Source organism: Sinohyriopsis cumingii, unplaced genomic scaffold, assembly GCF_028554795.1.
Source record: "Sinohyriopsis cumingii isolate HCF-2022 unplaced genomic scaffold, ASM2855479v2 utg001398l, whole genome shotgun sequence".
NCBI lineage: Eukaryota > Metazoa > Mollusca > Bivalvia > Unionida > Unionidae > Sinohyriopsis > Sinohyriopsis cumingii.
Genome location: NW_028315994.1, coordinates 176,207 through 248,295, shown reverse-complemented (window position 1 = coordinate 248,295; position 72,089 = coordinate 176,207). Strand labels below are relative to the sequence as shown.

Below are 72,089 nucleotides of genomic sequence, written 5' to 3'. Positions count from 1 at the left end.
ACCATCAGAGCTGCTGCTTGGTTATCTTAACAGGCTATATGGCAAATTTATCTACCACCACCAAAACGAATTGAATCCGCTCATTTTGACGTCAGCGTACCAAATGAGGTTCATCAGGCTGATATAATGTTTCTGCCACACGATACTGTTGATGGTAAAATCTATAAATATGTACTAACCGTAGTAGATATTGCTAGCAGATACAAAGAAGCTGAGCCATTAACTAAAAGAACAGCCACTGAGGTAGCTGATGCATTTGAAAACATATATCAACGAGAACCACTAACATATCCAATTTTACTTCAGGTTGATCCCGGACGAGAATTTCTTGGTGCGGTGACCTCATTAATGAAACAAAAAAATACAAAAATAAGACGCAGCAAGGTTAATATTCACAATGACCAGGCAATTGTTGAAAGATTCAACAAAACACTAGCTGAGCGACTTTTTGGTTATCAGTATGCGATGGAATTTATTCAGAATAACGATCTAATGATTGGGTTGTTAGGCTACTCGGTGTTATTTCTGCTATAAATAACGAGACAACAAGAGCTATATCGATGAAACCAGCAATTGCCATACAGAAAGATTTTATACCGATAAAAGGACGCGATTTTTCAGCTCGACATGTTCTTGGTAGTGTTATCGTTAGATATTTATATAAACCAGGTGAGGCTGAGGGTGGCAGAAAAAGAGCGACAGATCCAATCTGGAGCACGACGGCACATAAAATAACATCTGTGAGGAGATCATCAGGTAGACAAGCGATTTATATACTTGATTCGTTAGCTCCTCAGCGTGGATTTACTCGTGAACAATTACAGGTAATACCAGCTGATACTCAATTACCACCTCAGTCACTTAAATAATCAACTCCGCGTCGATTACACTCTAAACACGTCAGAGTAACATTATCGCGATTGTGACCTAAATCATTATTTATTCTGTCTAAGGTAAATTGTCTGGAATCATTTTTTTGATAATTCCATGTCATTATGCAATTACAACCTGCACAATGATTTTTTTGTTTCTCTTTCAGCGATAAAATAAATTCGACATCTAAATCAAATTCGTGATTATTTTTTTTATCGGTTTGTTTATAACTCAATAATTTTTTTTAAAATCAAATACTCGTCAATTTCATCGTTAATAATTATTCTATCTAAAACAATCCGTCCTAGTTGATTTATTTTTCTGACTCTAGAAACAAGTAAATACACCAGATTAAACTCGAGTATCGGTTATGGTTAATCCCTGCGAAGAATGAATTGTCATGGCATATCCTAGCGTCCACGGAGATTTTTCTGCATTCAGCATATCACTAACGAAATTGATATCGACGACGACTATATCATTCAACACAAGATTCTGCTTCCCTTGTCCTGGTACATCAACGTCAATATTCTGCAATCTGGTATCGGCTGGCCTGTAACATAACGGTACAGGTATATGAGGAAATTTTTCTTGATGTAACTTAAATAATCTCTGCTGAAGTACGTCACGTATTATTTTTCTGCTAGCTACAATTAAGTCACTTGGAGTCCACGTTGATAAGAAATCTTCCATGGATGTTTTTGGAATTATTTCTCGCATCACACTACACTGAGTTTTATTTGACTGTAATCAAATTAATCTTTTGAATTCGCTTAATCTGCCATCAAGAGATCTATAATCGGTGTTGACCTCCTCATAGTAGTCAACAAAATTCTTCAACCACTCATGAGGTGATTCTCCATCAATAGGATTAGGTTGACCGTGGTCTCCACACATAATTATAGCGGTATTTTTTGTTAGCAACCAATCCAAAAACATCTTTAACGTTTTAACGAATACAGTGCAGATCTCATCCCATATAATTTCTCTGTTCACGTATTTTTCTCCCATTCGTGAAGGATTCCACGTACCACCATTATACTTGAAAAAGCTGTGATACGTGCATGAGTTAACGCCACGTTGTCTCATTTCTCGTGCTAATCTATGTGTCGGTGTCAATACAATTACATCAGAATTCTTAAATAATTCTATAATTCTGGTCGTTTTACCCGATCCACCTGGTCCGTTCACGTAGACTGTTTTATATCTTGATGCGGGATCATACACAGATGGTGCTGTTGAAATTTCTGATACGCTATTAGAGTAATATTTATCCTCAGCAGGTACATCAGCATTTTCACAATACCATAAGATGTTTTCGTCTTTTACGCGCCACGTACCCCACGATCCATCACCTGTTAATTTTTCTAACTCTGGCAGGTGTTTTTCATCGATATAAAATGAGTCAGTAGTTACTCTGACAGCATCATTAGGGAATCTGTTTATCATCGACAGCAGATTTATACTCGCATACGCCAACATTGACGATCTTAAATGAGTATACTGCGGTGATTCTCCCTCAAGATAACTAACTACAGTACCTAATTTTTTTCCGTCTGATAAATAAACATTTTCTCGGTCACAGAATATACCTCTCTCAGCGGTATCAGCGATTATAAAATCTAATTCAGCTTCATACATGATTAATCTACAGTGATGTCGCTGATGATCACACGCACCACCCTGAGTAAACTTACCAATAATTTTTCTACCCAAATCTTTTGCATCATCATGTTCAGTTGGTAGCCAAACGTCATTTTGTTTTTTTATATGATATAATAACATCGCTGACCATCAACGACGTTAACATCGCAGAATCTAGCATATATCTCAATAAAAGTATTGGAACCCATTTTTGTTCTGAAAAGTGTTTACCAAAACAAACGTAGCATATCTTATGCGAACCATCATTAAATTTAAATGATACAACACGAGCAAATCCTGTCAAGGGAAAATCTGGCAGAGCATCATTAATAGATACTCTGGTCATCTCATCGCAGGGATGACCAAATTGAGTAAAATATTTACTACACTCGCCTAATCCGAGAAAACTACCAGGATAACATGCTATCATGTCAAATGAAATCATCTTGATAAAATTATATTCAGTATTCCACAATCCGCCGTGGCCGTACTCGATACAACTCTGTTGTATATCTTTAAGAAATTCACGTCGAGTTGGCTTCCACGAATTTTTCTCTCTTGCTGCGTGAGCAACAACAGATGGAATCGTAAAACTATTAACTAACGATTCTTTATTCGCAGAGTATTTTTCTGCTATTTTTATCATAGAATTATGTAAAATTTCACTTCGATATAATTCTCCATTAGGTCTCACGAACTGATCGTATTTCTGATCACTAAAAAATAACCATACGGATACCGGGTCAGACTTACTTATCTCATGAATAAAATCAAAAATATACCCACTGTAAAATTTAACAATACGCTCTCGGGGGAAAATGTTTACCGCGTTACTCCATGCATAGGAATTGTGATCAATTATTTCGATAGGAGATCCTCTGGATTTATATGCAGATGAGTATAAAATTTCACCTGATATAGTTTTTACTGTAATAGGAAAATTTAATTTTACTGATAATACAGCAACATCATCAATTGATGCACCATCAGCAACAGATTCTGACCAAGCATTAATTTTTTCTCGCCGTAGATCAGTCAACCCATTTCCGCGTTTTGCGTTTGTAAAATGCTCTATTATTCGCTCAGCCACACAATTTATCTTCGTGGGCATCTTCATCTTGGCAAGATTTTCAGCGGTGGGTTTATTTAATTTATATATGCCATAGACAACAGCTGTAACAGGATAAGCTCGCACGGAGTATGGTTTGTCTATTCCTGTCAATAATCCTGGTTTAGAGCTTTTACTTACTGTTGCAGTTTTTTTCCACTAATTACAGGGTCGCGTTTGTCTCGAGTGATCCACACGTCGTTTTCGTTATATCCAATAAATTTTATTCTGAGTATGTATTTATCATCGCCGAGTAAGTCAATTATCTTTTTAGCTCGTGTATCATTCATTGTGTTATCAATATCGTTTGTCCTCCACGTAGACCACACATGCGCTGCTCCGTCATCGTAGAACTCATTTTTAGCGAGATTCACCTCAGGAACATCATATTCAATATCATCGAGGTCGAATATCTTCATTATTATATTTTAGACAAATGTTTAATAAATAAAATGAATAACTGCAAATGGTTGATGATTGGCTCGTTAACTTGTTGCAACAGGTCATGTCGAAAAGAATACTGTGGAATGCATTTAGCTTATATAAAGCGAGGCGGAGTTGGTCCAACCAGATGTATCAGATGCAACGTTGGAATTCGAGGGAAAACACGTATTTGTTTAGACTGCGGCGAAAAAAAATACAGAGAGCTGAAACGATATTATAATACAAAATCACAAGATAGTGATATCGCTATCAGGCGTGAGGAAGATTATTTAGATTGGTTTTCAGACAAACTTCGATTTAAACAAATGGATATTGTATAATGAATCCTATATTCAGGAAGCATTTTATCTATGATAACTATGAGGCATCGTGTGATGGAACAGTTATAAATGTTAGAACAAAGAAATCTGTTGTTAACGTTGATAATTCTGGTTACCTAAAATTTAATATCAGAAACGAAAAATATTATTCCATTCACAGGTTTGTATTTGAGTGTTTCAACGGACCGGTTGGATACGGTCTTGTAGTTGACCATATTGATGGAGGTAAACTCAATAATTCTATAAATAATCTTCAGGCGATAACACCAAGTGAAAATAGTTTGAAAGGAAATACTGGTGGTGGACGCAGGGTCTCTAAGGCGGTTAAATCAGTTGATATGAAGACTGGTGAAGAGATATATTTTCAATCAATGTATTCAGCTGGTAAATATTTTGGTACTGGTCGAGCTTCAGTACACTAAGTTGCAGAGGGGATAATCAAATCGACTTTTTCATATAAATTTGGAATATGGGTCAAATTCAGTTATTATCCTCTCATATTAGATGAATAAAATTATTTAGAATTAAGCTAATATAAATAATGAACCAAGAGAATATTGACGAAATAATTAAATCTATTGAGGTGCTGAAGATTAAAAAGATACCGCTATCAGATGAACTAGATGCTGATAAAATCACCATGGATTTCGAGACGCTAATGCAGAACAAACAAGAAGGTAGATATACTTTATCGTCCGAGTACAGATTTATCAAAAAGATACAATCTGCAATGTATAAATCACTTATTAACATCAAAGATACACAGGTATCAGATTTTACTCCGTTAGCTCGTGCTGATGAAAAGATTCGATCAGCACTATCTGACGAGTATGAGTCTAAAAAAATGATTGATACTCGTGTGAGACAATTAAGAAAACTGATAGAATTCCAGTAAAAAAGATTAATTTTATTTTATTTTATATCTGTTTTTTTTCTGAAAGAATTTGAAAAAATCAGCTATTTTGATGAAAAATCGGCCATTTTGGTGATAAAATCGACCGTTTTGGTTGATTTTGTTAAAGAAAAAACATCAAATTACAGATTTTTGTTAGGTCAAATCCCAAGCGACTCTCTAATTGATTTATTGATAAAACACCAAAAAACATTAAAATCAGCTTAAAAATCAATAATCCCTGGTGGGGTTCTTGATAATTTTCTGAGAAAAAATGATGGTTTTTAATGGTTTTTAATGATTTATCGATAAATCAATTAGAAGACCGCTTGGGTTTTGACCCGATAAAAATCTGCAATTTGATGTTTTGTCCCTGACAAAATCAACCAAAACGACTGAATTTTTCACCAAAACGACTGAATTGAAAAAAAAACTATATACTTTTTATTTAGTTTTTGTTGCTATAATGACAAGATTAAGATTTTATCAGAAGGTTTATGCTTAGAGTTTCTCCGCGTATATCTAACAAATTCCCAGATTGGTCAGTTAGTGAGAAATTTACATATGATAATAAATTATTGTGACATCGAAGATAAATCGGATTAATTGGTTCTTGTGTAATTTAGTATCCTGGTGATTCTTTTGGTGAAAACGAATATAAAACAAAACCCTGCTTTGCCTGATCAGATACAGACGCATCTGCGCTGTAGCTGTTTTTGACGATATCACAATTGAGATTAACCGCGACATCGTTGGTTATATTTACTACACCGGGTGAAATATGCCGTCCGGTACCATCTGGTGCGTTGTCGCGCTTAAGGATAGATGGTGGTGGCAATCTTTTTCTCCATGCAGCGTGTAATTTAGGAAATATTTCATCAATGGTATCAGTGAGAGATTTTTTAACCAATCTGCGTCATAGCCGGGTATTTTATAATTTTTTAATGTTTCTTCAGTCAGCGAATACGCGGTTAAAAATTTTAGTTTATAATTTGTTTTATTATCAATTATTGACTGAATTAATAATCGGTGAAATTTTTCTGAGGTAGATATTAAATAATTCATTGTTTCAACGTTTTTAATAATTTCATTACATGAAATTGATACATCAGAAATACACTCATTAAAATGTCGTTTCAAATTATCTAATTCATTGTGATATTTTTGACTGTGTTCATTAAACATTCTAGTAATATCATCAATTGAAAAGAATCCAGAAGAATCATCTTCGATATCAGTTGATATATTAAATCCCCATGACTCTGTTCTTGTACCAGATTCACTAATACTTGTTTGGTGCGTAAATTTATAAGGATGTTTAGCTTTATCCATTATATCATCAAAAACAATTAATGTTGAAGCTCGTTTATCTGTGTTAAAATTCTCTCTCTTAGGTTCTGGTGGTATTGGTTGTTCTGGCGGCGCAACCTCAGGCCAACCTAGTATGGTTCTTATTGAACTCGCGTATATATCTACGCTGTAATTTGAACTCACTTCAATAATTGAGATTAGTGTTGGCTCGTGCGCGGATATTTATATTCCGGGATCCTCCCCGATTATATTTTTAATTCTCCATGTTAACTCGTCATTGATCTGATCGATTTCATAACTGCCTGTTGGTAATCCAACTACGTTCCAATCTGGTGTTCCATCGGGTTTATTTTTATAAGCAAAAACAAGAGAATTATTTGACTGTAGCTTTCCAAATGATTTAGATCTGATATTTGGCCAGCTGTAATAGACTCTTAACTGCGCCAGTGCTATTTCACTAATAGAAATAGGCGTTGGAAAAATAATGCTGAATTCAGGTTTAGTTGAGCTTGCCGAGATCATCGTTGTTTTTTGCGGGTTTGTGTTCGTCGCTATCTGCGTCAATAACTCTGTCATTATTTATACTGACGTCTTTAATCGTTTGATTATAAATCTTAGTCATCAGCGAGAATTCAGCGTCAGATACAATACCATGATTGAGACTCTATGATAACTTCGAGGATAATTTTGAATACGCCGCCGTCGCTATGTTTAATTTATCTTTGTATTCGGTTAATTTTGCGCTAGTACATGAAGATATTTTTTTTTGTTATTATACCGAACACACCAGACAGCGCGGTAGTCACAGAAACAACGAAAGTTATCGATGCCGGCGCTATCATGGTTAACGCAGACAGTATTATTCCGGTACCAACAACAACGGCCGATACAGAGTAAACGGTAACATCAATTACGACTAACCTGCGCTGGTATTTTATTATTTTTATCTGGTATATATCGACTATATTTTTCAGAGACTCCTGCCACGCACGAGCCTGATTGTATCTGTATTTTGACGCGCTCATTTTATATTAATTAGGATGTTTTAAATATAAACTTCAACACGTATGAGTAGGTTGCTGCAAATAAAACATGATCAATTGGCTGTAATTCAAATACTCTTCAGTATCCTTTTGTAATTCAACTGTTACCGGGGGAGGCGATTCAATTGATAGTCCAGCTATAATTACCTTAAATTTCATTGGACTAATTACTGATAATCTGTATATGCCGGTAACCGTTGGAGTATATTTTATTGTATTATCTGTTCTTGTCCACGTTACAGATGATGATACCACACGAACTACATCATCAAGCAATTTTTTAATTTCTGTGAGCTTTATACTAATTACAGGTGGTTTTCCAAAAAATTCATTAGCTGCTTTGTTTAGTTCTAAAGTATTTCTTCTAAAAGTTGTAAAAGTTGCGAATGCAGTTAGGGGTTGATCATATTCTTCACGTAAAACATTTAATTTTAAATTTACATCATCGACGTATTTTTTTGTTGTAGCATCCTCACCTGTTATTGGATCCCCTAGTGAGGATGTTCTATTTTTACCCATATTGAGTTCTCCTGACATTATATCGCCGGTGATTTTTACACGATTATTAATTTTTGCATTAATATCGCGAATTTCTCCATCATATACTGATATATTGATTTTTTGAGGCACTAAATTATTTATAATTCCAATATCTTCATTAGTCTTTTTGATAACATCATTAATTTTTTTAGTATCCTCTTTAATAGTATTAAAATCACCTACGTGATTATTATATTCATCTCGTTTGATTATATCACCTATTTTAACGTTGCTGGTCTTTAGTTTTCCGTGTTGATCCTGAAAAACAGCAACCTTATCAGGTCCTACTCCTGCTATCGATAAAAGATTATTTATATAATCTTTTGTTACGTATTTAGATAAATCAACATCAACAGATATTTTTTTTCATACGTGATATCAGAGATCTGCTATAAATATCAACCATTATTTATACTCTGATTGATCTAATTTACCTGACGTGTACTCGTGGATTGTTTTATGATACGGTTTGTTAGATTTGGATATCTCATCGAGTATATTATTTGCCTCATCGCCGCATATCGGAGGATCAGTTAGTGTTTATGTTGGTAACGTAGAATACCATGTTGGTATATTTAACTGAGATATATAATTAAGAAACTCACGAGGTGGAGCTAATCCTTATGAGTCAGCGTAGATAACCTCGTGTGGATTTATCGCGTAAGCATCCCAGTGAGTACCCGGTCCAGTGTTTTTATCGAGATTTATAATTCCTGTTTCATATTTATTTGGGCGAGCTGGTAACTGATCTCGCATAAATACACCTCTAAAGAATTTTATTATTTGTTTTTTAGCGGCGTTAATTAAATCTAAATTTGACATCGGTGTTACCGTGGAGGTCTTGCTAATCGGAGGCCTCCTCCGTATGGGTATCTTCTCAGATACACTCCTCGACCTTTTTTTGCCGTATCGTCCACCGACTACCTTATTTACGGCTAATCCTCCTAATGTTCCAGCAGCGCCTAACGCAGCGGCCTTTGCCAGAGCTGGTGCAGCCGCGGCGGCTAACGCGGGTAACTCAGCGTCCTTTGCTGCGAGTAGTGCTGGTATCGCAGCTAACAGTGGGAAAAATCCGCCTGTTTTAACCATATCTTTAATGGCACCAGCAGATAAATTAACCTGAATTCCTGTGCTACCTGACTTAGCTTTATTGAAGCGTGCGTGCTCCGTTTTAGTTAAAGATATTTTATTTGGTCCACCCTGAATCTGAATATTTTTCAGTGTTAATTTTATCCCGCAGGTTTTTGTTGTATTTGATTGTAATTTTTTTTTATCTGACCCGGAGTCAGAGTTACGCTAACGTGCTCGTACATCTTATAGATAAACCGGTTGACTTAAATTACATTTTCTCCACAGCAGCGTCAATGATCCTCATGCGACCACTAATACCCTCAAGAATCATGGTTCTGTTGCTGAGTATAACAGCGATTGCTCTAAATTGAGCGGCAGCTGCGTTGACTATTCTTGCTTTAAAATGTATATCGACGACCGATTGTTTTACCAAATCCATGTGCTCTAATGAAAAATAATATATGGGATAAAACGATTTAAAATCCAATTGAGATATCTGCAGGCCGGTATCTACATTTTGATCACGTCCCATGTAGCTCCATAATCGATGATAACCACGCGCCACGGAATTACCTGCGTAATCTAATGAAATTTCTTCGATTGGTTCTTAATGTCCGTTTATTCGCAGTGAGATCTCACTGGCATCAAAATGATCAAAAATCATGTGAGTTTGTTCTTGATTACCTAACCGATCAGCTCGCTGAAGAGCCACAAAGATATGTCTTGGTGCAGAAACACCTTGTTGTGATGCTATATGCCAGGTAAAATTACCGTTGATGTTACCTTGAATACTATCCGTGAATGTTGTCAGCCAAGACATCACTGATTTACCACCCTGATTCATAAATGATAATAATTTTCCTTCTTCGCTCGCTGATGGTGTCATCGATGGCATCCACAGGGTTAATTTGGTTAGTACAACCTTATCGTTGTCAACGCCAGCTCCCCTCCAGATAGCATCGTTGCTGTCACCTTTTCGGTAAAAGACAATCGTGTGTTTAGAGCCAAAAATAACCTTCCTAAACAATCTGCAAAAACCAAAAATGTGAGATAATGGAATCGCGCATGAAAATCTTCGAGATCACCAGATAGCATATTCTTACGCGCAGTATATCCAAGATTATAACCTTCGATGGTTTTTATCATCACGGATGCTGAATCGACATCATCAGCAGCTGCTGTATGTTTTTTGGGTCTTCTAATCTCAAATTGATCTGGATTAGCGATATTCGAATTATCCTTGGTAAACATCATGCTAGGTCCAGCTGATTAGTAAAATCATCTGAGTATCTTGCCAAGCCAATAACTGTTGTTGCCACATCAACGTTATCATTGATTGATTCGATTTCTCTTCCATCAACCATGTATGCGGCGCTCTTGAATAAAGCTATGATACCGTTGTTAACAAATCCAACATTGTTGCCTGCAGCATACGCGGAATTATCAAGTTTGATGATCTCACAGCAGCAGGGAAGTTGAACAGACCAGTGTGTCCAGCCGAAAAAAACCTTCCTACGCGAACTTTCTCCGTAGAAGCCTCAGAAATCATTTTTACAGCCTTCTACGGAAGCTAATTTTCGTGCATTTCAGACCGGATGCATCGGGTGGTCGCGCCGTGTGTGTTAGTAAATATAGCGTTCGAGGCAGGAAAAATAAAAGTCGGGGAATAATTTTTGTTTTTTGTTGCAACGTGGGCTGCTTTTTCATGAATAAATTTGATCAAGACCAATTCGATACCGACTTCGTGGATCATGAAGATTTATCGTGATGAAACCATGCGGCGTTGCCTGAGCGCGGCTGAACAAATTTTTAAATTTATTTATATCCATGTCGCCGTTGCACCAGGTCTGATGAATATTTCTCAGCGTGTGCGTGTCTACGCCATTGAACACCGATAAAATATTGCAATTATCTCTAATCACCTTGGGAATCTGCGTATATCTCTGTGTCACGTAAATAACATCGGTGTTTTTGTGTCTGCCACGCGAGAATATCCTAGCCGGGTTAGTTTGTTTATCTAGCATAACGTCATAGAAAACAACGAGATTATTAACATCGCCGTCCAAGTTTTCCACTGATGGAGCTTCATTGATGTCTGTGATGAATTCGATCGTGCCTTCGTCGGTATTGTCACTGAATTCTTTTAACACTTGGTAACATCGTTGGTCGTCAACGGATGGTGCAACCAAATACAATTTGTCCCATTTTAGCCATCGCATGATCAAATTCAATAACAATTGCGTCTTGCCAGATCCCGACGGGCCGATGATTATCATTCTAATCGAATTCGGTAATACCGCATGGTGTTTTATCTACTCGCGTCGTTTCGTGGCTGAAAAATCAATTACATTCATGTTACTAGAATACATGGATCTATATTGTGTTAAGTGTCGCACACACACAGCTACGATAAATCCAACCGAAATCGTTACACGCAATAACAGAAACGCAATTGCAGGAGAATGCGAAGTTTGTAAGACACGCAAGTTCAGATTTGTAAAAAAAAAATAGAAGAACCGGAGGAGATATCGCAGCCTCCTTGACAAATCTACCTGGGACCCCCTGGGCAAAATATCCCGGAGAAAAGCATCTGCCAGGGTATAATTATTGTGGACCCGGAACGAGGCTCGATATCAGACTCGACGATAATGACCAACCAAAGCAAGGTGAAGATCCGGTAAACGCAATCGATAAAGCTTGTTACTACCACGACCTCGCATATCGCAGCGGAGATTTACAACAAAGACATCTCGCTGATATCAAGCTAATTCACGCACTAGACGCGATTCCCGATAAAAGTTTCAAAGAGAAATTGGCATCCTGGTTGATAAAAGGCGCGATGAAAGGTAAATTAGTATTCGGTGCTGGTAAATAATATGGTACAAATATATTATTCTCCGCGAGGATTTTGGCGAGGAAAATCAGCGATTGCCAAACTCGCTAAAGCCGCTAAAGTAAAACAATCCGTCGCTGAATCGTGGTTATCAAAACAGGCAATTTATCAAATATATCTTCCTCCGCCTAAAAAAATACCGTACGCGAGTTTCACCGTCAGTGTCCCCAACGAGGTCCATCAAGCGGATCTTATGTTTCTTCCTCACGATACCGTCGACGGAGTCACATACAAATGCGTTTTGACCATCGTTGATATCGCTAGTAGGTATAAAGAAGCAGAGCCATTATCGAATAAAACAGCGACGGAAATTGCAAAGGCATTTAACGAAATTTATTCACGATCCCCGTTAACATGGCCGAATCTTCTCCAGGTTGATCCAGGTCGAGAATTTCTTGGCGCGGTTACTTCACTGATGAAAAAGAATAATGTTAAAATCCGTCGCGGTATTGTAGGTGTTCATCACAATCAAGCTATCGTCGAAAGATTCAACAAAACGCTCGCGGAACGATTATTCGGATATCAGTACGCGCGTGAATTTATTCAAGATAATCGATCTCACGATTGGGTATCAAGATTGCCTCATGTAATTAACGCGTTAAATAACGAGACGACTCGAACAATAGCAATGAAACCCGCAATTGCAATTACAAAATCGAATATACCCCTAAAACGAGATTTCACAATTCAGCCTGTACTAGGTAGCGTCACAGTCAGATATTTATATAAAGAAGGCGAGGCTGAAGGAGGCAGAAAAAGAGCAACCGACCCAACCTGGAGCGTTACAACTCACAAAATATCCGCCGTAACAAGATCATCAGGAAGACCAGCTATTTATATCCTAGATTCGTTAGCGCTTCAACGTGGATTTACCAAAGAAGAATTACAAATAGTACCAGAAGATACTCAACTACCGCCAGCGTCGTTAATGTAATTTACTCGAATTCGTCCTAGCTGAGATAATTTTCTTACTCTCGATACGGCCAAATATACCAAATTTGACCAAGAAATTCTATCATCGACGATCCAAACTTGGCCATCAACGGTCAATCCCTGTGACGAGTGTATCGTTGTTGCGTAGCCTAATTTCCACGGTGATTTTTCTGCATTTATCGCGTCATTGACAAGATTAATATCAACGAAGATAATATCGTTCAGAACCAAGTTTTTTTCCTTTCCGCATGGCAGAGTAACGTCGATATTTTGTCGCCTAGTATTAGCGGGCCTGTAGCATAACGGTACCTGCAGTGTTGGAAATTTCTCGCAATGCAGCTTGAATAACATTTCCTGAATAATATCACGAATAATTTTCCTACTAGCAACGATCAGATGATCGGGGCGCCACAAATTTAGAAAATCGCTCATCGGAGTCTCGTCGATTATTTTCCTCATAACATCACACTGAATCTTATTCGGTTGTAATAGAATTAATTTTTTAAACTCGGTCAACAAAATATCTGTAGATCTATAATCAGCGTCGATTTCCTCGTAATAATCAACGAAGTTTCTGAGCCATTCGTGAGGCGATTCGCCATCAATAGGATTAGGTTGGCCGTGATCTCCGCACATTATCACAGCGGTATTTTTCCCTTCCAACCAAGTCAAGATCGATTTTAGTATATCCAAATTCACTGTGCAAATCTCATCAAATATAATGATTTTGTTGACATATTTGTCTCCCATTCGCACCGAGTCCCATGATCCACCGCTATATTTGAAATAACTATGATACGTACACGAATTAACACCGCGATGCTTTATTTCTCGCGCTAATCTGTGAGTCGGAGTCAACACAATCATGTCAGAATTTGCAAATAAATTTATTACTGGCGTTGTTTTACCGCTACCACCGGGTCCATTTAGGTAAACGAATTTACTGCGTGAAATTGGGTCAAACGCAGATGCGGCTGCCGAAGATTTTTCAAATCTACCTCGATGAAATTCATCGCGATCTTCAACATCGGCGTCTTCGCAATAATCTAGAATATCCTCGTTTTTATCCTCCAAGTTCCCCAGGAGCTACCATCGGTGATTAAATTTTCCAACCTATCTTGGTATTTTTTATCGATATAGAATGAATCCGTCGAGACTCTTACCGCAATATCAGAAAATTTATTTATCATCGACAGCAAATTTATACTTACATAAGCGAGCATCGACGATCGTAGGTGTCTATATTGCGCTGATTCTCCGTCAAGGTAACTAATCACGGTACCTAACTTTGTTCCATCAATGATAATATTTTCTCTGTTACAAAATATTCATCGTGATACCGTATCGGCGATTATAAAATCCATCTCGGCGTCGTTGATAAACAACCTAGCGTGCCGGTGTTTATGATCAACAGATCCACCTTGAATAAATTTACCAATTATTTTTCTTCCTATATCTTTCGCGTTGTCACAATCTGTTGGCAACCACACATCGGTCTGTTTCCTATACGATATAATCGCCTCGCTCACCGTCAACGATACTAACATCGACGAATCTAGCATGTATCTCAATAACACCGTAGGAACCCAACGGCGCTGAGATAAATGCCTTCCGAACCAAATGTAGCAAATTTTATGTAAATTTTCAGCAAACTCGAATGACGTAACACAAGCGAATCCGGTCATGACAAAATCAGGCATCGGTCCGTTAATTGCTACTCTTGTCATCTCGCTGGTAGGATGGCCGAATTTAGCAAAATAATCTGCACAATCGCCATATCCAAGAAAACTTCCAGGATAACACGCGCTCATGTCAACAGAGATCATATCTTCGAAATCGTACTTGGTATTCCACAGTCCGCCATGGCCGTATTCGATACAGCTAAGTTGAATATCGGCGAGAAATTCGTTCCTCGTAGGCTTTCACGAGTTCTTCTCTCTAGCGGCATGAGCGGCCACAGACGGAACTGTAAAGCAATTCGTTAGTAGCTGATCGGGATTCGACGAATATTTCATCGCGAGTTTTTTCATCGATTCGTGTAATATCTCATCCCTGTAAATATCGCCACATGGCAAAATAAATTGATCATATCTTTCCTCGCTCGAGAATAACCATATCGATATTGGATCAGATGCGCTTAATTTTTTGATAAATCTAAACATGGCATTGGAATTATTATTCTCCGTAGATTTACTATCTGTGGGATAAAATTTAACCATACGATCTCGCGGAAATATCATCACCGATTGCGACCACGCGTGGGAATTGTGATCGACAATCTCGATTGGTGCCCTTCTGGATCTATACGGCGACGAGTATAATATTTCTCCCGATAACGTTTTCACTGTGATAGGAAATTTAAGTTTTTTGCTCAACACAGCAACATCGTCCACCGATGCACCATCAGCAACGGTCCTTGCCCACGCGTTAATTTTATCTAGCCTTAATTGTGTCAGACCAGATCCACGTCGGGCGTTTTTCATGTGCTCGATAACACGCTCAGCCACGCAATTTATCATTGGTGATTCTTTCATCGCGGGTAGATTTTTCACATCCGGGTTGTTATTTAGCCGATAAATTCCATAAACAACAGCGCTGGCTGGATAGGATCTAGCATAATAAGGGCCATCGATTCCAAGTAACAATCCTGGTTTAGAGTTTTTATCGAGAACAATGTTTTTCTTACCACCACGCACTGGATCTCGTTTATCGCGAATAATCCAGGTATCATCGGGCATTTGTGCGATAAATTTTATTCCAAAGATAAATCGCTCTTCTTTGTGTTCGGTTTTTATGTGCTCGATTATTTTCTTGGCTCGTTCCAGATTCATCGTAGCATCAACAGAGTTCGTTTTCCACGTCGACCAAGTGTGAACCGCTCCATCATCGAAAAATTCTTTTTTCGCTCGGTCAACCTCAGGAATAATATATTCTGCCTCATCAAGATCAAATGCATCCATTGATTATATTTTAGACAAATGTTTAAATTATAATGAATCAATGCAAGTGGATACTAATCGGTTCAACAAAATTCTGTGACAAATCCTGCAGAGGCGATTATTGTGGCGCTCATATGCATGCGATTCGGCGTGGCAGTAAAGGACCACAGCGATGTTTAGTTTGTCAAGTTGGCACGCGAGGAAAAACTCGGTTGTGTTTGGCTTGTGGAGGAAAGAATTATCGAGAATTGCAGCGATATTATGAAAAAAGATCTTCCTCGGTGATAACCTGCGAAGAAGATTATATTAATCGATTCAAGGCAAATAACGATTTAGACATATAGATTATCATATATGAATCCAAAATCAGCGATTCCTGAATCAACATTGATTTCCGAGTTTAAATCTCACCCAACGATCACTGGATACGAGGCGTCATCGGATGGTGTTGTCAGAAATACCAAAACGAAGAATCAAGTTGGTAGTTTTAATAAATTTGGTTATCTCAAATTTACAGTCAACGAAAAAAAAGGAAGATACATGAATTATTTCTGTCACAGGTTTGTGTTCGAGTGTTTTCACGGACCAATAAAAATCGGTCTTGTTATCGACCACATTGACGGAAATAAAGCTAATAATAAATTATTTAATCTTCGAGCGGTAACTCCGAGCGAAAATTCCAAATTTGGTAACGGCGGCGGACGACCAGCTAAGGCGGTCAAATCAGTAAATCAAGAAACAGATGAGGAAATTGTATTCACGTCGATGAATTCCGCGGAAAAATATTTTAGTATTCATCCATCATCGGTGCAATGTGCGGCAGAAAAAAATGATCAACGCAGCATTTTCCCACAAAATTGGTGTTTGGATCAAATTTTCTTATATTCCAATAATATCCGAAGAAATTTAAATTGAAGATTACAAATATAAATATAAATGAACGAGGAAAACGTAAACAACATCATCGAAGCTATCGAGGATCTGAAAAACAGAAACATAAATTTATCTTCAGATTTGGACGCAGGTAAAATCCGGTCCGAATTTGAAACGATCGTCCAAGGGAAACTCGAATATAGGTACACGCTACCATCCGAATATAAGTTTATAAAGAAAATCCAGATTGCCATGTACCAATCGCTTGCGTCTGTCAGCGATGATCAAATCGAGGATTTCGTTAAATTATCGACGCTGGTAGAAAAAGTAAGGTCGAGTTTATCAGACGAGTACGAGTCAAGAAAAATTACCAGCTCGCGCGTCAGGCAGCTAAAAAAGCTGGTTGATGAGAGTAAAATTAGAATTGGAATCGAAGATTCTTAAAAATTTCTATCAACAAAAAAAAAAAAAAATTTCAAGAATCTTAAGAATCTTCGATTCCAATTCTAATTTTTATCATTTTTTTTAATTCATTTTACTGAAATTGTACAATTTTCTTATTTCTGACTACCATTTACCCCAACAGATTTACGAAATTATATAAATTACTCAATTTGACGGGTATTTACCCCAGCAGATTCACGAAATTATATAAATTACACAATTTGACGGGTATTTACCCCATCAAAAACATAAAATTACACAAATTTCTTAATTTCCCTGATTTTTATTATTTTTTTATTATTTACTAAATTAATTTATTTACTGAAATTGTACAATTTTCTTAATTTTGACGGGTATTTACCCCATCAAAAACATAAAATTATATAAATTACTCAATTTGACGGGTATTTACCCCAACAGATTTACAAAATTATATAAATTACTCAATTTGACGGGTATTTACCCCATCAAAATTAAGAAATTTACTAATTTTGAAAAATTTCCTGGTTTTTATTTATTTTTTGGCCATTTTTCTTTGGCGGAAAGATTACGATCTCACCAGCAAGTTGATACTTAGTGTTTCCCCGCGTATATCAAGCAAATTTCCATTCTGGTCCGTCAGTTTGAAATTTATCTTCGACAATAATCGATTGTGACATCGCAGATAAAACGGATTTACTGGCTCTTTTATTATCAAAAAACCCGGAGATGCGCTAGGTGAAAACGAATATAAGATAAATCCCTGCTGCACCTGCTCTGACACAGACGCATCTGTGTTGTAGCTACCTTCAACGACATCCGCGTGAAGATAAATCGCGATAACCTCCGTTATATTAACGATACCTGGCGAGATATGCCGCCCTTGCCCGGCAGGATCATTATTATGTTTGAGAATCGATTCTGATTGTATTTTTTTAGTCCACGCGGCATGTAATTTCGGAAATAAATCATCGATGGTATCAGTGACGGATTTTCTCATTTCATCAACGTCATAATCAGGAAATTTGAAATTTGGTAGCGTTTCCTCGGTTAATCCAAATACTCTCATGAATTTTTGTTTTTCTCCTGAATTTTTGATCAACTTGAATTTGCTAATAGGAAGAACATAATCGGCAATTGATATATCGTCGATTATCGCCCGAATGAACATACCATGATAATATTCAACATCATTCGCGAGTTGATTTAAAAACTACACGCGTTCGATAATTTCGCTGCATGAGCCTGATTTATTTAAAATACATTCATGAAAGAATCCCCGCAATAAATTTAAATGTATTTTATGTTCTTGATTAAAATCGTCGATGGTTCTTCTTATCAAGATACCGTCTATGGGGGCTATTATCCTGTTAATGTTGGTAGCATCGAAGATTTCCACACCAGGGGGAATTTTAGGAAGAGGCAACCACGAGAGAATTCTTTCGTCCCTAAAAGTAAAAGCGAACATTAACATGTTAAATTTGTGGTTGTTCATGAGGTTGATGGCATTGTGGATCGTAGTCCTGTGTCTATAATCTCCGTACCATCCTTCGTCGGTGGTAAAATCTAATTTTTTTGGCTCCGGTAGTTCTGGAGGAGCTTCTTCGTGCCAACCTGGAATAATACAATCTGGTTTTTCTGGTTTTACCAGAGGTGTGATTTCGGGCCAACCCAGAACTGTCCTAATCGATGATTGGTAAATATCGACGATATACGGCGATTTTACCTCGATTATCGATGACAGCGTTGGTTCGTGTGCTAATATTTTTATCCCTGGCGTAGCATCGCCGGTTATATTTGATATCCTACTGGTTATTTCCTTATCGATTTGCTCAATTTCGTAACTGCCTGTTGGTATGCCAACGACGATCCAATCGGGAGTTCCATCGGGACGGTTTTTATTGGCAAAAACAAGCGAATTATTCGACGATAATCTACCAAATGATTTCGATCTAACATTGGGCCAGCTGTTATAGACGCGTAACTGTGACAGCGCAATTTCTTTAACGCTAATTGGTGTTGGAAAATCGATACTAAATTCTGGCCTGGTTGAGCTTGCCGATATCAGCGTTGTTATCGGCGGTGTCGTGTTTGTCACGATTTGAGTTAGTTCCGACATTATTGATATTCATTTGTTCAATCTCAGAATAGATATTTACCATCACGGAAAATTCTAGATCGGATATAACGCCGTCGTTGAGACTCTCAGAAAGCAGCGATGATAATTTCGAATACGCCTCGTTGACCTGGGAGAGTTTGCTCGTGTACAGGGACAATTTTTAATTTGTGCATGAAGATATCTTTTTTGCGATAATATTAAGAACATCAGCGATTGTCGTTGTCGATGAGATTATTATCGTTGCTACGATTGGTGCGATTGTTGTTACCGCGGATAAGATTATACCTGCGCCGGCGATAATTGCGCTTACCGCGTACACAGCAACATCGATGGCAACTAATCTGTGCTGATATTTTTTTATTTTTGTTTGATATTCGTCGAGGAGTTTTTTTAACGAATCCTGCCATAAACGCGCCTGATTGTATCGGTAGTCCGATGCGGTCATTTATTAGTTACCTATGTAAACAATTGTAGTCGATTCGGGTTGACCAACTGCAGTCCATATCGATAAATATTCGAAAATTACAAAATAATTGATTGGTCCTGTGTTGGTTCTATCTGGTGGTTCTAGTTTAAAAGTTTCCGTGTTATCCTCACCTATAGAAATAACAAAAAAACCGGGATAAAATTCATAAATTTCGTGATGGTCGGCCGTTACATTGAATTTTATCGCTCCGGAGATAAGATATACTCGATATACGCCAGTAATTGGTGAAGTAAAGCTAAATGTATTATTCTCGGGTGTCCAGGTAAGATTTTGTGTTTTTACCACAAATGTCAAATTGCAGGGGAGATTTTTTGTTACCACCTGATCCGGCACGTAAAAACGCTCCAATTTTGGGAGATTCACTGACGATATTTTTGTGTTAATATCGCTAATTTTTGTGGTTGCGTCGAGAAGTTTCGCGTTTAAATCTCGAATTTCTCCGTCGTACAACGATATATCGATCTTTTGACGCGCCAATTCACGCACCACGTTAATTTCATCGTTAATTTTGGCAATATCCTCGTTGATTTTTTTTGTTTTCTCGCTGAGATCGTCGTGCGATGTTTTATCGCTTTTCTGACTCATCACGATATTTATTTCGGTAATATCGGCGAGAATATTAGTAATATCTTCGCTGATTTTTCTTACTCTCTCGTTGAGATCATCGTGCGATGCTTGATCGGCTTTTTTCTTTGCTAGTTCGTTTGCGGTGGTGGAGATATTATCGACGGATGTTTTTATATCCTCGTCAATGTTTTTACTAAGTTTACCTAAGGTATCGTCAAGTTTTTTAAAATCGTTATTTAGCCTGCTAAGTCTCTTTGTCAATCTGTCCTGAAGATCGTCGTATAATGTTTTATCGGCCTTCAGAAGCAACGTTGCTGATAGCTGTTGTCCTTTTTTTCCACATCCGCGATATTAGCCTTCAGGGGTAACTTCGCTATAATATCGGCGATATCAGCGATGGATTTTGATACCGAATCTGACAGGCTAGTAAATTGATTAATGCGATCGTTATATTCGTCTCGCTTGATTATATCAGTTATTTTGACGTTGCTTGTTTGTAATCTCCCTTCGCGGCTCTGAAAAACAGCAACTTCGCCAGGATCTACTTCTGACAGCGATAGAAGATTATTAATATCATCCCTGGTTGCCAATTTTGATAGATCGACGTCGGCTACTTCCTTCTTCCTGTAGAGGAATCTTCCGTAAATATCAACCATGATACTTATCTACGGCGTATTCAAATACGATTCTATGATACGGACCGGATGATTTTGAAATTGTGTCGAGAACGTTAATTGATTCAGGACCGCATATCGGTGGATCCATTAACGTCTGCGTCGGAAGTGTCGAATACCAAATTGGAATATTTAACTTTGACACGTAATTGATAAATTCTTCTGGTGGAGCTAGTCCGTACGAGTCAAAGTAAACAACTTCGCGAGGATTAATCGCGTAGGCGACCCAATGTGTGCCAGGACCGGTATTTGAGTCGAGATTTATTATTCCTGTCTCGGTGGTGTTTGGTTTTTCTGGTAGTTGATCCCGCATAAATACGCCTCCGAAAAATTTTATTTTTTTATTTTTTGCTTCGTTGAATAAGTCTAAATTTGAATAGGCCGTGCTAATCTTAGGCCGGATCCGTACGGGGGGGGGCGTCTTAGATAAAGGCCGCTTCCCTTTTTTTTACCATATCGCCCTCCCATTACTTTGTGTACTAGTTTGTCGCCTACAGCTCCGGCCGCACCTAATCCTATCGCTTTTGCAATTGCCGGAAGAGCCTCGGATAATAATCCAGGAATAGCGGCTAGGAAAGGGAAAATTCCGCCCGTTTTGACCATGTCTCTGATGGCACCTATACTAAGATTCACATGAACGCCGGAATTCGCTGATTTGGCTTTGGTGAAACGTTCACGTTGATTCTTAGTTAGCGACAGTTTGTTAGGCCCGCCCTGAATTTGATCATTTTTCAGGGTTAATTTCACACCGCATCGCTTTGCTGTTGCTGTTTGGAGTTTTTTCATCTGACCCGGGGTCAGAGTTACGCTGACGTGTTCGTATGGCATATTAATAATCGTTTAATCTAAATTTAGAAATCTTAAAAATCTTCGATTTTAAAGTTACATTTTCTCGACAGGAGCGTCGATGACTCTCATTCTGCCGCTGATTCCCTCCAGGATCATTGTTCTATCGCTGAGAATCACCGCGATCGCTCTTGCTGCTCCGGCTGTGTTAATTCTGGCTTTGAAGTGGATATCAACGACGGATTGTTTTACCAAATCGAGATGTTCCAGGGAAAAGTAATAGATAGGATAAAATTTATTAAAATCCAGCTGCGATATTTGCAATCCTGTATCGATATTTTGATCACGACCCATGAAACTTAGCAAGCGATGATATGCGCGGGCCGTCGAATAGTTGGCAAAATCAATCGATATATCCTCGGATGGTTCTTGTTGCCCGTTTATCCTTAGTGATACGTTTGTTGCTGCGAAATTATCGAATATCATGTGACTGTGAGTTTGATCATATCTATCTGCAGCTTGAAGAGCATCAAAGATGTGTCTAGGTGCCGAGACGCCTTGTTGTGACGCAATTCTCCAGGTAAATATTCCGTTGATATTAACGTCGATAGAGTCGGTCGTAGTTGTTAGCCAGGACATAACAGACTTACCACCTTGATTCATGAATGACAATAATTTTTCTTCCTCAAGCATCGATGGAACTATCGCTGGCATCCACAAAGTAAATTTGGTTAGTACCACCTTACCGGCATCAGCAACATCATCGTCTCTCCAGATGGCTCTGTTACTGCCTTCGTCGTCTCGAACGAAAGTGATCGTGTGTTTTGCTCCGTAAATAACTTTCCTGAAATGTCTGCAAAATCCAAAAATGTGAGATAGCGGAATTGCACAGGAGAAATTTTGTTCATTTCCCTTTAACATTTTTCTCCGTATTTCAAATCCGAGGTTGTAATTATCATTGGTGTTAATTATCATATTTTCGATGGCAGCAGGAGCAGCGGGATTAGCACGATCAACCGGTTGTCTGACGATATACTGGACATGATCAGCGGCATCAGAGTTATCTTTGGCGAACATCATACTAGGACCGGCTGACCTGGTAAAATCATCCGAGTATCTAGCTAGACCTATAATCTTCGTTGCTAAATCAACGTTGCCCGTGATTGATTCGATTTCTCTTCCGTCGATCATGTAAGTGGCGCTCTTGAATAAAGCCATGATACCGTTGTTAACGAATCCAATTTTAGAATTTGCTGCGTAGTTGGTACCGTCAGCGTTTTTCACAATTTTACCAACAAATTCGATATACGCCTCAGACGGAAGAAAATATCTCGTTGTATCGTGAACTTGAATTTCAATGCGAGCAATCGCATTTGGTGTCACTGTGTCGTACGAGAAATACTGGAAATCACGCACGGATGTGTCTCTACCTACAGGCTCGTCCATGTCGAACACTTCGTTTGACACTTGTGCGAACATTTATTAATAAGAATTTCATCTAAAACGAAGACCGCTGCCCGATATGAAGCTTGTGTTCGCTACTTCCTTTGCGAGATTTGTGTTAGCAACTTCCTGTGCTAGTTCATTTATTTTTTTATTTGCTGCGTCGTTTATGGCTTTACTAATCTCGGGAGGCATTTCACTGGTGCTAGGTAATTTGACGGGCTGTTTTTTTTTTACGCACCAAATTTGATATTTTACCTTTGACAAAATCGAAGCCTTTACTGGCTAAATTACCAATACCAGAGATGACAGTCTCGCCAATTTTTCCTATTGCCTTTGATGCAATTTGTTTTGCTGCGGGTGCGATTTTAGGGACTACTCGCGTTACGAGGCTTTTAACGATGTCGCCGAGTCCATTGCCGTGAATATATTTGTATACGGGCAATCGAGAGTTAACTATGCGGACCTGTCTAGGTCTGCGCTGATGTTTATGAACAATCATGTTATTTCAATTGCGTTATTTTAATCGATGAGTTCGTCAACGAGCTCTTTGTAAATGTAGGAATTGATAACACCGCCGCGAAACAATCGCCGACAAATATCTGAGGCCTCGTTGATTATTTCAGAAGAATTGTTTCCGGCTCGTTTTCCTCCTATTAATATTTCAAGGCGAGATACATCGTTGACGACGCTGTCAGGACAAATGGTATATCCGCTTCCTGTTTTTGGTACTGGTGTTGATGGCTCACTAAACCACGCCGACACCACATCTTCCTCTTCCTCCGGTTCTTTTTTTCCTCTTTGTTTTATTTCTTCTTCTTTCTCTTTTTCTCTTTGTTCTATTTTTTTTTTACATATTCACGAAATTTAGAATCATATTTGTAGGGAGGCCTTTTGTTGGCAAAATATACCCAATCGATCCACTTTACTTTTTCAACAGATCTTCCACGAATGTTTGGTCTTAAATATTTATCCTTTTCATCAAAATCCGCGGAGATATTGACTAAATTATCCTCGTCATTGAGTAAAGTAATAGTATCATCGGTAAAGACACGCTTAATAATACGCTGAAGATTTTCATAATCGGACTTCGATGTTTCTTCCTGTGGTTGAATTTCTTCTTGTGATTTCCTCGAAGATTCTGCCGGTAACGATCCCTTGTTGAATTCTTTCTTTGCATTTGCGGCGTTTAAAAAACTAATATAAATAGGATTAGTTTTTTTCACCTGGGATAAATTAAATTTAGCTCGGTATAGGTTAGTATACCAAATTTCTCGCGATTTAATTTTTTTCAATCCGTCTTCTGTTAAAAAACTCATCCTGTTGTCAAAAGAATCTTCCGCAAACGTACCAAATAATTCAATGTTATTACCAAACAATTCAAATTGTTTCGTCATTGTGCTCCAACCACCATCAGTAAATTTTTCTTTTATTACATCTCGAGGCTCTCTTCCTTGACTATCCTCCTCTTTTTCTTCTTCTACTTGCTGTGGTTGTTCTTGTGGCGCTTGTGCTTGTGCTTGTACTTGCTGCAATTGTTCTTGCCGCGCTTGTGCTTGTGCTTGTGCTTGGCGAATTTGGTCCAGTCTATCTGGCACTAATCGAGTATGTTCCTCAATTCCTCTCACCATGGGAACAATTCCGCGTTTCCTGATATCCGGATCTTTTTCGTCACCATATGCGATTCGCTCGGCTGTTTCGGTGACTGGCTTTAACAATCTCGACGATAAATCGGTAAGATGATACTTCGCGTCTTCGTAATCACGAACTTTTTTCTTAAATAATTCTTTTGCTGGAATAAGTTTCTTTACTGCTGCTAATTGTTCTCGCGCTAATCTAGCAGAATGAGGCTCTCCAACTGTGCTAGTTTTCTGACTCATATTATTTTCAAGTATATTATTTTAATGCGACGTAAAATTGGCCAAAGCAGCCCACGTTGCAACAAAAAACAAAAATTATTCCCCGACTTTTATTTTTCCTGTCTTGAACACTATATTTACTAACACACACGGCGCGACCACCCGATGCATCCGGTCTGAAATGCACGAAAATTAGCTTCCATAGAAGGCTGTAAAAATGAATTCTGACGCTTCTACGGAGAAAGTTCGCGTAGGAAGGTTTATTTTGGCTGGACGCACTGGTCTGTACAACTTCCCTGCTGCTTCTCATCAACAACCTCAATATAAGCCTCACAAGGAAGAAAATAGCGCGTTGTGTCTTGTACATGCAATTCAATTCTGCTACTGCTATTTGGTGTTACCGCGTCATACGAGTAATATTGATAATCCTGAACAGATAAATCTTTTCTCACTGGCTCATCCATGTTAAAAGCATCATTAGATGTCGGTGAAAACATTTTATTAATAAAAATATTCATCATCTAAAACGAATATTACCTCCGTATGCGCTGGTGCTAATTACATCTTGAGGTTGTGTTAATGATGGTTGTATTAGCGCCGGTAATGATTATGCCAGAGCTTCTTGCTGCGCTAACTCTGCTAGTTTTTGATTACCTGCATCATTTACTACCTTACTTACCTCGGCAGGCATCTCAGCGGTGATAGGTAATTTTGTTGGTGGTTTTTTTCGTCGCACTAAATTTAGTAGTTTGTTCTTAACAGCATCAAAAACTTTACCAGCGGCATCGCCAACAGCACCGAAGACTTTATCACGAATAACACCTATTGCTTTCATTGATAATTGCTTAGCAATAGGTCCAACCTTAGGAGCTATCCTGGTGAAGAGATCACCTATTCCTGACCCGTAGTTGTATTTGTATACGGGTAACCGAGAGTTAACCACACGAATCTGTACTGGTCGCTGATTATATTTATGGATAATCATTTTTATTTATTATCTGATTTGTTTAATCGCTGTAATAATCAACGATCTCATCGATAAAATCGCGGTAAATAGATGAGTCGATAATACCAAACTGAAATAACCTTCTGCAGATATCGGTTGCTTCATTGATTATTTCGTGAGAATTATTTCCGGCTCTCACTCCTCCAATTAAAACGTCTAACCGAGATGCATCGTTAAAAACGCTATCGGGACAAATAGTATTATATCCACTGCCTGTTACAGGTCTTTGCGCTCGTATTTTATACACATATTCTCTGAAGGTTTTATAATCCGGATCATTTAGATCAACCCGAGATTGCTTGTGAGCAAAATAAACCGCAGGAATCCAATAATCCTCTGTGATCTCAGAATATTTTGGTATTATATATTTTGCTAGATTTTTATATTCAAATGCGGTTATTTCGGTAGCTCTTTCTTCATCTTTAAATTCTTCGAGGGCGTTTTTATTAAATATCCTGACAGTATCCGTCCCCGCTAAGGTAGACTTTTCCGGTGGGGTAATAAATTCTCCAGCTTCTTCATATATTTCTCCCTCCGGTGTTAATTTTTCCTTATTGACCTCTTTGAGGAAAATTTGGTAATCTGGGTCGTCATCTTTAAAATCCTTATTGTAAAAATTAAAATACAAAGCTGCAGTCCAATCATCTGGAGATAACCTGTTAACAAAATTTGGCATCAAATATTTATCTCTCTTATCATAATCATGTGCAGCAAGTTCAATTATTCGATTACGATCCTTAAGTAATTTAATAGAATCGGGTTTAATAACCTGAATACTCATTTCTTCTTTTTCTCTTAATTCAGCATCAGCAAGATTTCTAAATTTGATATAACCTTGATCATTGTTATTGTAAGGTCTATCCTCGGCAGCAAAATATACCGTAGGTCTCCAATTTGTTCGAGTCACGCTGTTGATAAATTCTGGTTTCATGTATTCTGCTCTTTTATCAAAACCAGATGCTGATATATTAATTAATTTATCCCTGTCTCTGAAAGTATCAAGAGCTTCAGGAGTAAAAAACCGTGTGGTTTTATTTTCATCATCTTGTGTGGATGGTTTTGTACCGCAGGTTGTTGCTGTCGTCGTTGAGACATTTGAGCTATAATTTTATCTATCGAATTATTAAACAAAATAAACCTAGCATCGCTTCTTCTTGCTTGATTAATTTTATAATGTATTCTGAATATCCATTTGTACCACATTTCGCGAGATATATTTTCGTCGGTGTATTCGGGTTTCAGAATATTATCTCGCATATCATATGTGAAGATAGCATGCATAGCCAGATCATCGGGTTTAATTTTTTCATAATATCATCAATAGCATTTTCGGTAAATTTATCAAGCAATTCTACTCTAGCTCTGGTTCTGTTTCCTCTTCATCAACAGGTCGTGTTTGTTCTTCAATTTTTTTCAGCATAGGAAGAATACCACGTTTCTGATCTTCAATATCTTTTGTGTCACCCAAAAAAACCTTTTCAGTAGTCTCAGTAATTGGTTTAAATAACAATTCGGTTGACTCATTAAATCCTTGTTTTGCATCTTCAACAGCGCGTATTTTCTGCTTAACCGCTTCTTTTATTGGTATATATTTCTTCAGACTTTCCTGTCGCTCTCTTGCTATTCTTGTCCTCAATGATTCTCCAACATCCATGATTATGTCATTATTGATGTAAACTCTAATATAATCTTTGTGCAATTAGACGATAGCAGCAGGGAGGGCTCTACCTGTAGTTGGTCGTACGGTAATAAACAAAAAAAATTAAAATTAACGTAGAATACTTTTTTCAGCTAAAATCTTCAATCTAAGGTTTTATTAATGGAACAGGGTTCATAACGAATAAAATTCTCCAGGAAGCCTTTATTCGGTAAATAGAACCTTTCTACGCGAGAGTTTTCTGTGGAAGATTTATTCTTTGTCAGGAACCCCTGGTCTGTTTGCCCTCCCTGCTGCTAACCTCGTGATGTATGATTTGTGAGTTAGTTAAAAAAACAAAAACATGCCCAACCATTTGTAAAGAGTAGTAAATGGGTTTTCAAGATGGACAGTGTAGTGGCCATACTGGATATGCAAGTGGCATCATTGAATTCTGGACAAACTAGACATGATAAAACATCTTTAAATGATAAAACCATGATGTTTTCTCGACGTTCTGTTTGGGGGATGTAGACTTTCAATGTCTGACATCACCACCATTACAATAGCAATATCAAGATTCTCAAGACTGGACAACAGAATACTATTTTTATTTAGGACTAACGAAATATCAAAAGAAGTTTTTCAGTGAAAACCATAGGATGATAAGATCATCCATTATTGAGGAGTAGTGACGATGTGATTTCCGATAATGATGTCTCAGTTGTATAATATTTAGAATTAACTAGATTATGAAATGAATATGTTATAAAATTTCATGACAATTGTCCATGTAGTTTATGATTATTACTAATACGACATTTATGCCAACGGGGATGTACGGACATTGCTTAACAATGGAAGACAAAGGAGAAACTATTATATAACCCCTTCTGGTCTGCGACCTGCAGGTCTACAAACCTAAAGTAAATGCAAACCTTTAATCTAGAATATACAGACGATATGCATACATCTTACAAGTTATCCTTTCTAATGTTTTGTTTTGTGTGGGAAGAAAGAAAACAAATTAGTAATAAAGAGTTGGGATAAGTCAAGGCCATCAGGACTCACTATATGCCAAATCAACTGACTTCTTCACTCCAACTCAAAATAAATATGAATGTTCGTTTGCATTTATTACATACCCCTCTATTGTGCTTTCTCAATAATGTATGAACTAAATTCGAAATGAATAAGAATTTGTACATGTTTAATTCTTTGCATCAGTGAGTACTGATTCACGAACATTCGTCACAAAACCTAAATACGTCAAGTGTGTGATATGCAAATACAAACTGTACATCCATATCAAACACAAGATCAGTAATTTACATTAAGAGGTTCCGCAGTAAATGATAAGTATGTAATGATAAAGTTTAAAATGAATTTCCCGTGAGATACCGAGGAGAGGCAATTGTCAGGCAAATTTTCTATAGGTGCTGGCTTCTTTTTCATTGGAACTTGATATACTGTGTGTACACTTTCCCCAACACCTACCTTATGTGTCGACATGGAAATGCTCTGGTCCCATGGGGGCTCAGTTTGGGGTACAGGACGAGCGATAACTGTTTCTTTACTGGATGAAGAATCCGATGTGGAATCCGATGAGGACTTATCACTCTGTTACAATGAAGAACAAATGTCATCAATGAAATATGTGATCTTACACAAGTGTTCATATGATATGAAATTAAGGGCAAATTTAGAAAAGAATGTACCTACGAATGCCATAATCGTTTGGAAGAGGTATATTACTTATATTCAGCTAATTTTATAAATGTCATCAACATCAAGGTATTCGACTTGAAACAGTTGTCAGGATAATGTCCCATGTTGTGCGAATTGCCTGAAATGAATATTGCTATCAATCTGATTCATCCATGCTAACCGTCAACACATAGTCCCAACACTTACAATTGCTGGATTAAACCAGACAGCTTATGCTAATTAACTAATTAACATGTAACGCAATTATGTGTTCCGAAACTCCACCGTTTATCTAACTGTATTTATAAAAGAAGGCTACTTCCGACTTAATGTTTGCATGATCATAGTAAACACTGGATTTGAAGTATGATTAATATCTGATTCCAGATAAAATAATACAGTATCTGCTATTAAATCGAACTAATATGAGATTTGTCTCTAAACACTGACCTAAACTTTATCAATATTGTTTCCATCAAATGACATACAGCTTTTGCTCAAATCAAATATAATTTCAAGAATTGTAAAACGACCAGTGTAATACCAAGTAATATCTTTTGCTGTTCTTAATTCATCAGCACATCCCCTTTTTTGCACCAAGCCATATAACCTGGGGTTAGAGAAATTCACTCTCGATCCAGAGAATATATATTATTATAAATAATCAAATAATAGTATTAGCAGCACCTTAGGGAAAATGCAATTTCATATTGTAAAAACAATTCGTTGCACAAATGGAGAAATTAGATAATCCATCAATAATAATTAGAGGTTATTGGTATGCACTGTGTATATGCTACAGATACGGTGAAGTATACAAATAAAATAATAAGAATATTCACAAGAAGATGCACTCAACAAAGGTTACTACATTTATATGAGAAAATATGAACGAGTTATTTTTCGGATGAATACTAAACTCCCAAAGGTAGTGCAGTATGCATCTGGGAAAACGAGTTCATATTTCCCATACAAATGCAGTAATCATTTTAGTATACACTCATTTTCTTATTATACCTAAGGCTTCATTATAAAAAAAAACTGACCAAATAAGAGGACGAGATGCATTAAATGTAAAGTAGTTAGTACCAGTTATGCGAAGAGAATTTGTACGTATCGCTGTATATCTGCTACTGTTGATCACTATTGATCAATATATAAGTAATGATAATAACAATCATGATGCAACACATTTAAAACAAAACAATCAATTGTATGCAATAATGGAAAAATTAGCTGTATGCTGAGAACTTATCTCTTACTCCAACTGAGTCAGCTGTTGAAAGACAGAGAGAGAGAGAGAGAGAGAGAGAGAGACAGAGCGAATATGAGAGAGAGTCTAAGTTAAACTGTTTGTATGATAATGACGTTCTTCAAGACACGGTCGATGAAATTACTGAAAGCAAACATAAACCTTCTCCTGCAAGAAATAGTTAACGCCGTGACCTCAAGAGCAAACATAATATGGAACATATAGATACATAGAGGATCTAAAATACTTTGTAATCTTTAGAAGAGACATTAAACCGACAAATCGGTACAACAGATGATCTGAAATTGGAAGTTATCAAGCAGATCTGATCAACATTTAAACTGATCTGCAAGAATGTCTATAAGCAATGAAAAGCATGAAAAATGCCAATTCATCTGGCTTTGATGAGTTGACTTTTGAGTACTTTAAGTGTTTGATTCAATATAATGGTATTCATAGAAAATTCCTTAGAAATCTTTTTTGTTTGGTCTATCAATCTTGAAATGGTTTCAAGTCTTTTATCAGGATATATGTAGCTGAATACTAAATAATGGTACTAGTTGTTCCCTATATGACATGGGTTCAGACAGGGTGACCATATTTCCCTGAAAGTTCAAATGTCGTATTATTTGACGACGATATTTGTTTGGATATTGTAAAAGACTTAGGGGTATGGACCTTGCATCAGGTTTAAGGCAAACTGGTTTATTCAAACTGTGGCAGAGTAGTGCTTTTCTCTGCCTATTGTGCTTTCATTGCACGCGTTGCTTTCATTGTTTGAAGGTGGGTCCTACACTAATGTCATATACAACGACTATACTAGCACACGCCCGTTCCATTTGCACTTGTAAAACATTATCTGGGCGCCTTGTAAAAACGAAGATGAGATGGTTAAGTTCTTTTTTTGCAGCTTCATTACCATGACTGATGAGAATATAGATTGAAGCTGATCACCGTGGTGGTAAGGCACCAGATCTTTGGAGAGCAGCTGGATTGACTTAACGGAATGATAACAATAATGATCTCTGTCGATTAAATCCTGCGATCAAGCCCTGACTCAAGATCCCGATGGGACTAGATAATGAGTTGCGGTTTAGTGCGAGCAGTTATGGCGTAGAGAGACCAGTTGACTTTACTATGTTAAAGTTTCTGGTTTCTCAATCTAGACCAACTGCCCTCGGCTAAAAATGTCACAGACGTGTCATCTACAATGCTAAATTGTTCTCTCGACATATTCCTTGTTTCATGACAGGACGATCCTACAATACCCCTGCCCCAATTCTAAGCAGATGCAAGTGGAGCAAAAGATGAGCTAAAAATTGTGTCCAGTCATGAACAACACTGTCACATTAGCAATAACGGACAATCTATCACTGCACTCATTGAGATGGCTAGCAACAAGAGCATTTATCAGCTCGCGTCCTTAAAGAATATGGACAACAATGCTAAAACGTCCTATTTTAGTACCAGTGTCGCTGCCAAACTGTCATGGTATGTCCCACCTTAAGCAGTGAACTCAACTTGGTCGGAAAGAAGAGAACATTGAGAATGTTAATGGAGCAGAACCGATGCCCATTTAATGATCGGTTGTCTTAAAAAACAAACAAATAATTATTTCAAATGTATAAAAGAAAGAAATAAAGGAACATATTATAAAATCCTCAAATAAAGGGTCAAACACTGTTATGTAAATTGCACTTTTTAAAGAACACCCAAAGCGCAAGGTTGTCCCTGGTGGTATATACTAGTAATTTTTCTCAACTCAGCTTAAAACACAAAATAAATGAATGATGAATACAAAACATCTTATTTATTCTATATGAGGGATGCCACTCTCCAATGACTGATGAATAACTGAATCTAAACCCAAAGATTCCAAAACTATTTAAAATATTGCAAATTTTCTCTTAAGTCCTAAAATCGGATTATCACACATTGTTGATATACTGTTTAAAATTCCATAGCTATACATCTTAGAGTTTGTGTGCTGTAGCGTAAAACTGGATTCTAGACTAATGTATTTATTTATCAATGAATAGGAGCAAACACGGTTCTGTTTACTTCTCCTATTGACATCGACTCATAACAACGAGAAGACTGGGTCAGGACTTTATGAATCTTCAATTATATACCCCGTAGAATAATTCTCGGGATTTTAATGACCAATGTGTAGACTTGAAAACTGAGAAGTTTGCAATATTGATCGGATTCGTTTATTGCATCAGCACGTGAACAAATCTCTATGCCTAGAAGTGGATTCACTCTTGTCGTTGCTTAAATCATATAAAGTTTGCTATTTGGAGCTAGATATATTAGAGGATATCTTGTCAGTATTCTGAAAATTCGACTTTGTTCATCGGTGATAAAGTGAGGGTTCCGTTACATCAACATGGACATTTAATGAATGGGAAGTTCTAACTTCTCGCAGACAAGGTCACTATGTCTGACTGTACATTGGATCAAACCTCGAGCAGCAGGGATGGCAAACAGACCAGGGGTTCCCGACAAGGAATAAATCTTCCACAGAAAACTCTCTCGTAGAAAGGTTATATTTACCTAATAAAGGCTTAACTTTATTCGTTACTGAACCCTGTTCCATTAATAAAACCTTAGATTGAAGATTTTAGCTGAAAAAAAGTATTCTACGTTAATTTTAAATTTTTTTTGTTTATTACCGTACGACCAGCTATAGGTAGAGACCTCCCTGCTGCTATCGTCTAATTGCACAAAATTATACCAATCAGTATTAAAAGATTTTATCTAGACCCACTCGATATCTTGACCTGGGATCACATAGATTTACCGTCACAAATCCATGAGGTGTAGCTTGAGCTCGTGAAAAGAAATTTTTTAATTTATTTATATCCATGTCGCCGCTACACCATGTTTGATGAATATTTCTTAAGGTATGAACATCGACGCCGTTAAAAACAACCAACACATTGCAGTTGTCTCTGATTACTTTTGGTATCTGAGTATGTCTTTGAGTTACCTAAATGATATCTGTGTTTTTATGTCGACCACGGGAAAATATTCTGGCAGGATTAGTTTGTTTATCTAACATCACGTCGTCGTAGACTACTAAATTATTGATTGACCCATCTAGATCATCAGCAGAGGGAGCCTCTTCGATGTCGGTGATAAATTCAATTATATTTTCACCATTATTCAGCAAGGCTGCATTTTCATTAAATTCTTTCAATACCTGATAACAACGTTGATCATCAACAGATGGTGCAACCAAATATAATTTGTCCCATTTTAACCATCTCATTATCAGATTTAACAGCAATTGAGTTTTTCCACTCCATGATGGGCCAATTGTTATCATTCTGATCGAATTAGGTAACGCTGCATGATGCTTGACAGGAATAGATTTTTTTGTAGCTGAAAAATCAATTACATTCATGGTATAATTATAATATGGATCTATATTGTGTTAAATGTAAAACACGTACACCAACGGCAGAGCTAACTACGGTTGTTACTCGCAATAACAGATCAGCCGTTACCGGTAGATGTGAAAAATGCAATACAAAAAAATTCAGATTTACATCATCAACTAAATAAAAAGATTCCACTGTGGTGACATCACCCAAAAGTTATCATCGTTACCAGGATTCCCCTGGGCTAAATACTCCGGAGAAAAACACCTACCAGGATACAGCTATTGCGGACCAGGTACCAGACTCGATATCGGATTAAATGATCAGGATCAACCAAATTCAGGTGAGGAACCGATTAATGCGATTGATCAAGCACGTTTAATTCACGATATAGCATATCGAAATAAAGATATTCAACAGCGACATCTTGCTGATATAAATTTAATTCACGCAATAAATTCTATAAAAAATAACTCTATCAGGGAAAGACTAGATTCGTGGTTAATTAAAAATGCAATGAAGGGTAAATTAGTTTTTGGTGCTGGTAATTAATATGGAAGCGATTTATTATTCTCCTGCTGGATTTTGGCGGGGCAAACCAGCAATCCAAAAACTTGCAAAAGCCGCTCGAGTAAAACCATCAGAGCTGCTGATTGGTTATCTTAACAGGCTATATGGCAAATTTATCTAGCACCACCAAAACGAATTGAATCCGCTCATTTTGACGTCAGCGTACCAAATGAGGTTCATCAGGCTGATATAATGTTTCTGCCACACGATACTGTTGATGGTAAAATCTATAAATATGTACTAACCGTAGTAGATATTGCTAGCAGATACAAAGAAGCTGAGCCATTAACTAAAAGAACAGCCACTGAGGTAGCTGATGCATTTGAAAACATATATCAACGAGGACCACTAACATATCCAATTTTACTTCAGGTTGATCCGGGACGAGAATTTCTTGGTGCGGTGACCTCATTAATGAAACAAAAAAATACAAAAATAAGACGCAGCAAGGTTAATATTGACAATGACCAGGCAATTGTTGAAAGATTCAACAAAACACTAGCTAAGCGACTTTTTCGTTATCAGTATGCGATGGAATTTATTCAGAATAACGATCTAATGATTGGGTTGTTAGGCTACCCGGTGTTATTTCTGCTATAAATAACGAGACAACAAGAGCTATATCGATGAAACCAGCAATTGCCATACAGAAAGATTTTATACCGATAAAAGGACGCGATTTTTCAGCTCGACATGTTCTTGGTAGTGTTATCGTTAGATATTTATATAAACCAGGTGAGACTGAGGGTGGCAGAAAAAGAGCGACAGATCCAATCTGGAGCACGACGGCACATAAAATAACATCTGTGACGAGATCATCAGGTAGACCAGCGATTTATATACTTGATTCGTTAGCTCCTCAGCGTGGATTTACTCGTGAACAATTACAAGTAATACGAGCTGATACTCAATTACCACCTCAGTCACTTAAATAATCAACTCCGCGTCGATTACACTCTAAACACGTCAGAGTAACATTATCGCGATTGTGACCTAAATCATTATTTATTCTGTCTACGGTAAATTGTCTGGAATCATTTTTTTGATAATTCCATGTCATTATGCAATTACAACCTGCACAATGATTTTTTTGTTTCTCTTTCAGCGATAAAATAAATTCGACATCTAAATCAAATTTGTGATTATTTTTTTTATCGGTTTGTTTATAACCCAACAATTTTTTTTAAAATCACATACTCGTCAATTTCATCGTTAATAATTATTCTACCTAAAACAATCCGTCCTAGTTGATTTATTTTTCTGACTCTAGAAACAGGTAAATACACCAGATTAGACCATTGTATGTAATCATCAACAATCCAAACTCGATTATCGGTTATGGTTAATCCCTGCGAAGAATGAATTGTCATGGCATATCCTAGCGTCCACGGAGATTTTTCTGCATTCAGCATATCACTAACGAAATTGATATCGACAACGACTATATCATTCAACACAAGATTCTGCTTCCCTTGTCCTGGTACATCAACGTCAATATTCTGCAATCTGGTATCGGCTGGCCTGTGACATAACGGTACAGGTATATGAGGAAATTTTTCTTGATGTAACTTAAATAATCTCTGCTGAAGTACGTCACGTATTATTTTTCTGCTAGCTACAATTAAGTCACTTGGAGTCCACGTTGATAAGAAATCTTCCATGGATGTTTTTGGAATTATTTCTCGCATCACACTACACTGAGTTTTATTTGACTGTAATCAAATTAATCTTTTGAATTCGCTTAATCTGCCATCAAGAGATCAATAATCGGTGTTGACCTCCTCATAGTAGTCAACAAAATTCTTCAACCACTCATGAGGTGATTCTCCATCAATAGGATTAGGTTGACCGTGGTCTCCACACATAATTATAGCGGTATTTTTTGTTAGCAACCAATCCAAAAACATCTTTAACGTTTTAACGAATACAGTGCAGATCTCATCCCATATAATTTCTCTGTTCACGTATTTTTCTCCCATTCGTGAAGGATTCCACGTACCACCATTATACTTGAAAAAGCTATGATACGTGCATGAGTTAACGCCACGTTGTCTCATTTCTCGTGCTAATCTATGTGTCGGTGTCAATACAATTACATCAGAATTCTTAAATAATTCTATAATTCTGGTCGTTTTACCCGATCCACCTGGTCCGTTCACGTAGACTGTTTTATATCTTGATGCGGGATCATACACAGATGGTGCTGTCGAAATTTCTGATACGCTATTAGAGTAATATTTATCCTCAGCAGGTACATCAGCATTTTCACAATACCATAAGATGTTTTCGTCTTTTACGCGCCACGTACCCCACGATCCATCACCTGTTAATTTTTCTAACTCTGGCAGGTGTTTTTCATCGATATAAAATGAGTCAGTAGTTACTCTGACAGCATCATTAGGGAATCTGTTTATCATCGACAGCAGATTTATACTCGCATACGCCAACATTGACGATCTTAAATGAGTATACTGCTGTGATTCTCCCTCAAGATAACTAACTACAGTACCTAATGTTTTTCCGTCTGATAAATAAACATTTTCTCGGTCACAGAATATACCTCTCTCAGCGGTATCAGCGATTATAAAATCTAATTCAGCTTCATACATGATTAATCTACAGTGATGTCGCTGATGATCACACGCACCACCCTGAGTAAACTTACCAATAATTTTTCTACCCAAATCTTTTGCATCATCATGTTCAGTTGGTAGCCAAACGTCATTTTGTTTTTTATATGATATAATAACCTCGCTGACCATCAACGACGTTAACATCGCAGAATCTAGCATATATCTCAATAAAAGTATTGGAACCCATTTTTGTTCTGAAAAGTGTTTACCAAAACAAACGTAGCATATCTTATGCAAACCATCATTAAATTTAAATGATACAACACGAGCAAATCCTGTCAAGGGAAAATCTGGCAGAGCATCATTAATAGATACTCTGGTCATCTCATCGCAGGGATGACCAAATTGAGTAAAATATTTACTACACTCGCCTAATCCGAGAAAACTACCAGGATAACATGCTATCATGTCAAATGAAATCATCTTGATAAAATTATATTCAGTATTCCACAATCCGCCGTGGCCGTACTCGATACAACTCTGTTGTATATCTTTAAGGAATTCACGTCGAGTTGGCTTCCACGAATTTTTCTCTCTTGCTGCGTGAGCAACAACAGATGGAATCGTAAAACTATTAACTAACGATTCTTTATTCGCAGAGTATTTTTCTGCTATTTTTATCATAGAATTATGTAAAATTTCACTTCGATATAATGCTCCATTAGGTCTCACGAACTGATCGTATTTCTGATCACTAGAAAATAACCATACGGATACCGGGTCAGACTTACTTATCTCATGAATAAAATCAAAAATATACCCACTGTAAAATTTAACAATACGCTCTCGGGGGAAAATGTTTACCGCGTTACTCCATGCATAGGAATTGTGATCAATTATTTCGATAGGAGATCCTCTGGATTTATAGGCAGATGAGTATAAAATTTCACCTGATATAGTTTTTACTGTAATAGGAAAATTTAATTTTACTGATAATACAGCAACATCATCAATTGATGCACCATCAGCAACAGATTCTGACCAAGCATTAATTTTTTCTCGCCGTAGATCAGTCAACCCATTTCCGCGTTTTGCGTTTGTAAAATGCTCTATTATTCGCTCAGCCACACAATTTATCTTCGTGGGCATCTTCATCTTGGCAAGATTTTCAACGGTGGGTTTATTTAATTTATATATGCCATAGACAACAGCTGTTACAGGATAAGCTCGCACGGAGTATGGTTTGTCTATTCCTGTCAATAATCCTGGTTTAGAGCTTTTACTTACTGCTGCAGTTTTTTTCCACTAATTACAGGGTCGCGTTTGTCTCGAGTGATCCACACGTCGTTTTCGTTATATCCAATAAATTTTATTCTGAGTATGTATTTATCATCGCCGAGTAAGTCAATTATCTTTTTAGCTCGTGTATCATTCATTGTGTTATCAATATCGTTTGTCCTCCACGTAGACCACACATGCGCTGCTCCGTCATCGTAGAACTCATTTTTAGCGAGATTCACCTCAGGAACATCATATTCAATATCATCGAGGTCGAATATCTTCATTATTATATTTTAGACAAATGTTTAATAAATGAAATGAATAACTGCAAATGGTTGATGATTGGCTCGTTAACTTGTTGCAACAGGTCATGTCGAAAAGAATACTGTGGAATGCATTTAGCTTATATAAAGCGAGGCGGAGTTGGTCCAACCAGATGTATCAGATGCAACGTTGGAATTCGAGGGAAAACACGTATTTGTTTAGACTGCGGCGAAAAAAATACAGAGAGCTGAAACGATATTATAATAAAAATCACAAGATAGTGATATCGCTATCAGGCGTGAGGAAGATTATTTAGATTGGTTTTCAGACAAACTTCGATTAAAACAAATGGATATTGTATAATGAATCCTATATTCAGGAAGCATTTTATCTATGATAACTATGAGGCATCGTGTGATGGAACAGTTAGAAATGTTAGAACAAAGAAATCTGTTGGTAACGTTGATAATTCTGGTTACCTAAAATTTAATATCAGAAACGAAAAATATTATTCCATTCACAGGTTTGTATTTGAGTGCTTCAACGGACCGGTTGGATACGGTCTTGTAGTTGACCATATTGATGGAGGTAAACTCAATAATTCTATAAATAATCTTCAGGCGATAACATCAAGTGAAAATAGTTTGAAAGGAAATACTGGTGGTGGACGCAGGGTCTCTAAGGCGGTTAAATCAGTTGATATGAAGACTGGTGAAGAGATATATTTTCAATCAATGTATTTAGCTGGTAAATATTTTGGTATTGGTCGAGCTTCAGTACACTAAGGTGCAGTGGGGATAATCAAATCGACTTTTTCATACAAATTTGGAATATGGGTCAAATTCAGTTATTATCCTCTCATATTAGATGAATAAAATTATTTAGAATTAAGCTAATATAAATAATGAACCAAGAGAATATTGACGAAATAATTAAATCTATTGAGGTGCTGAAGATTAAAAAGATACCGCTATCAGATGAACTAGAGGCTGATAAAATCACCATGGATTTCGAGACGCTAATGCAGAACAAAGAAGAAGGTAGATATACTTTATCGTCCGAATACAGATTTATCAAAAAGATACAATCTGCAATGTATAAATCACTTATTAACATCAAAGATACACAGGTATCAGATTTTACTCCGTTAGCTCGTGCTGTTGAAAAGATTCGATCAGCACTATCTGACGAGTATGAGTCTAAAAAAATGATTGATACTCGTGTGAGACAATTAAGAAAACTGATATAATTCCAGTAAAAAAAATTAATTTTGTTTTATTTTATATCTGTTTTTGTTTTCTGAAAGAATCTGAAAAAATCAGCTATTCTGATGAAAAATCGGCCATTTTGGTGATAAAATCGACCGTTTTGGTTGATTTTGTCAAAGAAAAACATCAAATTACAGATTTTTGTTAGGTCAAATCCCAAGCGACTCTCTAATTGATTTATCGAGAAAACACCAAAAAACATTAAAATCAGCTTAAAAATCAATAATTCCTGGTGGTTTTTTCGATAATTTTCTGAGAAAAAATAATGGTTTTTAATGGTTTTTAATGATTTATCGATAAATCAATTAGAAGACCGCTTGGGTTTTGACCCGATAAAAATCTGCAATTTGATGTTTTTTCCCTGACAAAATCAACCAAAACGACTGAATTTTTCACCAAAACGACTGAATTTTAAATAATAAAAACTATATACTTTTTATTTTTTTTTGTTGCTATAATGACAAGATTAAGATTTTATCAGACGATTTATGCTTAGAGTTTCTCCGCGTATATCTAACAAATTCCCAGATTGGTCAGTTAGTGAGAAATTTACATATGATAATAAATTATTGTGACATCGAAGATAAATCGGATTAATTGGTTCTTGTGTAATTAAGTATCCTGGTGATTCTTTTGGTGAAAACGAATATAAAACAAAACCCTGCTTTGCCTGATCAGATACAGACGCATCCGCGCTGTAGCTGTTTTTGACGATATCACAATTGAGATTAACCGCGACATCGTTGGTTATATTTACTACACCGGGTGAAATAGGCCGTCCGGTACCATCTGGTGCGTTGTCGCGCTTAAGGATAGATGGTGGTGGCAATCTTTTTCTCCATGCAGCGTGTAATTTAGGAAATATTTCATCAATGGTATCAGTGAGAGATTTTTTAACCAATCTGCGTCATAGCCGGGTATTTTATAATTTTTTAATGTTTCGTCAGTCAGCGAATACGCGGTTAAAAATTTTAGTTTATAATTTGTTTTATTATCAATTATTGACTGAATTAATAATCGGTGAAATTTTTCTGAGGTAGATATTAAATAATTCATTGTTTCAACGTTTTTAATAATTTCATTACATGAAATTGATACATCAGAAACACACTCATTAAAATGTCGTTTCAAATTATCTAATTCATTGTGATATTTTTGACTGTGTTCATTAAACATTCTAGTAATATCATCAATTGAAAAGAATCCAGAAGAATCATCTTCGATATCAGTTGATATATTAAATCCCCATGACTCTGTTCTTGTACCAGATTCACTAATACTTGTTTGGTGCGTAAATTTATAAGGATGTTTAGCTTTATCCATTATATCATCAAAAACAATTAATGTTGAAGCTCGTTTATCTGTGTTAAAATTCTCTCTCTTAGGTTCTGGTGGTATTGGTTGTTCTGGCGGCGCAACCTCAGGCCAACCTAGTATGGTTCTTATTGAACTCGCGTATATATCTACGCTGTAATTTGAACTCACTTCAATAATTGAGATTAGTGTTGGCTCGTGCGCGGATATTTTTATTCCGGGATCCTCCCCGATTATATTTTTAATTCTCCATGTTAACTCGTCATTGATCTGATCGATTTCATAACTGCCCGTTGGCAATCTAACTACGTTCCAATCTGGTGTTCCATCGGGTTTATTTTTATAAGCAAAAACAAGAGAATTATTTGACTGTAGCTTTCCAAATGATTTAGATCTGATATTTGGCCAGCTGTAATAGACTCTTAACTGCGCCAGTGCTATTTCACTAGTAGAATTAGGCGTTGGAAAAATAATGCTGAATTCAGGTTTAGTTGAGCTTGCCGAGATCATTGTTGTTTTTTGCGGGTTTTTGTTCGTCGCTATCTGCGTCAATAACTCTGTCATTATTTATACTGACGTCTTTAATCGTTTGATTATAAATCTTAGTCATCAGCGAGAATTCAGCGTCAGATACAATACCATGATTGAGACTCTATGATAACTTCGAGGATAATTTTGAATACGCCGCCGTCGCTATGTTTAATTTATCTTTGTATTCGGTTAATTTTGCGCTAGTACATGAAGATATTTTTTTTTGTTATTATACCGAACACACCAGACAGCGCGGTAGTCACAGAAACAACGATAGTTATCGATGCCGGCGCTATCATGGTTAACGCAGACAGTATTATTCCGGTACCAACAACAACGGCCGATACAGAGTAAACGGTAACATCAATTACGACTAACCTGCGCTGGTATTTTATTATTTTTATCTGGTATATATCGATTATATTTTTCAGAGACTCCTGCCACGCACGAGCCTGATTGTATCTGTATTTTGACGCGCTCATTTTATATTAATTAGGATGTTTTAAATATAAACTTCAACACGTATGAGTAGGTTGCTGCAAATAAAACATTATCAATTGGCTGTAATTCAAATACTCTTCAGTATCTTTTTGTAATTCAACTGTTACCGGGTGAGGCGATTCAATTGATAGTCCAGCTATAATTACCTTAAATTTCATTGGACTAATTACTGATAATCTGTATATGCCGGTAACCGTTGGAGTATATTTTATTGTATTATCTGTTCTTGTCCACGTTACAGATGATGATACCACACGAACTACATCATCAAGCAATTTTTTAATTTCTGTGAGCTTTATACTAATTACAGGTGGTTTTCCAAAAAATTCATTAGCTGCTTTGTTTAGTTCTAAAGTATTTCTTCTAAAAGTTGTAAAAGTTGCGAATGCAGTTAGGGGTTGATCATATTCTTCACGTAAAACATTTAATTTTAAATTTACATCATCGACGTATTTTTTTGTTGTAGCATCCTCACCTGTTATTGGATCCCCTAGTGAGGATGTTCTATTTTTACCCATATTGAGTTCTCCTGACATTATATCGCCGGTGATTTTTACACGATTATTAATTTTTGCATTAATATCGCGAATTTCTCCATCGTATACTGATATATTGATTTTTTGAGGCACTAAATTATTTATAATTCCAATATCTTCATTAGTCTTTTTGATAACATCATTAACTTTTTTAGTATCCTCTTTAATAGTATGAAAATCACCTACGTGATTATTATATTCATCTCGTTTGATTATATCACCTATTTTAACGTTGCTGGTCTTTAGTTTTCCGTGTTGATCCTGAAAAACAGCAACCTCATCAGGTCCTACTCCTGCTATCGATAAAAGATTATTTATATAATCTTTTGTTACGTATTTAGATAAATCAACATCAACAGATTTTTTTTTCATACGTGATATCAGAGATCTGCCATAAATATCAACCATTATTTATACTCTGATTGATCTAATTTACCTGACGTGTACTCGTGGATTGTTTTATGATACGGTTTGTTAGATTTGGATATCTCATCGAGTATATTAATTGCCTCATCGCCGCATATCGGAGGATCAGTTAGTGTTTGTGTTGGTAACGTAGAATACCATGTTGGTAGATTTAACTGAGATATATAATTAAGAAACTCACGAGGTGGAGCTAATCCTTATGAGTCAGCGTAGATAACCTCGTGTGGATTTATCGCGTAAGCATCCCAGTGAGTACCCGGTCCAGTGTTTTTATCGAGATTTATAATTCCTGTTTCATATTTATTTGGGCGAGCTGGTAACTGATCTCGCATAAATACACCTCTAAAGAATTTTATTATTTGTTTTTTAGCGGCGTTAATTAAATCTAAATTTGACATCGGTGTTACCGTGGAGGTCTTGCTAATCGGAGGCCTCCTCCGTATGGGTATCTACTCAGATACACTCCTCGACCTTTCTTTGCCGTATCGTCCACCGACTACCTTATTTACGGCTAATCCTCCTAATGTTCCAGCAGCGCCTAACGCAGCGGCCTTTGCCAGAGCTGGTGCAGCCGCGGCGGCTAACGCGGGTAACTCAGCGTCCTTTGCTGCGAGTAGTGCTGGTATCGCAGCTAACAGTGGGAAAAATCCGCCTGTTTTAACCATATCTTTAATGGCACCAGCAGATAAATTAACCTGAATTCCTGTGCTACCTGACTTAGCTTTATTGAAGCGTGCGTGCTGCGTTTTAGTTAAAGATATTTTATTTGGTCCACCCTGAATCTGAATATTTTTCAGTGTTAATTTTATCCCGCAGGTTTTTGTTGTATTTGATTGTAATTTTTTTATCTGACCCGGAGTCAGAGTTACGCTAACGTGCTCGTACATTTTATAGATAAACCGGTTGATTTAAATTACATTTTCTCCACAGCAGCGTCAATGATCCTCATGCGACCACTAATACCCTCAAGAATCATGGTTCTGTTGCTGAGTATAACAGCGATTGCTCTAAATTGAGCGGCAGCTGCGTTGACTATTCTTGCTTTAAAATGTATATCGACGACCGATTGTTTTACCAAATCCATGTGCTCTAATGAAAAATAATATATGGGATAAAACGATTTAAAATCCAATTGAGATATCTGCAGACCGGTATCTACAATTTTATCACGTCCCATGTAGCTCCATAATCGATGATAACCACGCGCCACGGAATTACCTGCGTAATGTAATGAAATTTCTTCGATTGGTTCTTGATGTCCGTTTATTCGCAGTGAGATCAAAATGGCATCAAAATGATCAAAAATCATGTGAGTTTGTTCTTGATTACCTAACCGATCAGCTCGCTGAAGAGCCACAAAGATATGTCTTGGTGCAGAAACACCTTGTTGTGATGCTATATGCCAGGTAAAATTACCGTTGATGTTACCTTGAATACTATCCGTGAATGTTGTCAGCCAAGACATCACTGATTTACCACCCTGATTCATAAATGATAATAATTTTCCTTCTTCGCTCGCTGATGGTGTCATCGATGGCATCCACAGGGTTAATTTGGTTAGTACAACCTTATCGTTGTCAACGTGAGCTCCCCTAAAGATAGCATCGTTGCTGTCACCTTTTAGGTAAAAGACAATCGTGTGTTTAGCGCCAAAAATAACCTTTCTAAACAATCTGCAAAAACCAAAAATGTGAGATAATGGACTCGCGCATGAAAATCTTCGAGATGACAAGATAGCATATTCTTACGCGCAGTATATCCAAAATTATAACCTTCGATGGTTTTTATCATCACGGATGCTGAATCGACATCATCAGCAGCTGCTGTATGTTTTTGGGGTCTTCTAATCTCAAATTGATCTGGATTAGTGATATTCGAATTATCCTTGGTAAACATCATGCTAGGTCCAGCTGATTAGTAAAATCATCTGAGTATCTTGCCAAGCCAATAATTGTTGTTGCCACATCAACGTTATCATTGATTGATTCGATTTCTCTTCCATCAACCATGTATGCGGCGCTCTTGAATAAAGCTATGATACCGTTGTTAACAAATCCAACATTGTTGCCTGCAGCATACGCGGAATTATCAAGTTTGATGATCTCACCAACAACCTCAATATAAGCCTCACAAGGAAGAAAATAGCGCGTTGTGTCTTGTACATGCAATTCAATTCTGCTACTGCTATTTGGTGTTACCGCGTCATACGAGTAATATTGATAATCCTGAACAGATAAATCTTTTCTCACTGGCTCATCCATGTTAAAAGCATCATTAGATGTCGGTGAAAACATTTTATTAATAAAAATATTCATCATCTAAAACGAATATTACCTCCGTATGCGCTGGTGCTAAGTACATCTTGAGGTTGTGTTAATGATGGTTGTATTAGCGCCGGTAATGATTGTGCCAGAGCTTCTTGCTGCGCTAACTCTGCTAGTTTCTGATTAGCTGCATCATTTACTACCTTACTAACCTCGGCAGGCATCTCAGCGGTGTTATGTAATTTTGTTGGTGGTTTTTTTCGTCGCACTAAATTTAGTAGTTTGTTCTTAACAGCATCAAAAGCTTTACCAGCGGCATCGCCAACAGCACCGAAGACTTTATCACGAATAACACCTATTGCTTTCACTGATAATTGCTCAGCAATAGGTCCAACCTCAGGAGCTATCCTGGTGAAGAGATCACCTATTCCTGACCCGTAGTTGTATTTGTATACGGGTAACCGAGAGTTAACCACACGAATCTGTACTGGTCGCTGATTATATTTATGGATAATCATTTTTATTTATTATCTGATTTGTTTAATCGCTGTAATAATCAACGATCTCATCGATAAAATCGCGGTAAATAGATGAGTCGATAATACCAAACTGAAATAACCTTCTGCAGATATCGGTTGCTTCATTGATTATTTCGTGAGAATTATTTCCGGCTCTCACTCCTCCAATTAAAACCTCTAACCGAGATGCATCGTTAAAAACGCTATCGGGACAAATAGTATTATATCCACTGCCTGTTACAGGTCTTTGCGCTCGTATTTTATACACATATTCTCTGAAGGTTTTATAATCCGGATCATTTAGATCAACCCGAGATTGCTTGTGAGCAAAATAAACCGCAGGAATCCAATCATCCTCAGTAATCTCAGAATATTTTGGTATTATATATTTTGCTAGATTTTTATATTCAAATGCGGCTATTTCGGTAGCTCTTTCTTCATCTTTAAATTCTTCGAGGGCGTTTTTATTAAATATTCTGACAGTATCCGTCCCCGCTAAGGTAGACTTTTCCGGTGGGGTAATAAATTCTCCAGCTTCTTCATATACTTCTCCCTCCGGTGTTAATTTTTCCTTATTGACCTCTTTGAGGAAAATTTGGTAATCTGGGTCGTCATCTTTAAAATCCTTATTGTAAAAATTAAAATACAAAGCTGCAGTCCAATCATCTGGAGATAACCTGTTAACAAAATTTGGCATCAAATATTTATCTCTCTTATCATAATCATGTGCAGCAAGTTCAATTATTCGATTACGATCCTTAAGTAATTTAAGAGAATCGGGTTTAATAACCTGAATACTCATTTCTTCTTTTTCTCTTAATTCAGCATCAGCAAGATTTCTAAATTTGATATAACCTTGATCATTGTTATTGTAAGGTCTATCCTCGGCAGCAAAATATACCGTAGGTCTCCAATTTGTTCGAGTCACGCTGTTGATAAATTCTGGTTTCATGTATTCTGCTCTTTTATCAAAACCAGATGCTGATATATTAATTAATTTATCCCTGTCTCTGAAAGTATCAAGAGCTTCAGGAGTAAAAAACCGTGTGGTTTTATTTTCATCATCTTGTGTGGATGGTTTTGTACCGCAGGTTGCTGCTGTCGTCGTTGAGACATTTGAGCTATAATTTTATCTATCGAATTATTAAACAAAATAAACCCAGCATCGCTTCTTCTTGCTTGATTAATTTTATAATGTATTCTGAATATCCATTTGTACCACATTTCGCGAGATATATTTTCGTCGGTGTATTCGGGTTTCAGAATTTTATCTCGCATATCATATGTGAAGATAGCATGCATAGCCAGATCATCGGGTTTAATTTTTTCATAATATCATCAATAGCATTTTCGGTAAATTTATCAAGCAATTCTACTCTAGCTCTGGTTCTTTTTCCTCTTCATCAACAGGTCGTGTTTGTTCTTCAATTTTTTCAGCATAGGAAGAATACCACGTTTCTCATCTTCAATATTTTTTGTGTCACCCAATAAAACCTTTTCAGTAGTCTCAGTAATTGGTTTAAATAACAATTCGGTTGACTCATTAAATCCTTGTTTTGCATCTTCAACAGCGCGTATTTTCTGCTTAACCGCTTCTTTTATTGGTATATTTTTCTTCAGACTTTCCTGTCGCTCTCTTGCTATTCCTGTCCTCAATGATTCTCCAACATCCATGATTATGTCATTATTGATGTAAACTCTAATATAATCTTTGTGCAATTAGACTATAGCAGCAGGGAGGGCTCTACCTATAGTTGGTCGTACGGTGATAAACAAACAAAAATTAAAATTAACGTAGAATACTTTTTTCAGCTAAAATCTTCAATCTACGGTTTTATTAATGGAACAGGGTTCATAACGAATAAACTTCTCCAGGAAGCCTTTATTCGGTAAATAGAACCTTTCTACGCGAGAGTTTTCTGTGGAAGATTTATTCTTTGTCAGGAACCCCTGGTCTGCTTGCCCTGCCTGCTGCTAACCTCGTGATGTATGATTTGTGAGTTAGTTAAAAAAACAAAAACATGCCCAACCATTTGTAAAGAGTAGTAAATGGGTTTTCAAGATGGACAGTGTAGTGGTCATACTGGATATGCAAGTGGCATCATCGAATTTTGGACCAACTAGACATGATAAAACATCTTTAAATGATAAAACCATGATGTTTTTTCGCCGTTCTGCTTGGGGGATATAGACATTCGATGTCTGATTTCACCACCATTACAATAGCAATATCAAGATTCTCAAGACTGGACAACAGAATACTATTTTTATTTAGGACTAACGAAATATCAAAAGAAGTTTTTCAGTGAAAATCATAGGATGATAAGATCATCCATTATTGATGAGTAGTGACAATGTGATTTCCGATAATGATGACTCAGTTGTATAATATTTAGAATTAACTGGATTATGAAATGAATATGTTATAAAATTTCATCACAAATGTCCATGTAGTTTATGATTATTACTAATACGACATTTATGCAAACGTGAATGTACGGACATTGCTTAACAATGGAAGACAAAGCAGAAACTATTACATAACCCCTTCTGGTCTGCGACCTGCAGGTCTACAAACCTAAAGTAAATGCAAACCTTTAATCTAGAATATACAGACGATATGCATACATCTTACAAGTTATCCTTTGTAATGTTTTCTTTTGTGTGGGAAGAAAGAAAACAAATTAGTAATAAAGAGTTGGGATAAGTCAAGGCCATCAGGACTCACTATATGCCAAATCAACTGACTTCTTCACTCCAACTCAAAATAAATATGAATGTTCGTTTGCATTTATTACATACCCCTCTATTGTGCTTTCTCAATAATGTATGAACTAAATTCGAAATGAATAAGAATTTGTACATGTTTAATTCTTTGCATCAGTGAGTACTGATTCACGAACATTCGTCACAAAACCTAAATACGTCAAGTGTGTGATATGAAAATAGAAACTGTACATCCATATCAAACACAAGATCAGTAATGTACATTAAGAGGTTCCGCAGTAAATGATAAGTATGTAATGATAAAGTATAAATGAATTTCCCGTGAGATACCGAGGAGAGGCAATTGTCAGGCAAATTTTCTATAGGTGCTGGCTTCTTTTTCATTGGAACTTGATATACTGTGTGTACACTTTCCCCAACACCTACCTTATGTGTCAACATGGAAATGCTCTGGTCCCATGGGGGCTCAGTTTGGGGTACAGGAGGAGCGATAACTGTTTCTTTACTGGATGAAGAATCCGATGTGGAATCCGATGAGGACTTATCACTCTGTTAAAATGAAGAACAAATGTCATCAATGAAATATGTGATCTTACACAAGTGTTCATATGATAAGATATTAAGGGCAAATATCGAAAAGAATGTACCTACGAATGCCATAATCTTTTGGAAGAGGTATATTACTTATATTCAGCTAATTTTAAAAATGTCAACAACATCAAGGTATTCGACTTAAAACAGTTGTCAGGATAATGTCCCATGTTGTGCGAATTGCGTGAAATGAATATTACTATCAGTCTGATTCATCCATGCTAACCGTCATCACATAGTCCCAACACTTACAATTGCTGGATTAAACCAGACAGCTTATGCTAATTAACTAATTAACATGTAACCCAATTATGTGTTCCGAAACTCCACCGTTTATCTAACTGTATTTATAAAAGAAGGCTACTTCCGACTTAATGTTTGCATCATCATAGTAAACACTGGATTTGAAGTATGATTAATATCTGATTCCAGATAAAATAATACAGTATCTGCTGTTAAATCGAACTAATATGAGATTTGTCTCTAAACACTGACCTAAACTTTATCAATATTGTTTCCATAAAATGACATACAGCTTTTGCTCAAATCAAATATAATTTCAAGAATTGTAAAACGACTAGTGTAATACCAAGTAATATCTTTTGCTGTTCTTAATTCATCAGCACATCCCCTTTTTTGCACCAAGCCATATAACCTGGGGTTAGAGAAATTCACTCTCGATCCAGAGAATATATATTATTATAAATAATCAAATAATAGTATTAGCAGCACCTTAGGGAAAATGCAATTTCATATTGTAAAAACAATTTGTTGCACAAATGGAGAAATTAGATAATTCATCAATAATAATTAGGGGTGATTGGTATGCACTGTGTATATGCTACAGATACGGTGAAGTATGCAAATAAAATAATAAGAATATTCACAAGAAGATGCATCCAAAAATGGAAGAATTAAAGGTTACTACATTTATATGAGAAAATATGAACGAGTTATTTTTCGGATGAATACTAAACTCCCAAAGGTAGTGCAGTATGCATCTGGGAAAACGAGTTCATATTTACCATACAAATGCAGTAATCATTTTAGTATACACTCATTTTCTTATTATACCTAAGGCTTCATTATAAAAATAAACTGACCAAATAAGAGGACGAAATGCAATAAATTTAGAGTAGTTAGTACCAGTTATGCGAAGAGAATTTGTACGTATCGCTGTATATCTGCTACTGTTGATCACTATTGATCAATATATAAGTAATGATAATAACAGTCATGATGCAACACATTTAAAACAAAACAATCAATTGTATGCAATAATGGAAAAATTAGCTGTACGCTGAGAACTTATCTCTTACTCCAACTGAACCAGCACAAAATTATCAGATGTAGAAAGACAGACAGACAGAGAGACAGAGCGAATATGAGAGAGAGTCTAAGTTAAACTGTTTGTATGATAATGACGTTCTTGAAGAAAAATTAGCTGCACGCTGAGAACTTATCTCTTACTCCAACTGAGTCAGCTGTTGAAAGACAGAGAGAGAGAGAGAGACAGAGCGAATATAATGACGTTCTTGAAGACACGGTCGATGAAATTAATGAAAGCAAACACAAACCTTCTCCTGCAAGAAATAGTTACCGCCATGACCTTAAGAGCAAACATAGTATGGAATATATAGATGCATAGAGGATCTAAAATGCTTTGTAATCTTTAGAAAAGGCATTAAACCGACAAATCGGTACAACAGATGATCTGAAATTGGAAGCTATCAAAAAGATCTGATCAACATTTAAACTGATCTGCTAGAATGTCTATAAGCAATGAAAAGCATGAAAAATGCCAATTCATCTGGCTTTGATGAGTTTACTTTTGAGTACTATAAGTGTTTGATTCAATAGAATGGCGTTTATAGAAAATTCCTTAGAAATCTTTTTTGTTTGGTCTATCAATCTTGAAATGGTTTCAAGTCTTTTATCAGGATATATGTAGTTGGATGCTAAATAATGGATACAAGATGTTCCCTATATGACATGAGTTCAGACAGGGTGACCACATTTCCCTGAAAGTTCAAATGTCGTATTAGTTGACGACGATATTTGTTTCGATATTGTAAAAGACCTAGGGGTATGGACCATGCATCGGGTTTAAAGCAAACTGGTTTATACAAACTGTGGCAGAGTAGTGCTTAGTTCTGCCTATTGTGCTTTCATTGCACGCGTTGCTTTCATTGTTTGAAGATGGGTCCTACACTAATGTCATATATAACGACTATACTAGCACACGCTAGTTTCATTCGCACTTGTAAAAAATTATCTGGGCGCCTTGTAAAAACGAAGATCAGATGGTGAAGGTTTTCTTCCATCTTCATTACCATGACTGACGGGAATATAGATTGAAGCTGATCACCGTGGTGGTAAGGCACCAGATCTTTGGAGAGCAGCTGGATTGACTTAACGGAATGATAACAATAATGATCTCTGTCGATTAAATCCTGCGATCAAGCCCTGACTCAAGATCCCGATGGGACTAGATAATGAGTTGCAGTTTAGTGCGAGCAGTTATGACGTAGAGAGACCAGTTGACTTTACTATGCAAAAAAGTTTCTGATTTCTCAATCTAGACCAACTACCCTCGGCTAAAAATGTCACAGACGTGTCCTCTACAATGCTAAATGTTTCTCTCGACATATTCCTTGTTTCATGACAGAACAATCCTACAATACCCCTGCCCCAATTCTAAGTAGATGCAAGTGGAGCAAACGATGAGCTAAAAATTGTGTCCAGTCATGAACAATACTGTCACATTAGCAATAACGGACTATTTATCACTGAACTCATTGAGATGGCTAGCAACAAGAGCATTTATCAGCCCGCGTCCTTAAAGACTATGGACAACAATGCTAAAACCTCATATGTTAGCACCAGTGTCGCTTCCAAACTGTCATAGTATGTCCCACCTTAAGCGGTGAACTCAACTTGGTCGGAAAGAAGAGAACATTCAGAACAATAATGGACCAGAACCGATGTCCTTTTAATGATCGGTTGTCTTAAAAAACAAACAATTATTTCAAATGTATAAAAGAAGGAAATAAAGGAACATATTATTAAATCCTTAAATAAAGAGTCAAACACTGTTATATAAATTGCACTTTTTAAAGAGCACCCAAAGCACAAGGTTGTTGCTGGTGGTATATACTAGAAATTATTCCCAACTGAGCTTAAAACACAAAATAAATGAATAAAGAATACAAAACATCTTATTTATTCTATATGAGGGATGCCACTCTCCAATGACTGATGAATAACTGAATCTAAACCCAAAGATTCCAAAACTATTTAAAATATTGCAAATTTTCTCTTAAGTCCTAAAATGGGATTATCACACATTGTTGATACACTGTTTAAAAATACATAGCTATACATCTTTGAGTTTATGCGCTGTAGCGTAAAACTAGATTCTAGACTAATGTATTGATTTATCAATGAATAGGAGCAAACACGGTTCTGGTCACTTCTCCAATTGACATCGACTCATAACAACGATAAGACTGGGTCAGGACTTTATGAATCTTCAATTATATACCCCGTAGAGACGTTTGCAATATTGATCGGATTCCTTTGTTCCATCGGCACGAGAACAAATCTCTATGCCTAGAAGTGGAATTAAAGTTTGTCGTTGCTTAAATCATATAAGGCTTGCTATTTGGAGCTAGATATATTAGAGTATATTTTGGTAGTATTCTGGCTTCTTTTTCATTGGAACTTGATATACTGTGTGTACACTTTCCCCAACACCTACCTTATGTGTCAACATGGAAATGCTCTGGTCCCATGGGGGCTCAGTTTGGGGTACAGGAGGAGCGATAACTGTTTCTTTACTGGATGAAGAATCCGATGTGGAATCCGATGAGGACTTATCACTCTGTTAAAATGAAGAACAAATGTCATCAATGAAATATGTGATCTTACACAAGTGTTCATATGATAAGATATTAAGGGCAAATATCGAAAAGAATGTACCTACGAATGCCATAATCTTTTGGAAGAGGTATATTACTTATATTCAGCTAATTTTAAAAATGTCAACAACATCAAGGTATTCGACTTAAAACAGTTGTCAGGATAATGTCCCATGTTGTGCGAATTGCGTGAAATGAATATTACTATCAGTCTGATTCATCCATGCTAACCGTCAACACATAGTCCCAACACTTACAATTGCTGGATTAAACCAGACAGCTTATGCTAATTAACTAATTAACATGTAACCCAATTATGTGTTCCGAAACTCCACCGTTTATCTAACTGTATTTATAAAAGAAGGCTACTTCCGACTTAATGTTTGCATGATCATAGTAAACACTGGATTTGAAGTATGATTAATATCTCATTCCAGATAAAATAATACAGTATCTGCTGTTAAATCGAACTAATATGAGATTTGTCTCTAAACACTGACCTAAACTTTATCCATATTGTTTCCATAAAATGACATACAGCTTTTGCTCAAATCAAATATAATTTCAAGAATTGTAAAACGACTAGTGTAATACCAAGTAATATCTTTTGCTGTTCTTAATTCATCAGCACATCCCCTTTTTTGCACCAAGCCATATAACCTGGGGTTAGAGAAATTCACTCTCGATCCAGAGAATATATATTATTATAAATAATCAAATAATAGTATTAGCAGCACCTTAGGGAAAATGCAATTTCATATTGTAAAAACAATTTGTTGCACAAATGGAGAAATTAGATAATTCATCAATAATAATTAGGGGTGATTGGTATGCACTGTGTATATGCTACAGATACGGTGAAGTATGCAAATAAAATAATAAGAATATTCACAAGAAGATGCATCCAAAAATGGAAGAATTAAAGGTTACTACATTTATATGAGAAAATATGAACGAGTTATTTTTCGGATGAATACTAAACTCCCAAAGGTAGTGCAGTATGCATCTGGGAAAACGAGTTCATATTTCCCATACAAATGCAGTAATCATTTTAGTATACACTCATTTTCTTATTATACCTAAGGCTTCATTATAAAAATAAACTGACCAAGTAAGAGGACGAGATGCAATAAATTTAGAGTAGTTAGTACCAGTTATGCGAAGAGAATTTGTACGTATCGCTGTATATCTGCTACTGTTGATCACTATTGATCAATATATAAGTAATGATAATAACAGTCATGATGCAACACATTTAAAACAAAACAATCAATTGTATGCAATAATGGAAAAATTAGCTGTACGCTGAGAACTTATCTCTTACTCCAACTGAACCAGCACAAAATTATCAGCTGTAGAAAGACAGACAGACAAAGAGACAGAGCGAATATGAGAGAGAGTCTAAGTTAAACTGTTTGTATGATAATGACGTTCTTGAAGAAAAATTAGCTGTACGCTGAGAACTTATCTCTTACTCCAACTGAGTCAGCTGTTGAAAGACAGAGAGAGAGAGAGAGACAGAGCGAATATAATGACGTTCTTGAAGACACGGTCGATGAAATTAATGAAAGCAAACATAAACCTTCTCCTGCAAGAAATAGTTACCGCCATGACCTTAAGAGCAAACATAATATGGAACATATAGATGCATAGAGGATCTAAAATGCTTTGTAATCTTTAGAAAAGGCATTAAACCGACAAATCGGTACAACAGATGATCTGAAATTGGAAGTTATCAAAAAGATCTGATCAACATTTAAACTGATCTGCTAGAATGTCTATAAGCAATGAAAAGCATGAAAAATGCCAATTCATCTGGCTTTGATGAGTTTACTTTTGAGTACTATAAGTGTTTGATTCAATAGAATGGCGTTTATAGAAAATTCCTTAGAAATCTTTTTTGTTTGGTCTATCAATCTTGAAATGGTTTCAAGTCTTTTATCAGGATATATGAGGCTGAATGCTAAATAATGGATACTAGTTGTTCCCTATATGACATGGGTTCAGACAGGGTGACCACATTTCCCTGAAAGTTCAAATGTCGTATTAGTTGACGACGATATTTGTTTCGATATTGTAAACGACTTAGGGGTATGGACCTTGCATCAGGCTTAAAGCAAACTGGTTTATACAAACTGTGGCAGAGTAGTGCTTAGTTCTGCCTATTGTGCTTTCATTGCACGCGTTGCTTTCATTGTTTGAAGATGGGTCCTACACTAACGTCATAAACAACAACTATACTAGTACACGCTAGTTTCATTTGAACTTGTAAAGGATTATCTGGGCGCCTTGTAAAAACGAAGATCAGATGGTTAAGGTTTTTTATGCAGCCTCATTACCATGACTGACGGGAATATAGATTGAAGCTGATCACCGTGGTGGTAAGGCACCAGATCTTTGGAGAGCAGCTGGATTGACTTAACGGAATGATAACAATAATGATCTCTGTCGATTAAATCCTGCGATCAAGCCCTGACTCAAGATCCCGATGGGACTAGATAATGAGTTGCGGTTTAGTGCGAGCATTTATGGCGTAGAGGGACCAGTTGACCTTACCATGCAAAAGTTTCTGATTTCTCAATCTAGACCAACTGCCCTCGGCTAAAAATGTCACAGACGTGTCCTCTACAATGCTAAATTGTTCTCTCGACATATTCCTTGTTTCATGACAGAACGATCCTACAATACCCCTGCCCCAATTCTAAGCAGATGCAAGTGGAGCAAAAGATGAGCTAAAAATTGTGTCCAGTCATGAACAATACTGTCACATTAGCAATAACGGACTATTTATCACTGTACTCATTGAGATGGCAAGCAACAAGAGCATTTATCAGCCCGCGTCCTTAAAGACTATGGACAACAATGCTAAAACCTCATATGTTAGCACCAGTGTCGCTTCCAAACTGTCATAGTATGTCCCACCTTAAGCGGTGAACTCAACTTGGTCGGAAAGAAGAGAACATGCAGAACGTTAATGGACCAGAACCGATGCCCATTTAAGGATCGGTTTTCTTAAAAAACAAACAAACAATTATTTCAAATGTATAAAAGAAAGAAATAAAGGAACATATTATAAAATCCTTAAATAAAGGGTCAAACACTGTTATATAAAATGCACTTTTTAAAGAACACCCAAAGCACAAGGTTGTTGCTGGTGGTATATACTAGTAATTATTCCTAACTGAGCTTAAAACACAAAATAAATGAATGAAGAATACAAAACATCTTATTTATTCTATATGAGGGATGCCACTCTCCAATGACTGATGAATAACTGAATCTAAACCCAAAGATTCCAAAACTATTTAAAATATTGCAAATTTTCTCTTAAGTCCTAAAATCGGATTATCAAACATTGTTGATATACTGTTTAAAATTCCATAGCTATACATCTTAGAGTTTGTGTGCTGTAGCGTAAAACTGGATTCTAGACTAAAGTATTGATTTATCAATGAATAGGAGCACACAAGCTCTGGTCCCAAAGGATGACTTGAAACATGCATACATGTTCCAAGTTATCCTTTGTAATGTTTTGTTTTGTGTTGGAAGAAAGAACAAAAATTAGCGATAAAGAGTTGGGATAAGACAAGGCCATCAGGACTCACTATATGCCAAATCAACTGATTCCTTCACTCCAACTCAAAATAAATATGAATGTCCGTTTGCATTTATTACATACCCCTCTATCGTGCTTTCTCAATAATGTATGAACTAAACTCGAAATGAATAAGGATTTGTACATGTTTAATTCTTTGCATCAGTGAGTACTGATTCACGAACATTCGTCACAAAACCTAAATACGTCAAGTGTGTGATATGAAAATTCAAACTGGACATCCATATCAAACACAAGATCAGTAATGTACGTTTAGAGGTTAAACAATAAATGATAAGTATGTAATGATAAAGTTTAAAATGAATTTCCCGTGAGATACCGAGGAGAGGTAATTGTCCGGCAAATTTTCTATAGGTACTGGCTTTTCTTTCATTGGAACTTGATATACTGTGTGTACACTTTCCCCCACACCTACCTTATGTGTCGATATGAAAATGCTCTGGTCCCAAAGGATAACTTGGAACATGCATACATGTTCCAAGTTATCCTTTGTAATGTTTTGTTTTGTGTTGGAAGAAAGAACAAAAATTAGCGATAAAGAGTTGGGATAAGTCAAGGCCATCAGGACTCACTATATGCCAAATCAACTGATTCCTTCACTCCAACTCAAAATAAATATGAATGTCCGTTTGCATTTATTACATACCCCTCTATCGTGCTTTCTCAATAATGTATGAACTAAATTCGAAATGAATAAGGATTTGTACATGTTTAATTCTTTGCATCAGTGAGTACTGATTCACGAACATTCGTCACAAAACCTAAATACGTCAAGTGTGTGATATGAAAATTCAAACTGGACATCCATATCAAACACAAGATCAGTAATGTACGTTTAGAGGTTCCGCAATAAATGATAAGTATGTAATGATAAAGTTTAAAATGAATTTCCCATGAGATACCGAGGAGAGGTAATTGTCCGGCAAATTTTCTATAGGTACTGGCTTTTCTTTCATTGGAACTTGATATACTGTGTGTACACTTTCCCCCACACCTACCTTATGTGTCGATATGAAAATGCTCTGGTCCCAAAGGATAACTTGGAACATGCATACATGTTCCAAGTTATCCTTTGTAATGTTTTGTTTTGTGTTGGAAGAAAGAACAAAAATTAGCGATAAAGAGTTGGGATAAGTCAAGGCCATCAGGACTCACTATATGCCAAATCAACTGATTCCTTCACTCCAACTCAAAATAAATATGAATGTCCGTTTGCATTTATTACATACCCCTCTATCGTGCTTTCTCAATAATGTATGAACTAAATTCGAAATGAATAAGGATTTGTACCTGTTTAATTCTTTGCATCAGTGAGTACTGATTCACGAACATTCGTCACAAAACCTAAATACGTCAAGTGTGTGATATGAAAATTCAAACTGGACATCCATATCAAACACAAGATCAGTAATGTACATTTAGAGGTTCCGCAATAAATGATAAGTATGTAATGATAAAGTTTAAAATGAATTTCCCGTGAGATACCGAGGAGAGGTAATTGTCCGGCAAATTTTCTATAGGTACTGGCTTTTCTTTCATTGGAACTTGATATACTGTGTGTACACTTTCCCCCACACCTACCTTATGTGTCGATATGAAAATGCTCTGGTCCCAAAGGATAACTTGGAACATGCATACATGTTCCAAGTTATCCTTTGTAATGTTTTGTTTTGTGTTGGAAGAAAGAACAAAAATTAGCGATAAAGAGTTGGGATAAGTCAAGGCCATCAGGACTCACTATATGCCAAATCAACTGATTCCTTCACTCCAACTCAAAATAAATATTAATGTCCGTTTGCATTTATTACATACCCCTCTATCGTGCTTTCTCAATAATGTATGAACTAAATTCGAAATGAATAAGGATTTGTACATGTTTAATTCTTTGCATCAGTGAGTACTGATTCACGAACATTCGTCACAAAACCTAAATACGTCAAGTGTGTGATATGAAAATTCAAACTGGACATCCATATCAAACACAAGATAAGTAATGTACATTTAGAGGTTCCGCAAAAAATGATAAGTATGTAATGATAAAGTTCAAAATGAATTTCCCGTGAAATACCGAGGAGAGGTAATTGTCCGGCAAATTTTCTATAGGTACTGGCTTTTCTATCATTGGAACTTGATATACTGTGTGTACACTTTCCCCCACACCTACCTTATGTGTCGATATGAAAATGCTCTGGTCCCAAAGGATAACTTGGAACATGCATACATGTTCCAAGTTATCCTTTGTAATGTTTTGTTTTGTGTTGGAAGAAAGAACAAAAATTAGCGATAAAGAGTTGGGATAAGTCAAGGCCATCAGGACTCACTATATGCCAAATCAACTGATTCCTTCACTCCAACTCAAAATAAATATGAATGTCCGTTTGCATTTATTACATACCCCTCTATCGTGCTTTCTCAATAATGTATGAACTAAATTCGAAAGGAATAAGGATTTGTACATGTTTAATTCTTTGCATCAGTGAGTACTGATTCACGAACATTCGTCACAAAACCTAAATACGTCAAGTGTGTGATATGAAAATTCAAACTGGACATCCATATCAAACACAAGATCAGTAATGTACGTTTAGATGTTAAACAATAAATGATAAGTATGTAATGATAAAGTTTAAAATGAATTTCCCGTGAGATACCGAGGAGAGGTAATTGTCCGGCAAATTTTCTATAGGTACTGGCTTTTCTTTCATTGGAACTTGATATACTGTGTGTACACTTTCCCCCACACCTACCTTATGTGTCGATATGAAAATGCTCTGGTCCCAAAGGATAACTTGGAACATGCATACATGTTCCAAGTTATCCTTTGTAATGTTTTGTTTTGTGTTGGAAGAAAGAACAAAAATTAGCGATAAAGAGTTGGGATAAGACAAGGCCATCAGGACTCACTATATGCCAAATCAACTGATTCCTTCACTCCAACTCAAAATAAATATGAATGTCCGTTTGCATTTATTACATACCCCTCTATCGTGCTTTCTCAATAATGTATGAACTAAATTCGAAATGAATAAGGATTTGTACATGTTTAATTCTTTGCATCAGTGAGTACTGATTCACGAACATTCGTCACAAAACCTAAATACGTCAAGTGTGTGATATGAAAATTCAAACTGGACATCCATATCAAACACAAGATAAGTAATGTACATTTAGAGGTTCCGCAATAAATGATAAGTATGTAATGATAAAGTTTAAAATGAATTTCCCGTGAGATACCGAGGAGAGGTAATTGTCCGGCAAATTTTCTATAGGTACTGGCTTTTCTTTCATTGGAACTTGATATACTGTGTGTACACTTTCCCCCACACCTACCTTATGTGTCGATATGAAAATGCTCTGGTCCCAAAGGATAACTTGGAACATGCATACATGTTCCAAGTTATCCTTTGTAATGTTTTGTTTTGTGCTGGAAGAAAGAACAAAAATTAGCGATAAAGAGTTGGGATAAGTCAAGGCCATCAGGACTCACTATATGCCAAATCAACTGATTCCTTCACTCCAACTCAAAATAAATATGAATGTCCGTTTGCATTTATTACATACCCCTCTATCGTGCTTTCTCAATAATGTATGAACTAAATTCGAAATGAATAAGGATTTGTACATGTTTAATTCTTTGCATCAGTGAGTACTGATTCACGAACATTCGTCACAAAACCTAAATACGTCAAGTGTGTGATATGAAAATTCAAACTGGACATCCATATCAAACACAAGATCAGTAATGTACATTTAGTGGTTCCGCAATAAATGATAAGTATGTAATGATAAAGTTTAAAATGAATTTCCCGTGAGATACCGAGGAGAGGTAATTGTCCGGCAAATTTTCTATAGGTACTGGCTTTTCTTTCATTGGAACTTGATATACTGTGTGTACACTTTCCCCCACACCTACCTTATGTGTCGATATGAAAATGCTCTGGTCCCAAAGGATAACTTGAAACATGCATACATGTTCCAAGTTATTCTTTGTAATGTTTTGTTTTGTGTTGGAAGAAAGAACAAAAATTAGCGATAAAGAGTTGGAATAAGTCAAGGCCATCAGGACTCACTATATGCCAAATCAACTGATTCCTTCACTCCAACTCAAAATAAATATGAATGTCCGTTTGCATTTATTACATACCCCTCTATCGTGCTTTCTCAATAATGTATGAACTAAATTCGAAATGAATAAGGATTTGTACATGTTTAATTCTTTGCATCAGTGAGTACTGATTCACGAACATTCGTCACAAAACCTAAATACGTCAAGTGTGTGATATGAAAATTCAAACTGGACATCCATATCAAACACAAGATCAGTAATGTACGTTTAGAGGTTCCGCAATAAATGCTAAGTATGTAATGATAAAGTTTAAAATGAATTTCCCGTGAGATACCGAGGAGAGGTAATTGTCCGGCAAATTTTCTATAGGTACTGGCTTTTCTTTCATTGGAACTTGATATACTGTGTGTACAATTTCCCCCACACCTACCTTATGTGTCGATATGAAAATGCTCTGGTCCCAAAGGATAACTTGGAACATGCATACATCTTCCAAGTTATCCTTTGTAATGTTTTGTTTTGTGTTGGAAGAAAGAACAAAAATTAGCGATAAAGAGTTGGGATAAGTCAAGGCCATCAGGACTCACTATATGCCAAATCAACTGATTCCTTCACTCCAACTCAAAATAAATATGAATGTCCGTTTGCATTTATTACATACCCCTCTATCGTGCTTTCTCAATAATGTATGAACTAAATTCGAAATGAATAAGGATTTGTACATGTTTAATTCTTTGCATCAGTGAGTACTGATTCACGAACATTCGTCACAAAACCTAAATACGTCAAGTGTGTGATATGAAAATTCAAACTGGACATCCATATCAAACACAAGATCAGTAATGTACATTTAGAGGTTCCGCAATAAATGATAAGTATGTAATGATAAAGTTTAAAATGAATTTCCCGTGAGATACCGAGGAGAGGTAATTGTCCGGCAAATTTTCTATAGGTACTGGCTTTTCTTTCATTGGAACTTGATATACTGTGTGTACACTTTCCCCCACACCTACCTTATGTGTCGATATGAAAATGCTCTGGTCCCAAAGGATAACTTGGAACATGCATACATGTTCCAAGTTATCCTTTGTAATGTTTTGTTTTGTGTTGGAAGAAAGAACAAAAATTAGCGATAAAGAGTTGGGATAAGTCAAGGCCATCAGGACTCACTATATGCCAAATCAACTGATTCCTTCACTCCAACTCAAAATAAATATGAATGTCCGTTTGCATTTATTACATACCCCTCTATCGTGCTTTCTCAATAATGTATGAACTAAATTCGAAATGAATAAGGATTTGTACATGTTTAATTCTTTGCATCAGTGAGTACTGATTCACGAACATTCGTCACAAAACCTAAATACGTCAAGTGTGTGATATGAAAATTCAAACTGGACATCCATATCAAACACAAGATCAGTAATGTACATTTAGAGGTTCCGCAATAAATGATAAGTATGTAATGATAAAGTTTAAAATGAATTTCCCGTGAGATACCGAGGAGAGGTAATTGTCCGGCAAATTTTCTATAGGTACTGGCTTTTCTTTCATTGGAACTTGATATACTGTGTGTACACTTTCCCCCACACCTACCTTATGTGTCGATATGAAAATGCTCTGGTCCCAAAGGATAACTTGGAACATGCATACATCTTCCAAGTTATCCTTTGTAATGTTTTGTTTTGTGTTGGAAGAAAGAACAAAAATTAGCGATAAAGAGTTGGGATAAGTCAAGGCCATCAGGACTCACTATATGCCAAATCAACTGATTCCTTCACTCCAACTCAAAATAAATATGAATGTCCGTTTGCATTTATTACATACCCCTCTATCGTGCTTTCTCAATAATGTATGAACTAAATTCGAAATGAATAAGGATTTGTACATGTTTAATTCTTTGCATCAGTGAGTACTGATTCACGAACATTCGTCACAAAACCTAAATACGTCAAGTGTGTGATATGAAAATTCAAACTGGACATCCATATCAAACACAAGATCAGTAATGTACATTTAGAGGTTCCGCAATAAATGATAAGTATGTAATGATAAAGTTTAAAATGAATTTCCCGTGAGATACCGAGGAGAGGTAATTGTCCGGCAAATTTTCTATAGGTACTGGCTTTTCTTTCATTGGAACTTGATATACTGTGTGTACACTTTCCCCCACACCTACCTTATGTGTCGATATGAAAATGCTCTTCTCCCAAAGGATAACTTGAAACATGCATACATGTTCCAAGTTATCCTTTGTAATGTTTTGTTTTGTGTTGGAAGAAAGAACAAAAATTAGCGATAAAGAGTTGGAATAAGTCAAGACCATCAGGACTCACTATATGCCAAATCAACTGATTCCTTCACTCCAACTCAAAATAAATATGAATGTCCGTTTGCATTTATTACATACCCCTCTATCGTGCTTTCTCAATAATGTATGAACTAAATTCGAAAGGAATAAGGATTTGTACATGTTTAATTCTTTGCATCAGTGAGTACTGATTCACGAACATTCGTCACAAAACCTAAATACGTCAAGTGTGTGATATGAAAATTCAAACTGGACATCCATATCAAACACAAGATCAGTAATGTACATTTAGTGGTTCCACAATAAATGATAAGTATGTAATGATAAAGTTTAAAATGAATTTCCCGTGAGATACCGAGGAGAGGTAATTGTCCGGCAAATTTTCTATAGGTACTGGCTTTTCTTTCATTGGAACTTGATATACTGTGTGTACACTTTCCCCCACACCTACCTTATGTGTCGATATGAAAATGCTCTGGTCCCAAAGGATAACTTGAAACATGCATACATGTTCCAAGTTATCCTTTGTAATGTTTTGTTTTGTGTTGGAAGAAAGAACAAAAATTAGCGATAAAGAGTTGGAATAAGTCAAGGCCATCAGGACTCACTATATGCCAAATCAACTGATTCCTTCACTCCAACTCAAAATAAATATGAATGTCCGTTTGCATTTATTACATACCCCTCTATCGTGCTTTCTCAATAATGTATGAACTAAATTCGAAATGAATAAGGATTTGTACATGTTTAATTCTTTGCATCAGTGAGTACTGATTCACGAACATTCGTCACAAAACCTAAATACGTCAAGTGTGTGATATGAAAATTCAAACTGGACATCCATATCAAACACAAGATCAGTAATGTACATTTAGTGGTTCCACAATAAATGATAAGTATGTAATGATAAAGTTTAAAATGAATTTCCCGTGAGATACCGAGGAGAGGTAATTGTCCGGCAAATTTTCTATAGGTACTGGCTTTTCTTTCATTGGAACTTGATATACTGTGTGTACACTTTCCCCCACACCTACCTTATGTGTCGATATGAAAATGCTCTGGTTCCAAAGGATTACTTGGAACATGCATACATGTTCCAAGTTATCCTTTGTAATCCTTTGTTTTGTGTTGGAAGAAAGAACAAAAATTAGCGATAAAGAGTTGGGATAAGTCAAGGCCATCAGGACTCACTATATGCCAAATCAACTGATTCCTTCACTCCAACTCAAAATAAATATGAATGTCCGTTTGCATTTATTACATACCCCTCTATCGTGCTTTCTCAATAATGTATGAACTAAATTCGAAATGAATAAGGATTTGTACATGTTTAATTCTTTGCATCAGTGAGTACTGATTCACGAACATTCGTCACAAAACCTAAATACGTCAAGTGTGTGATATGAAAATTCAAACTGGACATCCATATCAAACACAAGATCAGTAATGTACATTTAGAGGTTCCGCAATAAATGATAAGTATGTAATGATAAAGTTTAAAATGAATTTCCCGTGAGATACCGAGGAGAGGTAATTGTCCGGCAAATTTTCTATAGGTACTGGCTTTTCTTTCATTGGAACTTGATATACTGTGTGTACACTTTCCCCCACACCTACCTTATGTGTCGATATGAAAATGCTCTGGTCCCAAAGGATAACTTGGAACATGCATACATCTTCCAAGTTATCCTTTGTAATGTTTTGTTTTGTGTTGGAAGAAAGAACAAAAATTAGCGATAAAGAGTTGGGATAAGTCAAGGCCATCAGGACTCACTATATGCCAAATCAACTGATTCCTTCACTCCAACTCAAAATAAATATGAATGTCCGTTTGCATTTATTACATACCCCTCTATCGTGCTTTCTCAATAATGTATGAACTAAATTCGAAATGAATAAGGATTTGTACATGTTTAATTCTTTGCATCAGTGAGTACTGATTCACGAACATTCGTCACAAAACCTAAATACGTCAAGTGTGTGATATGAAAATTCAAACTGGACATCCATATCAAACACAAGATCAGTAATGTACGTTTAGAGGTTCCGCAATAAATGATAAGTATGTAATGATAAAGTTTAAAATGAATTTCCCGTGAGATACCGAGGAGAGGTAATTGTCCGGCAAATTTTCTATAGGTACTGGCTTTTCTTTCATTGGAACTTGATATACTGTGTGTACACTTTCCCCCACACCTACCTTATGTGTCGATATGAAAATGCTCTGGTCCCAAAGGATAACTTGGAACATGCATACATGTTCCAAGTTATCCTTTGTAATGTTTTGTTTTGTGTTGGAAGAAAGAACAAAAATTAGCGATAAAGAGTTGGGATAAGTCAAGGCCATCAGGACTCACTATATGCCAAATCAACTGATTCCTTCACTCCAACTCAAAATAAATATGAATGTCCGTTTGCATTTATTACATACCCCTCTATCGTGCTTTCTCAATAATGTATGAACTAAATTCGAAATGAATAAGGAAGCAGCAGGGAAGTTGTACAGACCAGTGGTTCCAGACCAAATAAGCCTTCCTTCGAGAACATTTCCCGTAGAAGCCTCAGATTTCAAAAATAAGCCTTCCTACGAGAATTAATTTGCGTAAATTCACTCCCGACTGCAATTTTTTGTGTGCAAATTCAATGATTCTAGACAAGGATTTTAGGGGGGGGGGGAATTTATTCCGTCGATGAAGTTTGCGAAGTTTGGCTGCCGATCCTAATTTTACCTCGCATTAAAACAATATAGTTGAAAATAATATGAGTCGGAAAGCTAGTAGAGTTGGAGAGCCTCATTCTGCAAGATTAGCGCGAGAGCAATTAGCGGCAGTGAAGAAACTTATCCCGACAAAACAATTATTTAAGAGAAAAGTTCGTGATTACGAAGATTCTCAATATCATCTCGGTGAGATATCGTCGAAATTGTTGAGTCCAGTCACTGGAGCAATCGAGCAAGTCGCATACGGCGACGAAAAGAAGGATAAGGAACTTAGGAAGCGCGGGCTTATTCCTATGACAAGAAACATCGAGCAATACACTAGAGCGGTTCCGGGTCGGCTTGACCAAATTCGTCAAGAACAAGCGCGAACGCGGCAAGAACAAGCACAGACACGAGTACGAGCACAAGTACAAAAGCTACAGGGACAAATACAGCAGGCACGAACAAAATCGCAAGTACAAGCACAAACACAAGCGCTGCGAGAACAATTGCAGCAAGAACAAACACAATTGCCTCAAGAACCAGAGCAAGAAGAGGAAGAAGAAGAAGAAGAAGAAGAAGAAGAAGAAGAAGAAAAGAAAAGCAGTAGATCACCTCTGGAAGTAATAAAAGATAAATTTACCGATGATGGTTGGAAAACAATAGAAAAACAATTCGAAGTATCTGGCAAAAATATTGATGAACTCGGTGCATTTGCCGAGGATACCTTTAATTATAGATCGAAATTTTTAACAAGTGACGGATTAAAAAAAATTAAATCGCGAGATACTTGGTTCAGGAATATATACCGAGCTAAACTTAATATAGATAAGATATCTCCTGGTGACCAAATTTTTCTTCGATTTCAAAGATCTGCACAGGATAGATACACGCATAATATGAGTCAACCTCGGGGGGGAAGAAAATCTGAATCTTCGAAACCAACGAAAATACCACAAATAAAATCTCCCGATACATCTCAGGTACTTTCCCCAATAGAGAAAACAACCAATATCTCAGGAAAATTTCCTCACCAACATTTTGAAAAAGATGCCATCGATTATTTTAACACCGACGAGGATACCTTAATTAACGTTGCCAGAATTGACTTTGATAAACGAGAGAAATACATGAAACCCGGACAAGTTGATAGATTTGCTAAAGGAAATTGGATCCCCGCGGTATATTTTGCTTCAAAAAAACAATCCGTCAATCTTGATGACCCGGGTTACCAAAATTTTATAGAAAAAATAATACAAAAAAATAATGAAGAAAAAGAAGAGGAGGAGGAATTCGAGGACGCGCCATCGTCATTTTTAAAACCAAAGACAGGAAGCGGATATACCGTTTGCCCTGACAGCGTTGTCAACGACGTGTCTCGCCTTGAAGTATTAATCGGAGGAAAACGAGCCGGAAATAACTCTCGCGAAATAATCAACGAAGCCTCGGATATTTGTCAGCGATTATTCCGCGGCGGTGTCATCGACTCTCACATTTACAAGGAACTTGTCGATGAGCTCATCGATTAAAACAACACAATTGAAATAACATGATTGTTCACAAACATCAGCGCAGACCCAAACAGGTCCGCATAGTAAACTCTAGATTGCCTGTGTACAAATATATACACGGTAATGGATTCGGTGATATCATTGGAAGTCTCGTTACGCGAGTAATACCTAAAATCGGACCCATGATCAAACAGCTCGGGTTAAAAGCAATAGGAAAGATCGGCGAGACTGCCATTTCTGGTATCGGTAATTTGGCCAGTAAAGGCTTCAATGCTGTCAAAAGTAAAATATTAAATTTAGTGCGCAAAAAACAATTCGTCAAATTGCCTATCACCAGAGAAATGCCGCCCGAAATCAGTAAAGCCATAAACGACGCAGCAAATAAAAAAATAAATGATCTAGCGCAGGAAGTCGCTAAGACAAATTTAGCGCAGGAAGTCGCTAAGACAAATTTAGTGCAGGAAGTCGCTAACACAAATCTAGCAAAGGAAATTGCTAAGACAAATCTAGCAAATACAAGCTTCATTTCAGGTAGCGGTCTTCGTTTTAGATGATATTCTTAATAATAAATGTTCGCACAAGTGTCAAATGAAGTGTTTGACATGGACGAGCCTGTAGGCAGAGACACATCCGTGCGAGATTTCCAGTATTTCTCGTACGATGCAGTTGACCCAAATACAAATAATCGCTTGGAAATTCAAGTCCACGATACAACAAGATATTTTCTTCCATCTGAGGCATATATCGAAGTTGTTGGGAGAATTGTAAAGGAAGATAATACCAACTACGATGTAAATTTTGGTGTTGGGTTTGTCAACAACGGCATCATGGCATTATTCAAGAGCGCCACTTACATGATCGACGGAAGAGAGATCGAATCAATAACGGACAACGTTGATATAGCAACGACGATTATAGGCCTAGCGAGATACTCGGATGATTTTACCAGGTCAGCCGGTCCTAGTATGATGTTCGCCAAAGATAACTCCGATGACCCTGAGCATTCCCCGTATGATATCGGCAGACCGGTAACCGTCGCTGGCGCTCCCGCTGATATTCGTTCAGTGATGATCACCCCCAATAACAATTACAACCTTGGATTTGCCACGAGAAGAGCTATGCTAAGGGGAAATGAGCGAAGATTTTCCTGTGCAATTCCGCTATCTCACATTTTTGGATTTTGCAGGCATTTCAGAAAAGTTATTTACGGAGCAAAACACACGATAACTTTCGTTCGAGACGCCGCTGGCAGTAACAAAGCCATCTGGCGAGATCCTGGTGATGCAGGCAAGGTAATCCTAAACAAATTTACCTTGTGGATGCCAGCGATAGTTCCATCGATGCTCGAGGAAGAAAAATTATTATCATTCATGAATCAAGGCGGAAAATCCGTCATGTCCTGGTTGACAACGATGACCGACTCCTGTGATGTTAATATCAACGGAATATTTACCTGGCGAATTGCGTCACAACAAGGTGTTTCGGCACCTAGGCACATCTTTGTTGCTCTTCAAAATGCAAACAGATACAATCAAAATCGCAGTCACATGATATTTGATAATTTCGATGCAACAAACGTTTCACTAAGGATAAACGGCCAGCAAGAACCATCCGAGGAAATAGCCATCGATTTTGAAAATTTTTCGACGGCCCGCGCGTATCATCGCTTGCTAAGTTTCATGGGCCGCGATCAAAATATCGATACCGGATTGCAAATATCACAGTTGGATTTTAATACTCGCTATCCTATCTATTACTTTTCCCTGGAACATCTCGACTTGGTAAAACAATCCGTTGTCGATATCCATTTCAAAGCCAGAATTAACACAAACGGACCTGCAAGAGCCATCGCGGTAATCCTCAGCGATAGAACAATGATCCTGGAAGGCATCAGTGGCAGAATGCGAGTCATCGATGCTCCTGTCGAGAATATGTGATAAATTCCAAATTTAGATTAAGCGATTATTAATATGCCATACGAACACGTCAGTGTAACTCTGACCCCAGGTCAGATGAAAAAACTCCAAACAGCGATATCAAAGCGATGCGGTATGAAATTAACACTGAAAAACGATCAGATTCACGGTGGGCCTAACAAACTGTCGCTAACTAGAGGTCAACGTGAACGATTTACCAAGGCCAAATCAGCAAATTCTGGCGTTCATGTGAGCCTTTCCATAGGCGCCATCAGAGATATGGTCAAAACAGGCGGATTTCTTCCTTTTCTTCCCCTGATAAAAATGGCCCTTCCGATTATTGGAAAGACATTAGGATTAGGCGCGCTCTCGGGCATAGGTTCCAAATTAGGAGAAAAAGTGGTGGGAGGACGATACGGTAAAAAAAAGGGAGGGTTACTTCCCGTCCTCTCTCTCCTGTTGCAAAAACAACAAAAAGGATCCGGCCTTTATCTAAGACGCCCCCCGTACGGATCCGGCCTAAGATTAGCACGGCCTATTCAAATTTAGATCTAATCAACGAAGCAAAGAAAAAAAAAAAAAATTTTTCAGAGGCGTATTTATGCGGGATCAACTACCGAACAAACCAAACCTTACCGAGACGGGAATAATAAATCTCGATAAAAATACCGGCCCTGGAACACACTGGGTTGCCTACGCGATTAATCCTCGCGAAGTTATTTACTTTGACTCATATGGATTAGCACCGCCAAATGAATTTATCAGCTATGTGTCAAAACTAAATCTTCCGATTTGGTATTCGACTCTTCCAACACAAACATTAGCTGATCCACCAATATGCGGTCCAGAGTCAATTAATGTTCTTGACGCAATTTCAAAATCATCCGGTCCGTATCACAAAATTGTATTTGAATACGCCGTAGATAAATATCATGGTTGATATTTACGGTAGATTTATCTACAGGAAGGAAAAGGCAGAAGTGACTGACGTCGATCTATCAAAGTTCGCAACCAAGAGCGATATTAACAATCTTCTATCGCTGTCAGAGGTGGACCCTGGCGAAGTTGCTGTTTTTCAAAATACCGAAGGGCGATTACACACCAGCAACGTGAAAATAACTGATATAATCAAGCGAGACGAATACCGCGATCATATCAGTCAGTTTACTCGCCAATCGGAGATGGTATTAAAATCTATTGCTGATATCGCCGATATTATAGCGAAGTTACCCCTGAAGGCCAATATCGCGGATGTAGAAAAATCCGACAAAGAGTTATCAGCAACGTTGCTTCTGAAGGCTGATAAAGCATTACACGACGATCTTCAGGATAGAGTGACAAAAAGATTTACCAAGCTAACTAACGATCTTAAAAAACTAGACGATACATCAAAAAATCTCAGTAAAAAACTCGACGAGGATATAAAAAAATTCATCGATACCTCTTCAACTACACATAACGACCTCAACGAGAAAACAAAGAAAATAAACGAAGATATCGCCCAAATCAACAGAGAGATTGAATCGGCACGTGCATTAATATTTCAAAAAACCGATAGAACATCACATAACGATCTCAGCGAGAAAGTAAAATCCATCAACGAGGAAATTACCAAAATAAATACCGCGATGGGTCAGAAAATCGATAGAACATCACACAGCGATCTTACCGAGAAAACAAAGAAAATAAACGAAGATATCGCCCAAATCAACAAAGATATTGAAGCGGCACGTGCATTAATATTTCAAAAAGCCGATAGAACATCACATAACGATCTCAGCGAGAAAGTAAAATCCATCAACGAGGAAATTACCAAAATCAACAAAGATATTGAAGCGTCACGTGCATTAATATTTCAAAAAGCCGATAGAACATCACATAACGATCTCAGCGAGAAAACAAGAAAAATCGACGAGGATATTACTAAAATTAACGATGATATTAACGCGGTACGCCAAATCGTAAACGAAAAAATCGATAAAACATCACACGACGAGAAAACAAAATCCATCAACGATGATATTAACACGGTACGCCAAATCGTAAACGAAAAAGTCGATAAAACATCACACGATGATCTCCACGAGAAAACAAAAAAAATCAGCGAAGATGTTACTAAAATATCCGAGGAAACCTCCGCGGTGCGCCAAATCGCAAATGAAAAAGTCGATAAAACATTACACGATGACCTCAGCGAGAAAACAAGAAAAATCAGCGAAGATATTGCTAAAATTAACGATGAAATTAACGTGGTACGAGAATTAGCAAATGAAAAAGTCGATACATCAGTGAACGACGGAAAAATTCAAGAAATCAACGCGAAACTTCTCGACGCAACTACAAAAATTAACGATATTAACACAAAAATATCGTCGGAGAATCTTGGAAGATTTGCGCGTATTTATACACCAGTGGAATTAATGACAGAAGATACTAGTTATTTTATGTCACTTGTGGT

At 36.8% G+C, this 72,089-nt stretch overlaps 1 protein-coding gene across 1 annotated transcript; it reads right to left on the bottom strand.

Annotated features, from left to right (window-relative positions):
* Positions 1-28,763: 28,763 nt before the first annotated feature.
* LOC149772525 (uncharacterized) lies at positions 28,764-55,124 on the bottom strand. Its single transcript, XM_089947674.1, has 5 exons — positions 55,119-55,124; positions 53,354-53,476; positions 49,429-49,551; positions 29,382-29,504; positions 28,764-28,805 (listed from the first exon to the last, which is right to left on the bottom strand). The coding sequence occupies exons 1-5, from the start codon at positions 55,122-55,124 to the stop codon at positions 28,764-28,766; spliced, it is 417 nt and encodes a 138-aa protein (XP_089803800.1).
* Positions 55,125-72,089: the final 16,965 nt, after the last annotated feature.

Excerpts from the sequence above, each read along its gene's own strand:
- LOC149772525 (XM_089947674.1), bottom strand. Across the intron at positions 49,552-53,353 it reads TTTCCATGTTGACACATAAG|AGTGATAAGTCCTCATCGGA; the intron begins GTAGGTGTTGGG and ends TCATTTTAACAG. Across the intron at positions 29,505-49,428 it reads TTTCCATGTTGACACATAAG|AGTGATAAGTCCTCATCGGA; the intron begins GTAGGTGTTGGG and ends TCATTGTAACAG.